This window comes from Lepus europaeus, chromosome 3, assembly GCF_033115175.1.
Source record: "Lepus europaeus isolate LE1 chromosome 3, mLepTim1.pri, whole genome shotgun sequence".
Classification (NCBI taxonomy): domain Eukaryota; kingdom Metazoa; phylum Chordata; class Mammalia; order Lagomorpha; family Leporidae; genus Lepus; species Lepus europaeus.
The window spans coordinates 127,273,893-127,334,840 of record NC_084829.1 but is presented as its reverse complement, the minus strand read 5'-3'; the positions used below and the strand labels follow the sequence as shown (position 1 = coordinate 127,334,840).

The 60,948-nt window shown below is 36.7% G+C and overlaps 1 protein-coding gene across 1 annotated transcript; it reads left to right on the top strand.

Moving 5' to 3' along the window:
• The first annotated feature begins 17,749 nt into the window (after positions 1 to 17,749).
• LOC133756653 (protein LEG1 homolog) lies at positions 17,750 to 31,807 on the top strand. Its single transcript, XM_062187261.1, has 7 exons — positions 17,750 to 18,116; positions 19,165 to 19,242; positions 22,070 to 22,254; positions 22,719 to 22,855; positions 24,897 to 24,989; positions 28,568 to 28,806; positions 31,701 to 31,807. The coding sequence occupies exons 1-7, from the start codon at positions 17,750 to 17,752 to the stop codon at positions 31,805 to 31,807; spliced, it is 1,206 nt and encodes a 401-aa protein (XP_062043245.1).
• The last annotated feature ends 29,141 nt before the right edge of the window (positions 31,808 to 60,948 follow it).

The following is a 60,948-nucleotide window of genomic DNA, read 5'->3' as shown; positions in this document are numbered from 1 at the left end:
TGGGATGTAATTCCAGAGCAGCCCCATACTATTTTGTTTTGCAGCCATCGCCAGATAAAGGAAAAAATGCATCCAGCTACAAATGAGACTTTAACCTGATGCACAAGAGAACAGTTTCTTCTACAAAGGGTCCTTAGACAGATTACTCTAGGGAGTATTTCTCTCTGTTGACCTTCATTCCCACCCCTTACCAGCATAAAGCAGCTAAAGCAGTTATTGCCCTCTGTTCCCTAACAGGAGCTAGAGATACCTATTCAAAGAGGAGACTTACATTCACAGCAGACAGCTAAGATAGATCCCTAGGCAGGGATACAAAGGGTCAAACATGATGTAAAGAAAGAGACTCAAGCCAGAAGTGCAGATGGAGACTGGAGTCTGATGTAATATGAATACATGTCCCCAATATCCCAAAACAAGGTAGAGAAACTGAAACAAAACAGGATGCAGTTAAAGCTGGATTCTTTCAGTTCCAGATATCAACACCACAGCAGTGAGAAGGTGAACAGTAATTAAATGGTATGTTTACAAAACCCTGTGTATAATTCCTAACAGCCCGAAAAACATATGCCCCAAGTCAACTTCCGCTTAATGGTATCCCTGCTCTGGGATCCCTCCCACTGTGGGAGCTTTCCTTTGCTTAAATAAACCTTGCTCCCTGCTCACTTGTCTTTGTCCATAATCCTCATTCTTCATAGTGACAGGACCCAAACCTGCATGGATAGAACTATTAACTCCTGCAAAACATTAAAAACTAATCCTGCCTGTAATTAACCAGATTAGGGGTTGATACCAGGCAGGTTTCTGGAGGACCCAAAACCAGAGTTCTCAAAGAAGTTATAAACCACAGAGGAAAGAAGAGAGATAAAACTGTGCTCTTGGGATTACTCACCAAAGTTATCTTTTTCCCAAAGTGGTTTCTTTGTTTAAAAGGAAGCTACATATGCTGAAACTTAATGGTTGTGCTGCAATTCATAATATTTATATTGTTTGTTATTTATATCATTATTTTTAATCCCATAAATAAACCAAATTATTACAGAAAACATGTGAGTTTAGACTCATCTCAGTTAAAATTACAGGATTAATTTTATAGTACATTAAATATCTATGGTCATGCTACTTTGCAATAGAACCCTAGAACTTTTTTCCCATATCTAATTATGTTAATACTTATTAACCTTTTTCATCATCTTCTCCCCACACCCTCTATAGTCTCTGATAATCACCATTATATATTTATCTTCTAAAAGATCACTTCTTTCCTAGACCACACATATCAGTGAGATCATGTGGTACTTAATATGCACGACTCACTTTACTTTACATAATCACCTCCAGTTATATTCATGTTGCTGTGAATGATGTAATCTGATTCTTTTTATCCTAAGTGGTATTCCATTGTGTGTGTGTGTGTATATAATTTTCTTTATCTAAAATTCATGTATAAAGTAGATAAAGTAGATGGACATTTAGATTGTTTGTACTTGTCCATTGTGAATAGTACTGCAATAAACACGTGTGGACACATGTTTCCTTGACAGCCTGATTTCACTTCTCTCAGATACATGCCCAGTAAAGGGATTGCTTGGTTATGTTGTAGTCCTAATTTTCGGTTTTTGAGGAACAACCACGTTGTTTTCCATAATTGACGCACTAATTTACCTTATCACCAAGAGTGTGCAAGTCTTCCCTTTCTCCACAACTTTCCCGACACACATTTTCTTTTGCCTTTTTGATAAAATCCAATCTTCCTGGAGTGAGATGATACATTATTATAGTTTTGATTTGCATTTCCCCAGATTAATGAGGTTGAGCAATTATTTTTTCATATATCATTGGCCATTTGTATGTCTGCTTTTGAGAAACATCCATTTAAATCTATTCTCAATTTTTTGTTATTGAGTTGTAGGAATTCCCTATATGTTCTGGATATGAATATTTTGTCATTTATTTAGCTTGCAAGTATTTTCTGTAGATTGTTCCTTCACTTTTGACTGTATCATTTCCTGTGCAGAAGACCTCTAATTTGATAAATTCCCACTTGTATATCTTTTTGTTTGCATTCTTTTCTTTTTTTTTTTTCGTTTACTGTGCCTTTGAGTCTGATCCAAAAAAATCCTTGCTCATTTTAATGTCTTGAAATGTTTCCCCTATGTTTTCTTGTAGTAGTTTCAAAATTCCAGTCCTTACATTTAGGTCTGCAATCTACTTTGAATTCAATTTTGTACATGGTAAGAGATAGGGATCTAGCTTCATTCTTCAGCATGTGGATATACATTTTTCTCAATGCAATTTACTGAAAAAACTGTTCTTTAACCAGCTCAACTATTTAGCACCTTAGTCAAAAATCAGTTGGCTAGGCCGGTGCCATGGCTCAACAGGCTAATCCTCCACCTGCGGCACTGGCACCCCAGGTTCTAGTCCCGGTCGGGGCACCGGATTCTGTCCTGGTTGCCCCTCTTCCAGGCCAGCTCTCTGCTGTGGCCTGGGAGTGCAGTGGAGGATGGCCCAAGTGTTTGGGCCCTGCACCCGCATGGGAGACCAGGAGAAGCACCTGGCTCCTGGCTTCGGATCAGCATGGTGCGCTGGCCGCAGCGCGCCGGCCGCGGCAGCATTGGAGGGTGAACCAACGGCAAAGGAAGACCTTTCTCTCTGTCTCTCTCTCTCTCTCACTGTCCACTCTGCCTGTCAAAAATAAAAAAAAAATCAGTTGGCTATAGAAGCATGGATCCACTTCTAGAGAATCTGTCTATTTCTATGTTCTATGGATATTTTTACATCAATTTCATAATGTATCTTTGTAGTAACAGATGTATATGAGCTCTTAGTTGATAAGGGTGGACTTGTCTTGGTTAATTTTAGATGCTGACTTGGCCGAGTTACATTATTGGTGGTGGTCTGTGAAGCTGTTTCCAAATTAGATTAACATGAGATTCTGAATTGACTGACTGGTTGGGGAAGATGTGCTTTCAATGCAGGTAGGCACAATCTATTGGCTAAAGGTTCAGAAATAGTAAATACAGAAAACAAATAATTACAGATATATAAATAAATATGTACAATATTTATCTCAATGCTGGAATGTGTTTATCTTCTATTTTGTACAATTTTTTTTTGAGATGCAGAGTGGACAGTGAGAGAGAGAGAGACATGATCCCATGCTCCCATTCAGCTGTGTGGAATTACTTCCCTTTTGAATCAGAAAAAAAAAAAAATGAAAGAGAGATTTACCACGCCTAACCTGGGAGTGTCACCTTTGGCACACCCTCAACCCTGAGGAACCAAACAGAACTCTCAGGCCACCCCCATCTCAAGCCTCTAAGGCTCCATCAAAAGCAGACAGTCCACTTAACACAGCCATAGCATAACAAGAAACAACACCACAGTGAAGAAACCAAATATCTCCAACATGCCAAACAACAAACGCAAAAACCAAGCTAACAAGAACAAAGAAGACACTATGATGCCCCCAAATGAAAAAGACACCCCAATTCAAGATCATGAAGATGATGAGATAGAAGAAATGCAAGAAGCGGATCTCAAAAAATTGATAAGAACATTAAGAAGTTCTCAAAAACAAATTCTTGAACTACAGAAATCCTTAATGGACAAGATAGAAAATCTCTCTAGTGAAAATGAAATATTAAGGAGGAATCAAAATGAAATGAAACAACTAGTGAACAAGAAACTGTGATAGTGAAGAGAAATCATAATGAAATGAAGAATTCAATAGATCAAATGACAAACACATTAGAGAGCCTTAAAAACAGAATGGGTGAAGCAGAGGAGAGAATATCGGACTTAGAAGACAGAGAACAGGAAAGGAAACAGGCAAACCAAAGAAAAGAAGAGGAATTTAGAAATATAAAAAATATTGTTGGGAATCTTCAGGATACTATTAAAAAACCCAACATCCATGTTCTGGGAGTTCCTGAAGGCATGGAGAGGGAGAAAGGATTAGAAGGCCTTTTTAGTGAGATACTAGCAGAAAATTTCCCAGGTTTGGAGAAGGACAGAGACATCTTAGTACAGGAAGCTCATAGAACCCCTAATAAACATGACCAAAAGAGATCCTCACTACGACATGTTGTAATCAAACTCACCACAGTGAAACATAAAGAAAAGATTCTAAAAGGTGCAAGAGAGAAACGTCAGATTACTCTCAGAGGATCTCCAATTAGACTCACAGCAGACTTCTCATCAGAAACCCTACAAGCTAGAAGGGAATGGCGATACATAGCCCAGGTGCTAAGAGAGAAAAACTGCCAGCCCACAATATTATATCCTGCAAAGCTCTCATTTGTGAATGAAGGTGAAATTAAGACTTTTCATAGCAAACAGAAACTGAAAGAATTTGTTGCCACTCGCCCTGCCCTGCAAAAGATGCTTAAAGATGTGTTACACACAGAAACACAGAAACATGGTCATCAATATGAAAGAAGGTAAAGGAAGGAAACCTCACAGCAAAAGATCACAGGAAGCTCAATTTCTCTTTGACATAGAATTAAAATCTGATTCTCTGTTAAAGCAATGTGTTAAAGTAATCTATTATGTTCTCTTGATGTCTGTTAAATTCTAATTGTTCAAGTGCTTGGGTCCCTGTACCTGAGCGGAGGACCAGGAAGAAGCTCCTGGCTCCTGGCTACAGATCAGCCCAGCTCCAGCTGTTGTGACCATTTGGGGAGTGAACCAGTGCATGGAAGATCTTTCTCTCTGTCCCCACCTCTGTTTGTATCTCCACCTCTCAAATAAATAAATTAATTAATAAACTTTTTAAAACTCTCATACACAATCATAAGAGACTTCAATAGTTAAATCAATCTTACTCAGCAAAACCAAAGCTGGAGATTTCACAATACCAGACTTCAAGACATATTACAGGAGAGTTATAATCAAAATAGCCTGGTACTGGCACAGAAATAGACATATAAAACAGTGGAACAGAATAGAAACCCCAGAAATTAATCCACACATGTACAACCAATTAACCTTTGACCAATGAGCTGAAATCAATACATGGAGAAAGGACAGTCTCTTCAACTATTGATGCTGGAAAAATTGGAACTCTGCATGCAGAATTATGAAACAAGACCCCTACTTTACAGCTTATACAAAAAAATCAACCTAAAATGGTTTAAGGAGCTAAATCTACTTCCTGATACCATCAAATTTCTAGAAGAATGTATTGGAGTCTCTAGAGAAGATCAACACATCAGAGTGCACAATTGAATCAATGGGATATATAGGTTTATAAAATGAGATTTACTAGGGTAATAGGCTCATTAAATTATGGCATCTGAGAATTTCCACAACAGGTTATCTCCAGGCTGGAGATGATGCAGGCTGGCATGATGCTTGCATTATTCATTATGAGTATGTGGGTCTCATAACCAGGGAAGTCAAGGGAATAACTCTCAAATAATGAAAGCAAGGGGGTCATTGCTTTAAGACCTGGAGTACAATAGCCCACAATTATCATCCAAGGCAGGACTCAAGCATGTCTCATTTCTCAGAGCAAGACACCAGTTTGCCTTCTGCATTGATTCTCTCCGGATCCCCAGCCAACTGACAGTGGCCACTTACATTGAGGCTGAGTCTTCCCATCTGGGCCACACTTCCTTGCATGCTAATCTCCTTTGGAAACACCCTCACAGACACACCCAACATAAAACTTTTCCAGGTATCTAGATATTCCTTAATCAAGTGATACCATAAAATTACCCATCATATAAAGTATATAAGGCTATTAAGTTATATATATATATATAATATAAGTTATATATATATATATATGTATATAAAATGTATGTGTGTTTATATACCAAATCTCTAAAGTGATTGATTCCTTAATCATCAAGCCAACTGATTTGACATAAATACAAGAAATACAAGCTATTGAAATAGATGGAGTAAGCTCAGAAAAATGAATTCTTTTGGAAACAAAGTTACCTCAGTGGAGATATATCCAGAGGCTGTAGCTTTGTGACTTTAAATTTTAAAAAAAATGTAGCCATGAATATTGAAAACAAACACACTGGAGTCATCATTACATAAGAGGAAGCAAAATACAAGAAAATTGATGAAATCAAACACGGAAAGTGAGTTAGAATGAGAATGGCAGGGTGTCACAAAGGGGATCCTGGAGAGCGATGGCATTTAAAAGCCAGGATTGAAAGTGGGAGCCCGTTAAAATGTTCCTGAGAAGGAATAATTAGAGAGATACAACTGAAAAAATACTGCTGTAGAAGTTAAGGAGGTAGTAAATTTCAGAAAAAGGAATAATTTGCAGATCTTAGATGCTTCAGATATTCCAAGTTATATAGGTCTACAAAAGCATCCCTTGGGTTTGGGTATTAAGAATTTGTTGGTGATAGTGAGGAGATAAGTTAAGGACAGGATGAAGTGCATATACCAGGCTTTCTTGGCTGAGGACTATAGATCAGAAATAATAAATGAGGAAAAAAGATGTAGATCAGTACTTATCTTCATTGAGAGCAGTGAAGTTGGACAAAAATGTAGGAAAGAAACAGAGCTTCAGCTAAAACCAACCACTAGTGAAAAAGATTTGTTTTCAGCATGGGAGCTATGTATGTTATATGAGCATCAGGACAATCAGTACAAACAACAAACAGAATGAAGACAGGTTTTTCATTTTCTACAATGATGTATCAGCTTGCAGCTGACCAATACTTCGATTAAAACAATGCGTAATGTTGGGGGAAAAAAAAAAAGAGAAAAATTGTAAGATGTTGGAACCTACCCAGAAAGCCAGGCTATTGTCTAGATGCCTGAGAGAAAAAAAAAGTCACCAGAGTAAAACAGGATTTGTATTTTCTCTTTGGCATTTGCCAATTTTAAAAGCATAGACTTAAGACTTAAAAACCATGTAGAAAAATTTTTAAGAGGAAGAGTTACTGAACAGAGCTTATCTGTGTATGAAAAGAAAGGAATTATTATCAAAGTCAACAGGATTTGCTATCATTCAGAGGCAGCTATTTCCCAATTATCAAGGATTTCAGGCCAAGGGGAATGCCAGTCAAGCATAAATCAAGATCTTCAAGGGTCACACAGTCTGAGGGAGATAATACTTGGCATCTGCTTGTTTTGCAAGGCCCTAAAGTACTTAAAGGTGTTCTGTATCAGGATAATTTGAATTCTGATGTATAATACATGACACATGATATAATATAGAATGTCTAATTCACAAAGCATGAAATATGTATCAACATGTATATCCACACATATAGTATATATGATAGAAAACAGTTTTATAATAGAAAGTGCATAATCTCCACATATCATATTTATATATGAATATTATACAATTTACAATATATATGATGTACATAATCAAGTGTATCAGATGATATACAATATGGGTATGAATATGTACAGATTTTATGCAATAAAAAGCATTGTGAAGTAGCATTTAGACACAATATTCACCATATGGCAGAACATTATAGATTATTGAGAGAGGTAGAAAAATGACACTAATAGCCAATAAAAATATTATACAAAAAAGGAAAGTGCTGTCTACGACTTGGATATTGATATTTTCAATGGCTTTAAAAAGGTTAACTTAAGTGTTATTATATCTAGAGAAAAATACTAATATAGTGGGTGAATAGAAGAACATTTTAGGAAGTACATAAAAATATAAAAAACAGAATAGAAAATGTAACATGAAAAAAATTGAGTAGAATTACTCAGTTTATTGATCATTACAGAAGAATGAATCAATGGATTTGAAGATAGAACAACAAAGAAAGGTAAACTGATGTATAAAGCAGAAAACAATTAAAGGAATGAAATTCAATATCCTTAAATTATTGAATCTTAAATTCAATAATTTAAGAAGTGTAACATAATGTACAATTTAAATTCTAAAAAAATTATACAACATGGGACAGAAAAAAAGACTTGAAATAATGGTGGTGGAAAGTAGTCTACATTTTTTTTAAGTCATTTATTAAACTTTTATTTAATGAATATAAATTTCTAAAGTACAGCTTATGGGTTACAATGGCTTCCCCCCTCCCATAACTTCCCTCCCACCCACAACCCTCCCCTTTCCCGCTCCCTCTCCCCTTCCAATCACATCAAGATTCATTTTCAATTCTCTTTATATATAGAAGATCAGTTTAGTATATATTAGGTAAAGATTTCAACAGTTTGCCCCTATATAGCAACACAAAGTGAAAAAAAAAATACTGTTGGAGTACTAGTTATAGCATTAAATAAGAGTGTCCAGCACATTAAAGACAGAGATCCTACATAATATTTTTTTAGAAACATTAATTAATTTTCTATGCCATTTCCAATTTAACACCAGGTTTTTTTTTCATTTCCAATTATCTTTATATACAGAAGATCGATACTGTATATAATTAGTAAAGATTTCATCAGCTTGCACCCACACAGAAACACAAAGTGTAAAAACACTGTTTCAGTACTAGTAATACCATCATGGGAAGTGGGATACACAGCAGACTCAGAATGGCAGATGTCCTAAACAACACTCTGGCCTCAGAATCAGCCCTTAAGGCATTCAGATCTGGCTGAAGAGCCCATAAGAGTACTGTAGGCATGGAAAGCCAAGACACCATGGAAAAGAAAAAAAGAAGAAGACCTAAATGAAAGATCTCGGGGAGTGAGATCCCAGTGGAAAGAACGGGGCCATCAAAGAAGAAGGTACCTTTCTCTGAAGGGAGGAGAGAACTTCCACTTTGACTATCACCCTATTGGAATAAGATCAAAATCAGTGAACTCTAAAGGCTTCCATAGCCCTGGCAACTCATGACTAGAGCCTAGGGAGATTACTGACGCCATGAACAGGAGTGTCAAATTGTAAAGTCAGCAACAGAAGTCACTGTGTACTTACATCCCATGTGGGATCTGTCCTTAATGTGTTGTCTAACGTGCAGTGATGCTATAACTAGTACTGAAACAGTATTTTTTTTTTCACTTTGTGTTGCTATATAGGGGCAAACTGTTGAAATCTTTACCTAATATATACTAAACTGATCTTCTGTATATAAAGAGAATTGAAAATGAATCTTGATGTGATTTATCTGGATGTAGCAAAGATTTAAATACCTATGCATTAAACAAAAAGAGATATAATCTGATTCTAATAAATGTTCAGGAGTAGGCTAACAGAAAATGGAATCTTATTTTCTGGTTAGGGCCCAATTTATTATTTCCTGTTTGTTTTTATTCTTAGGGTTAAATGCAGAATGTGTATGTCCATAGTAGAATTAAGGATATTTAAAAACAAATGGGGAGGGCCGGTGCCGCAGCTCACTTGGTTAACCCTCTGCCAGTGGTGCCGGCATCCCATATGGGCGTCGGTTTTAGTCCGGGCTGCTCCACTTCCAGTCCAGCTCTCTGCTGTGGAAAGCAGTAGAAGATGGATCAAGTGCTTGGGCCCCCACACCCACATGGGAGACCAGGAAAAAGCTCCTGGCTCCTGGCTTCGGATTGGTGCAACTCTGACCGTTGCAGCCAACTGAGGAGTGAACCAGCGGACGAAAGACTTTTCTCTCTGTTTCTCCCTCTCACTGTCAGTAACTTTAATAAACGCAAAATAAATAAATAAATAAGTGGATAAATAAATAAATAAAAGAAAGAAATAACAAAAACACAGATGGATGGATAATTTCAAACTACCTTCCAGTATAACAAGGATGCTCTCTGAATTTCTGTTGGCTATGCCCAAAGGAAGCTATTAAATTACTGTTATATAGTAGATACTGAATAATTCTAAAATTTTTGGAATAATGAATATTCTTTTACCTGAAACCAGAACTTAAACAAGCTGCTTTTTTCTAGTGCCACCCAAGGCTCTCCCTTCTATTTTGTTTATTTCCTAATTATGCACAGTTATATTTGACGGAATCAACTTTGATTAGTCATTTCCTTCTTCTGCCTAGATCTCCTTTTGTATTGACTCTCTTAGAGAGGAGCACAGTGGAGACAAAAACTTGAGAACCAGACTCCACTGCCAAAAACAATCTCACTGAATTAATATCTTTCCTTTCCACATCGTCATGGCCTGTACCTTCATTTAAGCATTCACATTGACTTGTAACATTTCTTGCAATGTATCCATACTTCCAATTAGTGCCCAGCTGAGTATAATCCCTACCCTATGTTTCATTGTTTTAATATTGAGAAAGAAGAGTATTGTCATTTTCGTGGTATAATTTAGTGAACGAAATTTATAACTACCCAATAATATGACAATTTGTACACTCCCTCTCTATATATTAACTACAACAAATAAGAGAAAACACGATATTTATCTTTTGTATGGCTTATTTCACTTACAATAATGATCTCCAGTTTCACCTATTTTGTTACTAATAACACGATTTTATTCACTTTTATGGCTGATTAATATTGCATCATGTATATATACAGCATTTTCTTTATCCAGTCATCAATTGATAGATATATAGGTTAATTCTATACCTTTTCTATTGGCAATTGAGCTGCTATAAATGTGGGAGTGCAGGTACCTATTTCATATGCTGATTTCATTTCCTTTGGCTATATTCCCAGTAGTGCCTTCCCTATATTTGATCAGAGAATTAGTTCCAAAGTCTTATGGTGCTATGCCTCTTTAAGATTATTCATGATTTTCTCCATAGCTTTTAGGATGAAGTTCTGTTTCCTCAACTTAATAATTACTGCTGTTGAGTGTGTCTGAAGCATACCTCTTCTCAGCCTCATCTTTTATAATTTCCTAAATGTTCCCAGCAATCTCTCTTCTGTCAATTATTTCCAAGCTGATTACTCTTAATATTCTTCCCTTCACAATAAATGCTTTTTCTGAATTTTAATAGCTTAAGTGATTTTTGTAGATAATGTTACCTATGTTCACATATAAATTTGTGAAGAAACTCAACATTATTTTACCACAAATAGGAAACAGAAAACAAAGAAATAAATTTATATGCATTCTGGTATGTAAATTGCTTGACACAGGGAGTGGACACTTAGCCTAGTGGTTAAGATACCTAAGTCTCACATTAGAGTACCTGGGTTCAATTCCCAGCTCCAGGTCCTGAATCCAGCTTCCTGATAATGTAGATTCTTGGAGAAAGCAGTGACGCCTCAAGTAGTTGGGTTCCTGCTACCAACATGGGAGAGCGGGTTGTATCCCCAGCTCCTGGCATTAACTGACCCAGCCTTGACTGTTGTGGGCATTTGAGGTGTCAACCAGAAGGTGGGACTGCTGCTTCTGCCCCTCCGAAAAACATTAAAAATAATTTAAAGAAACAAAATAAAATGCTTGACCTAAGTATTTAAGAGACATCATTGAATTAGTCAGATATTTACACTTACAAGTCAAGCTCCATGACTGAAAATGACAAATGACGTCTGATAAATATGTGTATGGTGATTTGAACATTACAGAATGTAGACATGTATCTAAACTTCAAGTTAGGTACACCTTTAGTTACCTTACCATAGATCATGGAAAACATGATATTTGTCTTTCTGGAACTGGTTTATTTCACTAAGTATAATGGTTTCCAGTTGCATCCATTTTGTTGCAAAAGTGAGGATATTTTTAACCACTGAATAGTATTCTATAGTGTATATATACCATGATTTCTTTATCCAGTTATCAGTTGATGGACAGCTTGGTTGACTTCATAAAATATAATATATAGAAGTGAAATTGAAATTATGAGTTTTGATGATTGTTTATAGCCCTTGGCTCAACTGGAACAGAGTTTTCTTTTTCTTCATACTATTTGTTGAACTCTTTACCTAGTGTAGCATTAATCTTATGAGTATGACGTAAACTGAAAACATATCTGTAAAAGTTAAGAGTGGGAATAGGAGAGAGAGGGGGAAGAAAGTTGGGAGCATGGGCAGGAAAGAGTGTACAGTGGAAAATATCACTGTGTTCAGGAATCTGTATATATGGACTACATGAAATTTGCACACTTTCAACAAAATTCAAAAATAAATTAATCAAAAAGAAAAAACCCTCCTATTTTATCACATATATATTTTTGAATGTGTCAATGAAAAGTAAAATAAATGTCATGGATGACAGCATTTTTGATGATGGCATTTACTAAAAATGTTGAAAAACAACAGAATAACAGAATTCTGAACAAAATTAAACAAAATTCATTTGAAATGTGTCAATTACATTTTTAGAAAATAAACATGTATTTAAGGTGAAAAATATTTTGTATTATTAAAACAAAGATTTTTCTAGTCTCAAGTAAGTGTAAATAGGTTTCAAATTTCATGAACGTCCAAGAGGTCTTTTGCAAGTCATACAAAATGTGGAAAAACTGTTTATTATGTGAGACTAGCTAATATAGTTATTGTACATTTCATCTCACACTAAACTACTTCAATGTTTAATGGAATACTAATGCTGGATATGCTAAGCTTGTGTGTTTTGTTCCTTATAGCAATTTTATGATGAGTTGGTACTTGTTTAAATTAAAATGAACACACTAGCAAATAAGTAGGGATAGAACTCAGAAGTATGACTATCAAAAAGTTATACTGAAAATAGCAGTCTACAACTCTGAGGTTCTATTTTATAATCACTTAATGCTTGTAACTGTCATTCTTGAAGAAACAGAACTCTATTTAGTGTTGCCATTAGATAAAATGGGAGATATTATGTATTTTCTTTTTACATCATTATCAGTACACATTTGAAAATTTATCTCTTAATACCAGTCTGACAAAAACTAGTGAAATAGGATAATTTGGATAATAAACATTAAGAGCTATAAGAAATGGGGGACTCCTTGATTCAAGTCCTCATTAAATAAGCAAAGAAACTACAAAATAAAACAAAAACCTGATAAACCGACTTACTTGAACATGCAGTGTGTAGCCAGGCTAGAAAGTGGTTTCATGGAATTTTCTTTTATGGAACATTTTGCAGACACATCAGACAATATTTTTATTTTTCCTTTCAGGAGTTATCGAATTTTAACAAATAAATACTGAGGAGAGGCATAAAGAAAAGAAGATTATCTCTCCTCTGACTTCACTATGATCTCACCACTAGATGTGACCATGAGTAACAATTTTATTTATCTTTCCATAAGTTTCTGGTTCTACAAAAAACAAATAGATTGTTTAGTTGTTAAACAGTATTACATTGAAGAATTTATATTGATAGATTTTCCTACATAAAATTTTTATAGCTCTTGGCTCATTATTTTTCATAAAGGTCCTGTGTTGCATAATGTGATATTATCAATTCCATATTAGTGGTTTTTCAATAAAGTTAGGTTCTCTTCTTGCTTTACCAAAATTATGCAACAAGAGTTCTCTTTCATATAGCTTGCTTTATAGATGAAGTTCAGATGCGTCTTTAGGATTGCTGAATAAGAGTAAGAAGTCAATTTAAATGTGCATTTATATACTATATATAATGAGTATATAATATATTATCAGGATGCTTCCGAAGCTACTTTAGGAATTCACAGTCTAACACTAATGAGAATGTCAGATTTGTCACATCTTTGCTATCACTACATATCATGTTCTCTATAATACATGCCTAATTAATGAATGAAAATACCATACTTCATTTTCTTGCTTTCTGTTTCTGACTTTTGAAGTTTGACATATTTTTATGCTAAGTGTCATCCAGAGTTCTGTGAGCTCTTCTAGCATATTCTCAAGCCTCAAAAGAAAGGGGGTTTTAAGAATCCTCTTGCTTTGTAGTCAAGTCAGAGCAGTGTCAGTCATCTGGGGGTCTGATGGATTGAACTGTAAAACAACCAGCAGGTGTCTGTCGAGTTGGAGGAATCTATTTTAAAGATTTACCTATTTATTTGAAAGGCAGAGTTACAGAAAGGCAGAGACAGAGTCACAGAGCAAGAGAGGGAGAGAGAGAGAGGGAGAGAAAGAGGTGGGGGGAGAGAGAGAATCTTCGATTCGCTGGTTCATTTCCCAGATGGCTGCAGTGGCCAGAGCTGGGCTGATCCAAAGCCAGGAGCCAGGAGCTCTTTCTGGTCTCCCACGTGGGTGCAGGGTCCTAGCACTTGGGCTGTCTTCTACTGCTTTACCAGGCCATAGCAGAGAGTGGGATCAGCAGCAGAGCAGTCATATCTCAAATCAGTGCCCATATGGATGGTAGCACTGCAGGAGGCAGCTTTACCTGCCATGCCACAGCACTGGTCCCAAGTTGGAGGAATTTTTGTGAAGATAAAAAAGCTTACACATTTTCTATCTGAAGCTTTATGAATAGAAATAGCTCACAATAACCCAGAAATGACTGCCACATCCAATGACCTGGAAGATTTACCTATTTTTATTTTCTTCTAACCATTTTATAGGCTTAGCTTCTTCTTTTTGCTAGTTGTTCTATTTTGAGTTAACTTTGGTATATAGTGTAAGGTAAAGATCGACCCTCATTCTTTTTAATGTGATATACAGTTTTCCACTACCACTTTCTGGCAGGAATTTTCTTTCTCCATTGAATCACTTTGGCATGCCAGTTGAAGATCATTTAACTGACTATGTATGTGAGAGTTTATTTCTTAGCTTTCTTTCTATCCTATCAAGTTAGTCTATATGTCGACCTTCATAAGAATATCACAGCATTTGGATCACTATAGCTTTGTTAGTAAGTTTTGCATTGGGAAGTGTGCTGCCTCCTACTTTGTTCTTTTCCAAGATTGTTTTGGTTATTTGGGGTCCCTTGAGATTTCATAGGCATGTTGGGAGGGACTTTTTTTTTTTTCTATTTCTGCATTAAGTACTCTTAGGACTGTTTGGAGAGTTAATTAAATCTATAGATAACTTTGAGTAGTATTGATACTTTAACAATAATCTCCCAACACAAACATGGGCTATCTTTCTCATAATAGAGGAGGCATATCATAGGGAAGGGAGTAATAAAAATTAAATGCTTGCTCTACTGTTTTCCCTGGGACTGGCTGCTGGGCAAAGTTGACATGATTGGCATTTTGTGGGATAGTTCAGACTACTCATTTCAATGATCATATCTTTTGTGCTCTTGAAATGTTTGTACCACCTTCCAAGTTCTTGACATTTTGCTGAGACATTTGTATACTACCTGCTGTGCACAATGGAAGAAACCATACTCTGTGAAATTGACAGGTGCTGCTTGGCCAGTGAGCTCTGATTCATATCTTTCAGTAAGTCCTTCAGAGCATTCCCTGTTGCGGTGTGCAATCATTGTTTGGAAGGCCAAGTCTTTTAGTTTGGGGCAACTGTGTAACTCAATTATCAAGGGGACCGCAGGGTACACATTTTGACTCCTGTCTGCTTCCATACCACAGGGACATCTGTCACAAAAGACAGTGGAATGGGACTCCACTTTTTGAACCCTGGTCAATATTTGGCCTGGGTAGCACAGCTGTTTGAACAACCTAGTACAGCAAAGCCATTTCTGTCAGCTGATTGAAAACCATATGCTTTCTCACCAACAAAACTTCCACACGCTCCTCCTTGCAGTCATATTCAATGGTATTTTCACAATGTTCTACTACACAGACACAGGTAGCATGGTTCCTTTCCTAAGCTTCGTTTTCATCAGCTGGCCCAAGTATTTTAAAGCTACTCCCTACATTTTTGCACTTGTACTACCAAGGGTTCATCTTCCCAGTGGGCTCTGGTTCTGTGTCAGGAAAGTAGTATGGGTTGACAAACTCTTTGGATCACTCACGTTGTTTGATATTTCTTAATGATCTTTCCCCTGAGTTGCTCTATTCAAATGATTCATACTCAGTCACTGTCTAAAGATCACCGGAAACTCACCACTTCAAAACTTGACAGCATATGAATAACAGAAACAGTAATTATAACACTGTATGTCATAGAATTATTATAGAATTAAATAAATAATAATTTTTACTCCACCTTTTGGGACAAGTCCGAATGAGCAATCCCAAATTGTACATATCCTTCCTCTCTTATTCCCACTCTTATATTTAACAGGGATCACTTTTCAGTTAAAATTTAAAAACCTAAGAATAATTGTGTGTTAATTACAGAGTTCAACCAAGTGTACTAGAATAAAAAAAATACTAAAATGGATAAAGTAAGAGTTAGAAATGTGCTATGTGATTCCAATACAATCCCATCAAAGTGGCATGTACCAATGCCATATCACTAGTCCAAGTGATCAATTTCAGTTCACAATTGACCACACTGATAGGTCTAACAGTCAAAGGGATCACACAAACAAGACTAGTATCTGCTAATACTGATAGAATCAAAAAGGGAGAGAACGATCCAACATGGGAAGCAAGATACACAGCAGACTCATAGAATGGCAGATGTCCTAAATAGCACTCTGGCCTCAGAATCAGCCCTTAAGGCATTCGGATCTGGCTGAAGAGCCCATGAGAGTATTGTAGGCATGGAAAGCCGAGACACTCTGGGGGAAAAAAAAGACCTAAATGAAAGATCTCTGTGAGTGAGATCCCAGTAGAAAGAATGGGGCCACCAAAGAAGGAGGTACCTTTCTCTGAAGGGAGGAGAGAACTTCCACTTTGACTATGACCCTGTCAGAATAAGATCAAAGTCGGCGAACCCTTAAGGCCTCCATAGCCTCGGCAACTCATGACTAGAGCCTAGGGAGATTACTGACACCATAAACAAGAGGGTCAATTTGTTAAGTCAACAACAGGAGTCACTGTGTACTTACTCCTCATGTGGGATCTGCCCTTAATGGGTTGTCCAATGTGAAGTAATGCTATGACTAGTACTGAAACAGTATTTTACACTCTGTGTTTCTGTGTGGGTGCAAACTGATGAAATCTTTACTTAATATATACTAAATCAATCTTCTGTATATAAAGATAATTGGAAATGAATCTTGATGTGAATGGAATGAGAGAGGGAGCAGGAGACAGGAGGGTGCGAGTGGGAGGGAAATTATGGGGTGGGGGAGCCATTGTAATCCAAAAACTGTACTTTAGAAATTTATATTTACCAAAGAAAAAAACCTGTAAATAAAATAAAGAATTATATAAATAATAATTTTATAAGTTCTAGAAGGAATCACAAGTAAATAGTAGTTAAAGCATGTATATACACATATAATTTTAAAATTTGAACTTAATTCCATCCCATTAAAATCACACACACACATACTTATACATTGTATTCTTACCTATGAATACAGAAACACTCAACACACAAAACAGTAAAATTTTCTTGTTTAACATCTAATCTAAATTTTCTGAATGACAAAGTTTCATATTTCCAATTTATTTCTAATTTTTCTTCCTTACTACTATATTACCAAGACACCAAAATAAGTGCCTTGTAAAAACACAGAAAAGAGTTATGTTTCTTCTATTAATCTGTTCTAGGAAAAATGTGGTTTTCTTTCCCTCTCTTTTCTCCTGTTTTCTTTCTTTTTTACTTTTATTTGCCAGAGGGAGGTAATTTTTAAAATGAAAGTATTCATTTGAGTTAAATGAGTAGGTAAAACATTGTTTAGAAGAACTGGCAATGCTTAGGTATTTGGAACCAAAGGAAGTAACTGGCAATTTGACTACCTGCAATAAATGGTCTGACCTGCCTATTTATTTGAGAAGCAGTTTGAAATAGCCTTTGGTCATTTTAATGACTAAGTTTGACAGTTGCTCTTCGTTAACTATTTCTCATTATGAATGCATGTGATCTTCCCTTAGGTATTATCCTCTTAGAGATCTGTTATTCGAACTTAAAAGAGGGATAACTTAAAAGAGGGATCATTGGGCTACCATGAATGTTCTGCTTCAGTCAGAGACGTCGGCTGAGCACAAAGAAGAGTGAGAGGATGTGGGCTGCTTTGATGATCCCCACTTTTCTTTTCCTAAGCCTCTTTTCTGTAGGTTGTGCCCAAGAGCCGGTGTCCACCACAGATGGAAGTGATAACTACCCCATTCTTTGGGACCAGATTAGTGGGAGCATAACAGAATTTCCGGTACAGAACAACAAAATAATCATTGATATCTGGAAGTATGCTGATCGCTTGAAAATGTATAAGATTCTTATGAGAGAATCAGACAAATATTTTGCTCAGTTTGGAAAAAACAATTCAGAAAACGTGCTGTGGGCACTAACCATATTTTATGGAAGACTGTATAAGACAGGTATGTACATCTTAATTATTCCCAAGGAAGCATGCTTTTCCCTTCTCTGTTACTCAGAGCACTGAAAGTGCCTAACTAATGTGTTTAGATGTTCCTGTCTGAATGTTTATGGAATGCAGAATCCATACAATCATTTATTTTCCAGTACTCAGAACTTCTAATGGTGCAATTACTCTTTTCTGTAAGTTAAATTATTTTGCATACCAGGTGGATTTATTATAGACAATTTATTATATGACAAAACCTTCTTTTAATTCTGAAGCTCAGGGAGAAATTTGGTACTAGATAAGGTTAACAACATATTGTCCTAAAATTCTGGGCTTTGCCTCATATAATGCTAATCAACGTAAGACATGACACTCAGTGTAAGTTATACTTTGTGTTACATGTTAGCTTGAGTCAGAAGAAATGAACACAGTCTTAGGCTTAGTAACTAGATCACTCTGTATGAACTGAAGTAGGTAGAATGAAACCAATGGAGATGTGATGCTTCAGCTTGGAACTTTGTGTTTTTCTAAACATCATCTCTTTTCATTGTGTGTTTATGGAATTCCACTATTCTTCCTGGTTCTTGAACCAAGTTTTTTATTTGAAGTAGCTTCCTAGTTTCATGTTTTGTCCCCCAAATTTGTGTTCTTTGTAAGAAACTAGATGCCCAAGAAACCCAGTTGAATGAAGAATAGCAGTATAGGATGCAGTACATTGAAACTTCAAATTACTTCTTGTACATTTAAATTTTCAAGTCACTCTGCAGTGGGGAGAAAGATCGAGTGAGTAAAGAGGCTGCCTGTGACAGGAGATGCTTTGCTGATCCTGCTTACTCAACGCGTGAGCTTTACAGACTGGTGTTTCTGAGAAGCTTCGACTGGCCAAGAGCTGACCAGCACATGAAAAGCTATCAATGGACCACATTATGAGAAAGAATTATAATTCCTTTCCTAATTTCTGGAGCAGACCACATGTATCTTTTCCCCTCCTTCTCATGATTTTCTACTGTAAGTTTGAATTTCCATGGTGGGGCTCTTTAGCTACTCTCTTTGCTCTGCAGATCGGTTCTCAGACCCTTCGAATAGTTCAGTGTGCAGTTTTGGCGGTGGCTGCATATCCAGCAGCAGTGGCTGGGGAGGTAAGCGTCACCTATGCCTCGTGTTTCTTTCCTGATCTGTGGCCATGTGGCTTGCTCTGTTTTTTATAGGGTAGGCTAATTTGAGGTAAACTTTGAAATTTGCTTTTTAAAGATATACAATTTTCTGTGCAATTTCCGAGGAACTAATCAATTTATGCAACCAACTTGAAACAGGTAAACTCTTATGATGGCCATTTGTAAATAGTAATTTATGGAGCATTATTATTTTTAGTTAGATTTTAAAGGAAAATATTGTACTTTGTTATCCATCATTTCAGAGTTTTTGTTGTCTATTATACATATTTTCAGCCTGTTTCCCAAACATTTAACATTTATTCCACATTTATTTCACTTAAATAGATTAAGTTATTCAGAGATGTGCTTAATTCAGTCCCTACTCAAGAATTAATATTAATACCTCCAAGATACAGATAATCTTGCAAAACTGATAGAGTTTGAGTAATTTCCTCTTTTCACAGAGTAGTAATACATTCTAACTCTCTGCCTTCTATTTTTAAAATAGCTTTCATGTCTTAAATTTTTTGTTTATTTATTTTCACTTTATTTGAAAGGCAGAGTGATACAGAAAGAAACAGAAACATCTTCAATTCACTGGTTCACTTCCCAAATGCCTGCAACAGTTTGAATTAGGCCATGACAATGGCAAGAGCTAGGAATTCAATCCTAGTGTCCCACATGGGTAGCAGGGACCCAAGTACTTAAGCAGTCATCTGCTGCTTTTACCGGTTTTGTATTAGCAGGAAGCTGGATCAGAGGCAAAACCAGGTCTCAAGCCAAGCACTCTCATGTGGGATGCAGTTATGCAAAGCAGTACTTTTTTTAAAAAATGTATTTATTGGAAAGTTAAATGTTACATAGAGGAAGTTAGAGAGAGAGGGAGAAGGAGCGGGAAGAGGTAAGAGAGAAAGAAAGAGAGAGAAGAGGAGCAATCCATCCACTGGTCCACTCCTTGGAAGGAAGTGACAACGAGGGCTGAGTCTCGTTAAAGCCAGGAGCCAGGAGCTTCACTGGGATTTCCAATATGGGTGACAGGAGCTCAAGTTCTTGACCATCTTATGCTGCTTTTCTTGGGCTGTCAGCAGGGTTGTAGATCAGAGGTGGAGTGGCAGGACTAGAACTGGCACTCAGACAGGCTGCTGGCATCACACATAGTGGCTTCACCCACTATGCCACAACCCTGGCACACCAAGCAGCATCTTACCACCGCGCCAAATTCACTTCCCCTAAATGAGTTTATTAATCCATTATAGTTTGCCTTTCTAAGCCTGCCACTAAAACACACACATACACTGCAAAATTTATTTAATTTATTGCACTCGTTATAATGTATTTGCTGATTCTCAAAGATTTATTCATATATATAAACCAATTAGAAATGAAATTTTTAAAAAAATGTATATTAAAAATAGATCATATTGTAATGAACAAAATTCTTTAGACACACTATAGACAATGTTAGGTTTTCTGATTTTAGGGCTTAAAAATGATGCAACATGGAAGCTGTTTGAGGCAGGATTGTAAGTCACCCAGAGAGTGGGTGGAGAGGCTGAAAGTGAATGTTCAGCCCCACTAGCAATGGGTGGCAGCTTATTTTTGTTGCTTTTTGGGAAGGGTCCTGTTGCAGAAGGGCTGGTTGGTAAAGTCCCTTTTCTACAGTGTCTTGTCTCAGCAATCTGGAATGTCCAGGTGAGGGGCTTTCCCAAGCAATGGACCTTCCACTAACCTTTAGATCATCTGTGCCCTGTTTTATCGAGTGTGGGAATTTTGGGCCTCAGTGACCTAATGTGTTCTATCACATCTCAGAGGCTTAATAATTTCTAACGGACAGCTCAAAGTAAACTGTATTAGTAATCAAACACTCAATTTTAAGCATTCAGATTAAAAATACAAACAAGTGGAGTGAGATGGTCACCTAGTGTACCAGATATTAAACAGTGAGAAAATAACTTGCCGTCTAAGACTGAAGAATGTTTGATGAAATTTCTGTCTTTGCTCTCACGTTTCGTGTCATTAGGTATCCTAGCTTTCCTGACAACAGGATGGGCAATCACAATGTTTCTCTGGTAGTTAAGCAGAAAGATGGGAGGATGTGTTCGTTGTCAGAAATCCTGGAACTAGGCCTGGGACCCAGGAAACCAGCCCGTGGGATGAACCTAGGAGTAACGAGGTCTAGAGCTTTCAGGTTTCTCTTAGACAAGATGAACACAGGCATTGAGAAGAAGATGAACAGTCCAAAGACAGAATATACACAGGTACTTAGAATCTGAGTACTTGACTGAGAGGAGTTAGCACCAAGAAGCTGAAGAACAATACTAAATCTAAAGTTAAAGAAATATAGTGGGGCTTTCTGGAGCAGGGAGTCAGAAACATGAGGCTCTGCAAGAATTGAAAGGACGGACCAAGATAGTTCATGCTGAGCTTCTTAATTAGGCTGTGTTTCCCAAGTCACATACCGAGCACCGTCTACATGTACACCAAATGGTAGATTGCTTTCTCAGGCAAACCTTGTGATCTATTTCCTACTTGAAGAGTAATAAGTACAGAACATTGATCACTTGGAATTCGGTTGCATCAAGTTCATTTATGTACAGCTATCTGCATGCAGACTGGGCCCCTACTGTGGAGAATTTCCCGACTGTGATTAACTCCAAGTTTTCCTACCCTCGGATGTTTCCTAGAGCCAGTAAATTTGACAGTATTACTTGAAAGATAAACTAAATTTATATAGAGAGTGACTTGAGTTTTCACCTAACTCTTATTAGCCAGTTGGTGATTCCAGACAACTTTCTTCTCTGTTACACTGCAGGCATTAATTTCTATGTGATTGCTATGAATTTCCTTGCTGCAGTGGAATCTGGGTTTTTAAGAGATATACCGTATGAGATAGAGTTTTTATCTGGAGAGGAACGCAGATCTGACTTCTGTTATTCAATTGAGGAATGTCGTAGAGCCTACCCACAAGCTATGGATGTAGCCAAAAGGTTTTATCAGGTAAGAGAATACAGTGATTTTTTTTTCCTGAATGGTATCAATAAAGACATTGATAATCTCTCAATGAATGTATTACTTAAATATTGACAAAACTTCATATTAATGTACATATAAAACTGTAAGTATACAGTAATGATCCTTCCCTTGGAATTATTCTTGTTAGTGTCCTGATATACCACTGAGTGGATGATTAATATAAAATTAATATAATTTCATGTATGATGTTTTTTCAGTATAATTGCTAACAATAATTACCAAATCATGCTTACATGTGCAAGTACATTAGCATAAATCTTCATAAAGTAAATAAAAGTAGAATGTCCTATTCAATGCAGTAATCGATTCTGAAAATACATTTATTTCACAGAAACATATTTCAGAAATCGATGGGAATTTTGATTAAATTTATTTTAATGACATGTTGGGTTCTTCTATTTACATAAAACACATTATTTATTCTGTAGTATATGCAGTCAAGGATGACCCTTTCCAAGTTTGGAACTATTCCCATTATCAACAGAGATGATACTACAGTGATCAAATACATGTGGGATGCCCATCGAGCCGCTGTTAATGTTGCAATGCCGAAGTTCAATGACATGTAAGATTACCACTCTTTATGATAGATATTTTTACCTCCAATATTCATTTCCTGTTTTTCCAAAACATCTCAGCAAATGAGTCTTTCACTTTTATTTGCAGTCCACATATATAAGCCAGCTATGTAAAGAAATAGATGAAAAGATGGCTGTATGTACACCTTTTCCAGGAGGAAGTTCATAGCATTTTCTTATAGTTAGTTCATAGTAAAGCTGTTTTTTATGACTATTCAATTTTATTGAATGCAATATGCAATCAATGTCTGTCTGTTTTTGGATTCTGGATGACATATATAGTCACCCCTCAGCGTCTGTTGGGGATTGGTTCCAGGATCCATGCAGATACCAAAATCTATTAAAATATCCTATAAAATGGTGTTGTACTTGCATATAACCTATCCACATCTTCATGTTTATTTCAAGCCATCTCTAGATCAATCACATATAACACCTAATACAATCTAAATGCTATATAAATAGTTGCTATATTGTACTGTTTAGAGAATAATGACAAACAAAGGAGTCTGCACATATTCTTCTAGTAGAGATACAATTTTCTTTCTCAATATTTTCCAACTGAGGTTAGTTGTATCCACAGACACAGAACCTGCAGATATTGAGGGATGACTGTACAAGGTAGTTACGTGAATATTGTGGTAAAATTCTGAGCCAGATTTGTTACACTCTATCACCACCAAATTAAAAAAAAATGGTTTGAAATACTAACTTCTCTTAGTTTATGTTTAACAGGTTACTACTTAATAAGGTTTTAATGTAAGAAAAAAAATGGAATGAGAAAATTTAAGATTTATTTATTATGTATTTTTAAAAGGCAGAGGGAAAGAAAGAGGTCAGCAGAGAAGGGAGAGAAGAAGAGAGATAAGATGAGAGAGAGAGAGAAAGAGAGAGAGAGAGGAAGAGAGAGAGAGAGGAAGAGAGAGAGAGACCCACCTGTTCACTCTCCAAATGCCCACAAGCAGTCATGATTGTGCCATATTAAAAGCCAGGAGACAGGAGCTCCATCATAGTCTCTCATATGGGCCGCAGGGATGCAAGCACTTAAGCCATCATCTACTGCATCCCCAGGCATGTTAGCAGGAAGCTGGAATAAAAACAGAGAAACATTGGAACCAACATTTCCAATGTGGCATGTTGGCGTCCCAGTGTTAAGCAAGTCCCAAGCTTAAAACACTGCACCACAATGTCCTTCCAGTGTAAAAGTTTCTTAATCTTGACCAACTTTTCAATGTTTTTTTAACGATTTAATGAGTTTTTCTGATTTAAGAAAAAAAATCTCTCCTGAGATTATGCAGATCTCCAGCCTCCTGGTAATTTGTTGTGTTTATGCATGCAAGTCTCAGTTTCTTTCAATCCTTTTATTTGTTTCCTATGAGTTTTACAATGTCTTCATGACTAAATTTACAGTGTAACCTGTTAATAGATAATTGTAATTCTTCCAAACATGTTCCTCATTTCAAGATCATCTTTGGTATATTTCACCATTTGCCTATATTTACAAATTTGGCATTTGTCAAGTTAATACCAACAGAAAAAAATGTTTAGATTTGAGTTGGGATTGCATTAATTTGTAGGTCAATTTGAGAATAATTTATATCTTCGCAATACTTCGTTTGTATTCATTTGTTATGCTCAACCATATCAAGCAGTTAATATATACTTTTCATTATTTCGGGAAGCAACCATATCATGGGATTAAGCCTAACATTTGTATATTTATTTTTGATTATATTTTTAGAATAACTGTATTGGTTTGTTTAATGTATTTTTTAGAATTATTATTACAAATTTATGTTGCTAATAACTATGATTTTTATCTAACTTCTCATTTATTTCTATTGTTGGCATATGAAAATACAAGTGACTATTTTAATGACTTTGTTTCTAAAGTTCTTACTATTGACATATCAATTCTAATAGATTTTATACTGTCTTTTACATCCATATACAAATAATTTACTGTGCAGACACTAAGAGTTTATCCAGTTCACATTCTGATATTTATAAGGGTGTGCCCTCACCTAGCCTGCTTAGCAGAGACAGGACTGCCGCCGTGCTCGTACCAGGGAAGTGTGCTTCCCTGAGCACAGCGTGGCAGGATCCTCCGCATTCCTCTCGGTGAGGTTCTGTGTAACACGGATGTAACTTTTTACTACATGTTGTTAGATTTCACTGATGTAGTTACAGTTTTCCCAAGAAGTAATTTTTGACTTCCAAAATTCTGTTTTAAGCTAATTTTGTATTTTGGTGGTTTCAGGGCGTCTCTATTTTCCTATCCTCTTTGCTAATATATTTTCATTTACTTTTATTTTTGCTCATATCAAGAAATGAAAATTAATATAATTCATACCTCCCCAAGAATATAGATTTGCTTCAGATGTGGCTTTACATAAATTCCATAAATTTTACTACATCACATTAACCAGCAGAAGTAATAAATATAATTTTCTAATTTTCATTGAGGATTTTTGTTTGATTCATTGTTACTGTATTACCTAGTTTACAAATATATGGTGTTTTCCATTGAATTTTTCTTGTGCATTTGTTTTGAGGAGGAAAACTCAGTATGATTTCAATGCTTCAGAGTCTGCTGAGGCTCAGTTTCTGACCCAAGTGAACTCAGATGCAGTCGGTGTCTGACCAGTGGCTTCTAGAGCAGCTTTGTTCTTTGTCCAGCCGGATGATCCTTGAGTTCTTTTGTTTTTCAATACTGTCTTAGTATTCACTCTAATTGTGCACTAGCGGCATATTAAAGTTTTGCATAGGGACTTTTCTTCATGAAAAGGTCAAGGAGTTCTGAATATTTCAAATCCCTTTATCCCTGCCACAATGTGTAGTTGAAATAATGTGCTATCAAAAATATTATAGATAATTATTTTAAAAAGAAAAATTATTTGTTGATTTGCCTAAGCACTTATTTTTCCCATTCCCTTCTTTTCTTCCTGAATCTCTAAACTACCCTCTGGCATATTTTTCCTTTCCTTGAAGAAATCTTTTAAAAATCACTTTCTTCCTGATCTGTAGTGAAAAGTTATCTCAACTTTTATTTATCTGAAATATGATAATTTTGCCTTTATATTTTTAAGAGTATTCTTATATATTTATTTGGTTATTTTTAGCCTTCTGTATTCATTTATATATGTGCATATATATGCATATACATTGTTATATTTTCTTCTAGAAATTTTTAGCTTTTATTAATTTTTTGACTTCTAATTTAAATGTCTAGAATAAAGAACTTAATTCTAATGCTGATATATGTTATATAATATTTTCACTTAATTAGAAATTATTTCTCAGGGCTGGCACTGTGGCACAGTGGGTTAAGCTACTGCCTATGATGCTGGCATCCTTAATGAGTCCTGATTCGATTCCTGTCTACTCTGCTTCCAATTCAGCTCCTTAGCAATGTGCCTAGAAAAGCAGCAGAATGGCCCAAGTTCTTGGTCACCGATGTGAGAGATCCAGATGGAGTTAGAGGTTCCTGGCTTATGCAGGCCCAATCTGAGACTCTGCGGCCTTTGGGGTGTGAACCAGTGGATGGAAGATCTCTCTCTGCTCTCTCTCTTTGTCTCTGTCTCCCCTTCTATCTCTGTAAATATGCTTTAAAATGAATAAATAGATCTTTAAAAACATGATTTCTTTGTCCTTTCTCTTCTGAAGCTTTATATTTTTTGTTGCTTTATTTTGATGTTCCTAAATTTATTTGTTCTATTGAACCTTCTTTACATTTTTAGTCCTAGGATATATGTCTTTCATCAGATTTAGAAAACTGTCATCACTTCCTTTTCAAATATTATTCTGCCTCTTTGTATAAGTTCTCTCCTTTAGAAAATTCCCTGAATATATATTAAAATTTTGCGCTATGTACCATTGATCAATTCCACAATTTTCTATACTTTCTACTATTTTCACTTTTGTTCTTTGAGGATTTTGTTTTAATCTTTCAATTCACAATTTGGCTTTTGTTTCCACTTTCTGCTATTTCTTTATTTTTTTTAACAATTTTTAAAATTTATTTGAAAGATAGGTTTACAGAGAGAGATAGAACGAGAAGGAGAGTCTTCCATCTGCTGGTTCACTCCTCAAATGGCCACAACAGCCAGAGTTGAGCTGATCTGAAGCCAGGAGACAGGAGCTTTTTCTGGGTCTCCCACGCTGATACCAGGGACACAAAAGCTTGGACCATCCTCTGCTGCTTTCCCAGGCCATAGCAGAGAGCTGAATCAAAAGCGGAGCAGCATGGACTTGAACTGACGCCCAAAGGGGATGCTGGCACTGCAGGCTGGGGCTTTAACCACTGCACCACATGGGCAACCTCTACTTTTCTACAATACTGGTAAAGCCATCTATTGAGATCTTAATTTGTTATTGTGTTTTCATTACCACAACTCCCATTTGATTCGCTTTTATATTTTTAAGCTGTCTTCTGAAATGTGTCAGTTGGCCGTTTATTATCATAACTGTTTTTGAAGCCCATACTTCATAACTCCAAAGTATGTGTCTCTCAGAGATCCTATCATGTGTACATGTCTGGATGTGTGCATGTAGTTCCTTTAGTTGTCCAGGCAATTGTTGTTTTATTATTTTGGCTAGTTTGTCTCCTGTGCTGGACACTGTACAGGAGAAATTTAACAAGAAAATTTGTGTCCACAGATATACTGTCTTACTACAGGGAGAATTAATTTTTACTCCAGGCAGTCAGGTTGGAAACATATCACTTTAGTTCAAAATGGGGATTATAGTTATTTAAAAGTGGGCTGAAGTCTTTGTGAGCTCATTTATTTCTTCATTCTAAAACCCATTTTGTGTGTTTTCATGCTCCTAAGTGAAACATGGAGTTGTGTATCATGGCCTCTTCAATTTGGTTAGTCATCAACTAACATTTTTCTTCTCTAATTCCACAATTCTACCAAAGACTCTTCCTATTTTCTCAACACTCAAACTATAGTTTTCAATATCCTCTATTTCTTTGAGTGGAAAAACATTCACATATTTCATACTCAGTCTAAGATCACCCTTCTTTCCTGGGGTTTTATTTCATGAATCTCAAAACTCTTTTTATCTGTGATGCTATCAAACATGTTTTTAATGCTTTATTCTTTTATAGTAATTCTCATCAAGAAAGAATCACTTTCCATTTGTTACCTTGAAACTTTCATTTGCATGGAATCAAAAGAATTTGAATCTTTGTTTGTTTGTTTGGTCTAGGACTCTGCCATGAATCTTCTTCAGGACAATGCTTTGGTTACCATGCCAAATACTTCATTCATTTATTATTCCGCATGTGTTTAGATAATTCTACGCATACTAATGAGATAAATATTACAATAAGTTAACTATTTTTGCAGAATTCTCAGAAATTGCTATCAGATGATCTCTTACCCATTATTTTGTTTCATTTTACATAGTCTCAAATTACCTTTGTAGAAAATGACTGATGCTTAGAGAAGTGAGCAGGATAGAAATTAGAGATATACAATGAAAAATACAGAGGAGTAAATCTTATGGAAGTGATAAAAGGATTGCTATACGCTATAATTATTTTAACTTATAAATGCTATTATGGGGGATTGAGTATTCACTAACTTACACAGTAACTCTATGTAAAATGCATGTATGAAAATACATATCTGGTCTTTAATTTGTATCTGAAACGTACTATTTTGTTCATTTTATTAATTATGCTCTTTTAGATCAGAATATTCTTCAGCAACTGAAAGAGACTTCACCATGGATTTTCTATCTGCCTTTGAATTTTGTGAGGCAGCAGAATATCGCCCATACTTTGCAAGCACAGTGGAAATACTAATAGGGTTCCCACATAGGCTACTCACAGACCAGGATGCAAAAATTCTCGCCCCTGACTTCAATTTATATGAAAAAGCACATTTGACATCAATAACAGCACTATCAAGAGTAAATAAAATCACAGGTATGATTATGAATTATAATGTGAATAAAACTTAAATGAATTAGTCATATATTATCTGAATATATTTAATAGTTCATCCAGCAAGAAATATTGAGTACCTACTGTATGTTATGTTAGTGGAAAGCAACTGTGATAAAGATGTTTAACGTTCTAAGATCTCATAGCTTAATACATAAAATTCATATACAAATTATCACAACACATTTTCATTGACAACTATACTCAAAATGTAAGTTTATTATAAAGCATATGAAAAAAGCATATGTTCTACATATAAATGATAAAGTTTGTGTTTTGATATCCTGTTCCTCTAGTCCACCTCAGTTTTTCATTTTTTCCTTTTTTAAATGAGATAAAGAATGACAGCAAGAGACATAGATAGAGCACCCTCCCATTTTCTGGGTCACTCCCCAAAAGCCTTAAAGCTTGGGATGGTCTGGGGACAAAACCAGGTGCTGAGAATGCAATTCAGGTCTCTCTCATGGGTGGCAGGATCCCACTTACTTCAGCTTTTACAGCTGCCTCCCAAGGTCTGAATTAGCAGGAAGCCAGAGTCAGGAGGGAGAGCGAGGAATTGAACCCAGGAACTCTAGTGTGGGGTGCAGGTATCTTAACTGCTAAGCTTCACACCCATTCCCTGGCTCCTTATTTTTTCAGGACTGTATTTGTCCTGAAACTCCTACTCTTTGCTTTGTTTCCAAGTGAAACTCCAAAATGTATTAATTGAATTAAGCATCAGTATGTTGTCTCCAGGCAAGACATCACTTGTGAACACTAATACTGCAAAAATTTTGCTTTCACATTTCACAGATTTTTACATTTTCCATATCAAGTTGTTATGTTCAATCTTAAATTGTTCTCCTAAATAATGTCCTATCTGTTTCCCCACTTCTAAGAGTTGATTCTATTTTCTCCTATTCAATATCTGGATTTTAAGGCAAATCCTTATAATTTCTCCCTTGGTTTTCAACACTATCCCCTTCTATTCCCTAATAAGATTCTGTCAAACCATCATCGATATTTCCTAGTTCCTGTGGTAATAGCATTTGTAAAATAAATATCTTTTTGTGTGTCTCTTCATAAATTTTTCTGAAATTTATCCTAATAGCAGTCTGACTTTCAGATTAAGATTCCATCTCATTTTTCTGTGAAAATGAGGTCCTTCATTACCCCTATCTCTCCATACTCTGTGTTCAAAGGATTGCTGATCCCTAACTGTCATGCTACTTGGAATCCACCTCCCCTCATTATTTGCGTGACAAATTTTTGTTCCTCTTTCAATTTTCTGAAGGCTTAGATTTCCTGACTGCTATCCTGATCATTCAATTGTCTAACCTACATCAGTATAAAGAACTGCCTTACACTTCTTTTACTAATGGGGGATCTCTTCCATTATCATTTTCATACTGTGTAATCATATAACTATAATAATTCCCTTCTCAGTTTCCCCTTACAGACTGAAAAGTATATGACTTCTTGTTTCTCTAGTGCCTAGGGTAAACACTAAGTGACTATCCTGGGCCCAGTGCCCAATCATTGAAATACAATTGCAACACAGGAGGAGATGTACGAGGTTGATTTCTCCATTTACTACATGAATCCAAATCAGAGGAGGAGAAATTGTTGTCCCAAGGAAGATGAGAAAAGATAGGTAGCTGACAGAGTTCCTATGAATTGCCCAGTTCTCTAGTATTTGTTCTTACTAAAGGAATGCTAAGGACTTTTTAGTGGGCAATTGATGTGATTTTTCAGATTAAATAGCTAAAAATATTAGGAATATTGGAGAGTAAATTGTAACAGTGTGCATCTAGAACTATTGCTAGCACTTAAAAACGCATTAATACGCCAGTAGCAGTAGGAGTTAATGTGACAGGACAGATGTGAACGGGCATAAGAGCATCAGGTCCATAGGATGTGATGTCTGCATTTGAGGAGAAGGAGGGACAATGACTCAGTCATTTTTTGTTTTGCTGAAAGAGTGTAAGACGATGTCATCCACTGAGATAGAGAATAAAATAAGTAATATAGTTGAAATGGAAGTAGAAAGATCAGCTACAGAGAGAGCCAGTTATATAGTATTTGTTGAGCATCATTTAAATGATGGATATTAGGGTTAATGTCTTGACATATTTAATGTCTATAGACATTAATAACAACAGCACAAAATAGGTGACACTACCCTCAGTTTTAGTGAAAAGACCCATTGAAGTTAATTGTCTGAAGTCAAAACTTTATTTAAATCTGAAGTAGTGTTAAACAAGTAGCTGTTTAACTTTAGTCCTGGGTAATTGTTTTCAGTATGAAAATATTGAACTGCCAATGGCTTAATAAATAATATACATTAAGTCTGATCATTTTAGAATTAGAACTGTGTACATACGTTAGTTTCAATCTACTTTTTCAAGAAATAACTCGAAGACCTTGGGGCATTAAGTTACCAAATATTACTCAGTTTCCATGACAGTTGGAGAAAAACCAGGTATCTTTTCTCACAGGAAGATATTTTCTGCAATAAATGAAAACTTTTAAGCAGGAATAGGAAATGGCTTACCATGGATCTTAAAATATTTTATTTTATTTGAGATAAAATAATCATTTAAAAATTGTCCTTTATTTATCCCATATAATTTTGTGGCTAGTTTCGTTCATTATTCAATCATTTCTGAATAGGTATGATTCTAGAGTAAGGTAAGGGGTTCTTAAATTATGCTGTCATACTACCCAATACTACACATTTTCTCACATAATTTGCTAAATCTAATGGTCAAGTGGAGGTACTAATATAATACATTGCATAATTTAAAATTTTAATTAATTTTGTGTACTTCTAGATTTTGAAATTATATTCATATTTTCATAACTAACTGAAAACATAAATGCTTTTATTTTCCCAGGTGGCTTGTTATTAACATTTTGGAAGAAACTCATGAGTTTATCAGAGGTGAATAAGGCCTTTGGACGGTTCCTGATTAAAAGGCTACTCTTAATACCCGATTTTTAGTACCCTAAATTTTTGTTGTCATAAATATGTTGGTCGATTTAAAAGCATAATAAAAAAGTCAACGTCATAATTATTATTTTATGAAACTTTCTCTATTTCTTTTATCCCCCTTGCTTCTTTGAATTTATGAATTTATTAGGCAATAATTTTCCTTTCCACTCTGTGTTCTGGTTAAAGCCTAATTAGTCCTATAGAATGACCATGTTATATATGATTTAGAAAGTCTTATGTTTAAACCTATTTAAGGTTTTGATTTTTTGCTCAGTCCTCATTCATTGACTATCTAGTGAAGGAGGCCAAGTTTTCCTTGATAGATTATTCTTGCAAAATACAGCTTTAATACAAGATTATATATGCTAAATATTTAAATCCCAGGAATGATCTCAAGGTACTTTGTAGTATGAGTACAATTGTCCTCCCGTATTATGAAAGAAGCTTAGTATTTGACTGCTGCTGGAGGGATAATTTTAGCCATCCGCTAGAAAATTTATGAGCTACTCCACTGCAAATAACCCAAAACTACAATTTCCTTTGTTTCTTTCCTCTTTTTTTTATATTAAAGCCCCCATATATATACTTACATATTTTTCCATATATAAGTAAACATAAAAGCATTTATTGAAGATAAGAGTTGGAAATTATAAAAATTACCATATTCAGATCTTTGCTGATGTCATTAACAAAAAAATTTTATTGTTCAGACCTGGTTAACACCACTCTTAGGATCATTGGTTACTATCCTCACCCTGTCTTTTATGACCTTGTCTAAATATGATCAGAGTCAGCGAACTTGGAAGGCTTCCATAACCTTGGCAACTCATGACGAGAGCCTAGGGTGGTTACTGGCGCCATAAACTAGAGTGTCAATTTGTTGGGTCAACAACAGGAGTCACCGTGCACTTGCTCCTCATGTGGGATCTCTGTCCTTAACGTGCCGTACATTTTGATTTAATGCTATAACTAGTACTCCAACAGTATGTTTTACTTTGTGTTTCTATGTGGGTGCAAACTGTTGAAATCTTTACTTAATATATACTAATTGATCTTCTGTATATAAAGAGAATTGAAAATGAATCTTGATGTGAATGGAAGGGGAGAGGAGCGGAAGAGGGTAGGGTTGCGGGTGGGAGGGAAGTTATGGGAGGGGGAAGCCATTGTAATCCATAAGCTGTACATTGGAAATTTATATTCATTAAATAAAAGTTAAAAAATAAAAAAAAATTATTGGGAAAAATATATTCTGATGGCTGCAGGCACCAGTTGTATATTTTACCTAAAGTGTATGCCTCTATTTTCCCTCAAATTCCAATATTTTCTATCTACTTCCTTAGCAAAATTATCCCTTATGTACGGAAATGACACTTTTTATGTTGTCAGTGTTATTAAGAGAAGGCTTGAGGCTGACGCTGTGGCTCAGCGGGTAAACTCCCTGGCCTGAAGCGCTGGCATCCCTTATGGGTGCCGAATCAAGACCCGGCTGCTCCACTTCCAACCCATCTCTCTGCTATGGCCTGGGAAAGCAGTACAAGATAGACCAAGTCCTTGGGCCCTTGCACTCAGGTGGGAGATCAGGAAGAAGCTCCTGGCTCCTGGCTTCGGATTGGCACAGCTCTGGCAGTTGTGGCCAATTGGAAAGTGAACCATTGGATGGAAGACCTTTCTCTCTCTCTCTCCTTTCTCTCTCTCTCTCTCTCTCTCTCTCTCTCTCTCTCTGCCTCTCCTCTCTGTGTAACTCTTACTTTCAAATAAATAAATAAATCTTTAAAAAAAAAAGAGAGAAGGCTTACTAAACAAAATCTGATATTCAAAAGTCAAATAATAGACTAATCAATGTCCACATAAAAGTGAAATATTTTTATATACAGAACTAAAACTATTAAAGGAATTGAGACAACTAGAAAAAGGAACACGTATGCAACAAATATAAAAGGGCTTGATTTTATACATAAAGAAATATTGCAAATTATCAAGGAAAATATCAAGGGTCCAGAGAAAATTGGGTAAAGAAGATGAAAAGAACACACTCAAGAAAAAAAGTGTGTGTCATAATGTTTAAAAATAGATATAATATAAATATTTGAAAAAAGAGTACTAGCAAATCTGTGAGAATATATGCATATTCTATCACAGTTCAAAAAAAGTAGTAATGATTTTAAAAATTACATGTTTTGGTTTGTATTTTGTCATTCATGTATTCTTTAAGTAAAACCTAAGGGATTTATTTTCTTCACATAAGAACATGTTCAGAGGTAGGCAGCCCAGGGCTGATAGAATACTTCACAATGACAATTCTGTACATACAGGAATTTTTCCTTGATGTTTGGTCATTTTAGCAATTGATTTTCTCACTCTCACCTGCTGTGCTGTGATTGCAGCTGACTTCATACATGCAGGAATAGCAAAATGAGACAGAAGAAAGGCATAATATAATCCCAAGTGAGACTACCACTACAAGGAAGTTTCCCATCCGGAGATTTTATTTGCACTATGGAAAGACAAACTAAATAGTCACAGGGACAAGCTTAATTGGAAAAGAATACATGCATCAAACTATTGTTGAAATGTTCTGAATATCTATATTATCACAAATTAAGACATTATTCTATAATATCCATGAAAAATTAAAGGTAGTTTGCTACACACTGACTGTGTAAAAATAATCTTTAAAAATTCACATAGCGCCTATATACATATTTATACATACACACTAGAAACACATAATGGGCAGGGGATATTCTTTATCTGTATATTAGATAAAATAAGCCATTTTAAGAAAGGACTCATGGCTTCTTGTATATCCTTGGTTAAATTTATTCCAAGGTGTTTAAATTTTTTGTAGCTATTGTGAATGATATGAATCTTAAAAGTTTTCTTTCTTTCTTTTCTTTTTTTTTTTTTTTTTGACAGGCAGTGTTAGATAGTGAGAGAGAGAGAGAGAGAGACTAGAGAAAGGTCTTCCTTTTTCTGTTGGTTCACCCCACAATGGCCGCTGCTGCCAGCACACCACGCTGATCCAAAGCCAGGAGCCAGGTGCTTCCTCTTGGTCTCCCATGTGGGTGCAGGGCCCAAGCACTTGGGCCATCCTCCACTGCCTTCCCAGGCCACAGCAGAGAGCTGGACTGGAAGAGGGGCAACCGGGACAGAATCCGGCACCCCAACCGGGACTAGAAGCCGGGGTGCTGGCGCCGCAGGCGGAGGATTAGCCAAGTGAGCCACGGCACCGGCCAAAAGTTTTTTCTTAAAGAGGGATGAAAATTACCATTCACATTTATGGTGTATTTGTATTGAGTCTGGAATTCTAAATATCACTATATTCATCATATAGGATAATTGTGAGAATTAAAAGAGTAATCACAGTTGAACACTATCTGGCACATAAGTGCTATCAAAATGTAAGCTTTTTCCACTGTCAAAAAAAGAAAAAAGAAAAGAAAAGAGAAAAGACTCATGGTTTTCACCTTGTTTGCAAGTCTATTCAGATTTTTATTTTTATTTTTATTTTTTTGCTAAGCAGAATAATGGATCAGAGGCAAAATGTGTAAATCTGTTCAAAGAAAATTCTTTACAGACTAATATATAAGCTAGGGAGGATGCAGAGAACATAATTTAAATTACTTCTCTATTGTAGCAGAATGACTCATAATCTTGTAATAAGAAAATGTAAAATAAGTATAAGTTGAATATTGGAATCTACTTTTAAAATACTAAAAACTATATAATTTCCTGTGATTTTGTCAGAAAATATATAAAGAAGTCCCACTAATGCTCTTATACCTGACTCAGTGGATGTTGTTTCACAGAGTCTTTTATCTTATTTATCTCTTTAAAAATTATTTAAGGTATACAAATTTCATGCTTTTCATGCATGCGAATTTAGGAGCATAGTGATACTTCCCCATCCCCCCATACTGCCCATGTTCCCACCCTTCTTCCTTCACCCTCTCCTATTCCCACTCTTAATTTTTACAAAGATCTATTTTCAGGCTATTTTATACTTAGAATATTAATCCTACACTAAGAAAGGAGTTCACCAAATTATAAGAAGGGAAAGACACTGTTCCTCAGCAGTAGAGACAAGGGCTGTAAATGATCATCAAATCTCAAAGTATCAATAGCACTCCTGTACATTACATTTTAGGTACTCAATTAATTACCACAGATCAGAGAAAACATATGGTATTTGTCTTTTTTGGGACTACCTTATTTCAACAAGTATAATAATCTCCAGTTGTACCCATTTTGTTGCAAAAGACAGGATTTCATTTTTTTAAATTTTTTTAAACTTTTATTTAATGAATATAAATGTCCAAAGTACAGCTTATGGATTACAATGGCTTTCCCCCTCCCATAACTTCCCTCCCACCTGCATCCCTCCCCTTTCCCGCTCCCTCTCCCCTTTCATTCACATCAAGATTCATTTTCAATTCTCTTTATATACAGAGGATCAGTTCAGTATATATTAAGTAAAGATTTCAACAGTTTGCCCCCACATAGCAACACAAAGTGAAAAAATACTGTTGGAATATTAGTTATAGCATTAAATAACAGTGTACAGCACATTAAAGACAGAGATGCTACATAATATTTTTTTAGAAACATTAATTAATTTTCTATGCCATTTCCAATTTAACACCAGGTTTTTTTTTCATTTCCAATTATCTTTATAAACAGAAGATCGATTCTGCATATACTTAGTAAAGATTTCATCAGTTTGCACCCACACAGAAACACAAAGTGTAAAAATACTGTTTCAGTACTAGTTATAGCATCACTGCACATTAGACAACACATTAAGGACAGATCCCACATGGGATGTAAGTACACAGTGACTCCTGTTGCTGACTTAACAATTTGACACTCTTGTTTATAGCATCAGTAATCTCCCTAGGCTCTAGTCATGAGTTGCCAAGGCTATAGAAGCCTTTTGAGTTCGCCAACTTTGATCTTATTCTGATAGGGTCATAGTCAAAGTGGAAGTTCTCTCCTCCCTTCAGAGAAAGGTACCTCCATCTTTGATAGCCCCGTTCTTTCCACTGGGATCTCACTTGCAGAGATCTTTCATTTAGGTCTTCTTCTTTTTTTTTCTTTTCCATGGTGTCTTGGCTTTTCATGCCTACAATACTCTCATGGGCTCTTCAGCCAGAACCGAATGCCTTAAGGGCTGATTCTGAGGCCAGAGTGCTGTTTAGGACATCTGCCATTCTATGAGTCTGCTGTGTATCCCGCTTCCCATGTTGGATCAATAGTAGACTGGATAAAGAAATTATGGGACATGTACTCCATAGAATACTATACAGAAGTAAGAAACAATGAAACCCGGTCATTTGTAACAAGATGGAGGAATCTGGAAAACATCATGCTGAGTGAATTAAGCCAGTCCCAAAGAGACAAATATCATTTGTTTTCCCTGATCGGCGACAACTGAGCACCAAAGGGGAAACCTGTTGAAGTGAAATGGACACTATAAGAAATAATGACCTGATCAGCTCTTGTCCTGACTCTTGATGTACAATGTAATACTTTATCCTTTTTAGTATTTTGTTGCTGTTGTTGTTCTAGTACTAGTGGTTGAATTCTGTAATTAACACACAATTATTCTTAGGTGTTTAAATTTTAACTGAAAAGTGATGCCTGTTAAATCTAAGAGTGGGAATAGGAGAGGGAGGAGATGTACAATTTGGGACAAGCTCAATCAGACTTGCCCCAAATAGTGGAGTTAGATATGTGCCAGGGGATTCCAATACAATCCCATCAAGGTGGCATGTACCAATGCCATCTCACTAGTCCAAGTGATCAATTTCAGCTCACAATTGATGGCTCTGATAGGTCTAAGAGTCAAAGGGATCACAAAAACAAGACTAGTGTCTGCTAATACTAACTGATAGAATCAAAAAGGGAGAGAACAATCCAATATTTTTTAATTTTTTTATACCAATGAGTAGGATTTCATCCCTAAGATATTTTTCCTGACCTCGCAAAATTTGTGACCAGAATTATTTAATAATGTTTTCCAATATTTTCTGTGAGATATTTTATAATTATAAATTTTAATACCTTCTTGCAATATAGTCCTCAAACATATTATTATAATTCTGAAAAAGCAACCTCTACAATCTTTTGTGTACACAAGCAGATTTTCTATAACTCTGACAGCCATCAGAACCCTTCACCCCAAAAAATTTAATTTTTCTTAAAATAATACACTAACCAATCCCATAATCCCCATAAATGTTCTTAAAATTTTTAGCAATTTAGTTATTTGTTTTCTCCCATTACACATCATTAATTTCACATTTCCAGTGTACTGTTAGATACAAATATATATATATATATATATATATATATATATATAACTTTTCCAAAGGTAAATTTACTTTTTTTTATCAGTTTAATCAGTTTGTATTTTTTTTGACAGGCAGAGTTTAGACAGAGAGAGAGAGACAGAGAGAAAGGTCTTCCTTCTGTTGGTTCACCCCGCAAATGGCCACTACAGCTGGAGCACTGCGCTTATCCAAAGCCAGGAGCCAGGTGCTTCTCCTGCTCTCCCATGCGGGTGCAGGGCCCAAGTACCTGAGCCTTCCTCCACTGCCTTCCTACAGCAGGGCCACAGCAGAGTGCTGGACTGGAAGAGGAGCAACTGGGACAGAATCTGGCGCCCCAACCGGGACTAGAACCCGGGGTGCCAGTGCTGCAGGCGAAGGATTAGCCTAGTGAGCCGTGCACCGGCTAATCAGTTTGTATTATCACATCAATTTAAGTATTTTAGGCTGTTCTCCTAGAATACCTAATGATTCTTTATTACATAAGTTTCATTTGATGATGTTATAAATTCTGCTTTATATCACACAGTAGTGGTGCACAGATCAATATAAAGCTTCTTATATATTAGTTAATGTTACGATATTTTTCCTACATTTTTCACAATAAAGCTTGTCTTGGCAACTATTCCATATATTTTCATGTTGTCAAAAGTATTTCCCTGAGGCTACTGCTTTGTAAATTGCAGCTGTGTCAGACCGGTTCACAACGATATTCTAGCCACTATGGAACCACGTTTCACCAACAGATTCTCATATCATTGGGAAGTACCACCCATGTGCCACTCACTGGGACAACACATGCTAAATTCTGGCTCAAAACAGTATGATTCTGGTATCATAGGGTGGTTAAGTTCCTTTTTAATTTGTGCTCCATTGGAAATGAAGGAGAAACATATTTTCCAATGAAATTTTGCCAAATTTAAGCTGGCCCAGGTGTTCCCAAAAATGTAACTCCCGGTCTGAGGCAAGAATACTTGTCCCTCACGTAGATGATGAAGTTAACATGAACTCATTAAAGGGAGCTCTAAGCCATACACAAGGAGAGCACCATGTTAAGAAGGTAGAGATTTAGTCATGTTCCTACATGGCAAGAAATGCCAACGACTGCAAGACAATCACCAGAAACTATAGGAGGAACTCAAGATAGATTCTTTTTCAACTCTCTGTAAGAACCAACCCTGTCAATATTTTGGTGTTGGGCTTTTAGCTTCCACAATTGTGATAGAATGGATTTCTGTTGATTAAAACATTCTGTTTATAATATTTGATTGTGGCATTCCTAGAGAACTAGTACCCTAATCTCCAGAACTTGACAATATGTTACTTTATGTAACATAAAGGACTTGGAAGATGTGATTAGGTCAGCGATCTTGAGATGGGAAAATGATCCTGAACTGCCTGAGTTGACCCAGCATAACCACAAGGTCACTAATAAGAGGAATGCAGAGGGATTAGTGTCAGTACTTGCAGACAGGGTGATGAAAGCAGAAGGTGGCATCACATGAGGAAGGGGACATGAACCAAGGAATGCAGGCAACCTCTGGAAACTGCAGAAGACAAGGAAATGGATTCTCCCTTCAGAGCTTCCAGAAGGAATCAGTTGAACTGACATTTTGAACTTAGTCCAATTGGCACAATATTTGAATTTCTGATCTCTGTAACATAAGGTTATAAATTTGTTTTTGTTTAAAGCCTCTAAGTTTGTGATGAATTGTTAAAGCAGTCATTAGAAACTAATATACATGCACTGTTCCATAGGTTTGATCAGTGCAATGCTCATCACTGGGTTGTTAATATGCAGAGCCCATTTGCTTATTGCTTTCTCTTCTTTCAGTAACCAAATTACATGCTTGTTACCTGGAAGGGACTCCCTGTATTGTTTCTGAGTTAATTAGCTCATTCCTGTTATCTTAACGTATCATATTCACTTCAAGGCCACCAAGTTCCTTTGATATATTGGGAAAGGTGGTGTTGAAGCCATCATAAATATTGCTTTACTAAATTTTACATCTCCAGAAGACATTTGTTGTTCCTTCTCCTGTCCCTCTCTCTTTTAGTAAAATAAAACAAAACTAAAAATCATGTCACTTTAAATAACTTTGATTCAAATGAATTAAGGAATTTATTGTTTAATATTTTATTTTTTAAATTTTCATTTGAGAGAGAGGGAGGTTGGGGAAGAGAGAAAGAGAAAGAGAAAAAGAGTGAGAGAGAGAGAGAAATAGAGAACAGAGAAGATGGATCTTTCACTTGCTGGTTTACCCTGCAAATCCCCACAATAGCCAGGGCTATGCCATTCTCCCTCCTGAATGACAGGGATCTGCTACTTGAGCTGTCACCTGCTCAGGGTGCACCTCAGCAATAAACTGGAATAGGAAGTGGAACCAGGGCTCAGATGCAGGCACTCTGAGTTTGCATAAGGGCTTCCTAACCAGCATAGTCACTTCATGGAACTCTAGTCCTGATTAAGGAATTTAGTCTCAAAACAAAACACTAAACTTCCATATGAAAGTAACTACAATGTTTGATGAAAAACCGTGTGTAGGTCCTGGCTTGATAGTTAACTAAGGAATATAAATAAATATTTCCCTGAAACAAAATAGTAACCTGGCTTGCTGGTGAACTGAAATCTCATCTGTAAATTAACAGAAAAAATTGTATCCATTCACCATGTACAACATGATGTTATGACGTATATATACACATTGTGGTTTAAAGAAAATAGATTTAAAGAATGTTAACTAATGAAGTGTGGAAATGAAAATTAGTGTGGTTGCAGTGAATAGTTCACAATGTACACATATATCAAATCATCAAAGTATACACCTTAATTACATGTAATCTGCCATTGTCAATTACACTTCAGTAAAACTGGAAAAAAACTAAAAGGCAAAAGGACAAATTTTCACCTCTAGAAACATTTGCTTACAAGTTTGGCCAGCTGCTCACCTTCTGATAAAGTTATTATCCATTCACAAATCCAGTCACTAAATCAGATTTATTTAATGTCTACTACTGTTTTCAAAACTATTATTAGTATTGCTGATGTGTTTGTAAATAATACAGACCCAGTCCTTTCTCTTGCACTTCTTTTTAAAAATCTCAAAGTAAAATTGCTCCAAGAGGGGCCAGCACTGTGGCGCAGCGGGTTAAAGCCCTGGCCTGAAGTGCCAGCATCCCATGTGGGTGCCAATTCTGATCCAGTTCTCTGCTATGGCCTGGGAAAGCAGTGGAAGATGGCCCAAGTCCTTGGGTCCCTTCACCCACGTGGGAGAACCGGAAGAAGCTCCTGGCTCCTGGTTTTGGATTGGTACAGCTCCTGCTGTTACTGCCATCTGGGGAATGAACCAGCACATGGAAGACCTCTCTTTCTCTGTCTCTACCTCTCTCTGTAACTCTGTCTTTCAAATAAATAAAATAAATCTTACAAAAAATTGCAACAATGACTCGTCTACTACTCTAGAATCTCTCTCTCTCTCTTATTTTTTTCATTTATTGGCAAATATACCTGCTCCTAGGTAGCATCAAAGCTTTTGATTTTCCATTGTCTCCAGCCATGAAGCCTCTTATACTGTTATTGCCTTTTCTTTTCTTTTTTTCTTTTTTTTGGACAGGCAGAGTGGACAGTAGAGGGAGAGAGAGAGAGAAAGGTCTTCCTTTTTGCCGTTGGTTCACCCTCCAATGGCCGCCGCGGTAGGCGCACTGCGGCTGGCGCACCGCGCTGTTCCGATGGCAGGAGCCAGGTGCTTCTCCTGGTCTCCCATGGGGTGCAGGGCCCAAGCACTTGGGCCATCCTCCACTGCCTTCCCTGGCCACAGCAGAGAGCTGGCCTGGAAGAGGGGCAACCGGGACAGAATCCGGTGCCCCGACTGGGACTAGAACCCGGTGTGCTGGCGCCGCTAGGCTGAGGATTAGCCTACTGAGCCACAGCACCGGTCTGTTATTGCCTTTTCTACACTGGATCACTTGATCTGTTGGAATTAACCTTCCACAAATACCTTTCATATTCTTACATGATTATACTCTAAGGTAACTAATACACCACTTCTAATAATAAAATATTTCTTCAAAATATTTTTCACTTTTATGCCTGCCCCAATAACTAAGTGACAACAACTAAGCACAATGTTATCACAATTTCTATTTTCAAGGCATATGTACATATCAATAATATAATAATTTCCATTTTTCCCTCTAATTCTTCTTAAAGATTATTTAAATTATTTTCTATCTTCTTCAAATATCATATGCAGTTCCAATCATATAAAAAATGACCTCCAATCATCCAAAGAGGCATCAAATGCATAAATTTTCTAAATTCTCTCCTCCTTGAAAATATTATTCAATAATCCATGCTGTTTCCTCTAATTTGTTCCTCAGATGATCAAGGGATATCATTATCTACTAGAGGAGAGGTTATCTTAGTTATATTTCCCTCCTTCATAAGTTCCATAATGGAAATTTTGTATTTGTTTGCATCAGGTAGTGTAAGAATTAGTCCAAGAAAGAGTCTGTGGTTAGTTGGTTTAATGCTGCAGCCCAGTGGTACTTACCAAAATCTCAAAATACGGCAGGTGTTCAATAAATACTACTGAATGGATACATAAATATTCCACTTTTCACCTAAAGAATAATCTCGTTGGCCTTTCATAAATCACCATCTCTCAAAGGATAAGAAATCATACTTATCTTTTAAATGTTAATATTTAAGCCTAGATTGTCTTTGATTCCCTTTGGCACACAAGGGACTTTGGTTTATTTATTACTGTTTATATTTATAATGAATTCACTATATATATATAAATATATATCAATTTCATTTATTTCAGAAGCCTTGGACAAGGTATACTATCTAAACCACTTCAGTAACAGAAATAATAAATAATCTTTATGTTGACAATTGATATTGTCAGTCTCATAATTTTAGCTATATTATTACTACATCTTTGTTTATTGGAATATTTACTGCTTTGTATTATAAGTAAAAATATACTTGTATACTGCTTTGTAATATAAGTAAAAGTATATTCTATAATATGGGGCACAGACAATATTTTTTCCTTTCAGCTGACACAATATGATATAATGAAATAATGAGTGGGATAAGACAGCATATGAAAGAAAACACCAATTTCTTGCTTCTTGTTTTCAGATTCCTACAAAACTCAACAGAGAAACCAGCCTCAACAAAAGCCACCTTGGTTAACCTGATCTGTTGGTGTGACTTCAAGGAACTTGCACTGAATAAACTTTGTGTTCCAGACAGCTGACCCAGGAGTATGGAAATCACTGCACATATTCCCCCTGGATTCTAGAGCTGCTTCCATCCCTATCCCAACCTGATTTACACAGTTCAATTCAGACAGAACAGAGCACCACAAGACCCCACTCAGCCAGACCCTAACAATCTTTACTTCCAAAATCAATCAGTTACAACTGAAAAGCATGAACCACTAATCATTCTGTTTTGGTACATTGGTATCATTTTAATAGCTAGACCTGCAAGCCACATGTACACTGTCATAAAAAGGGTGGGGATTGTTCAGCTCACCTAGTGTGTAATTGGCAGATGCCTTGGTATTACAAAGCAACTCTTACAAATATTTACAGAAACCACTTTTGCACTGCAGTATAAATCACTCTATATGCAACCATCCCCCAACACACTCTGGAGCTGCTTGGACGGTAAGAAACCAGTTTTTTCCAAAAGAGGCAGTCTCTCTCCCTTCCATGGTCATCAAGCAGTATAGAAGCATCAAACTGAATCTTAGCAAGTCAGGTTTAGATGAGATTTAAATAGCGTAGAGTTGTGAAATAAAAATGGCTTTTCGTTATCAAAAAATCAAAGAATTCAGTGTCCTTATGGAGTTTTCAACAATAACAAGATAGATTTATTTTTTACCCATTTTGGAACACTTGTATTTTGCACCTCAGAATATGTAGAAGAAATGTGTGGTTTTAGGACTCTTTGTTTCTTTCTAGTTTTATGAAATCCACATAGATCTTTGAGGGAGTTTTTCCTAATACTCAGCCTATGACTTCTTCATTTTTCAGTCAAGGGTACTATTCCTGCAGGTATTTTTACAATTAATCCTCTTTAACTTTATCTATTTTCTCAACATATAATATTTTGAGGATTCCAAAATGGCAGAATAGGGAGGGAGCTTACTGCTCTAGGCTTGGGGAAGATGGCTAAAATAAAAGTGGAGAGTTCATTCTCAGGGGAGAGTTAGGGAGAAAACTGCAGAGGAAATTATATGGAAGCAAGTGAGACAATACAGATCTATGAAAAGGGTACAGACATGCAACACAAGCACAGACACAGCACAGGACCCCAGCAGCTGAAAGCTTGAGAAAGCTCCAGTGTTAGAAAATGAGGTGAGATTAGACTGCAGGAGACTGTGCCACTGGCAATATAGCTGTGGGGAGAGCCTGGTGTGAGTATAACCTGGAGCCCTGTGGGGGACAAGGTACCTGCTAACCCAGAGTAAAAAAAGGGGCATGTTTCTCCCTCCCTGCAACCTCCCACAATGGCTCCCAGAAACTGGCTGAGAGAGGGTGGGTGTCATTTTGGAGAGATGTAATAGCTGCTCTAGCTCTTGTGTTCATGCCCAACAACCAGCAGCAAGAAAGCACCACTGTGAAACAAGAAGGGGCTAAGACCAGCACCTATCCCTATTGGCTTTTGATAAAGGGATTTCCCAGGAAGGAAAAATCTGATCCCCATTGACTTTGTGTGTGGATAGGAGGATTAACAGGGGACTGAGCACCTACATAGGACTGTGTGGTGCCCCCAGACTCTCAACATATCACAAGCTGTGGGGCTCAAACATCCTAGACAAAGCATCCATAGGCAGCTGGCTCTAATAATGTCTCTACCTCTCTGAGGACGGGACAGATGAGAAAGGCAGAGCAGATCCTCTGTGCCCCACAGCTGTGGGAGCCTTGTGTGTTGAGACTGTGGGAATTCTGTGACTGCATGACAGGTGCAGTGTGTAGCTGGGTCTCTAGGCAATCACTGTCAGTGGCATCATAGACTCAGAGCTCCTTGATTGTCTGGGGTTGGTCATTGCAACAGGATCTTTGTCACACTGAGGAATGCACATCCTTTGAGTGGATAAGTATTGAACGTTCTGTAGGCTAACACCTTGGAATTGATCATCTTGGAAGAGAGAAGGTGAGAATGGAATCACACTAACAGAGGCAATCAAACCTGCCCTGCTGAAAAATGAAGAGTTCTATCATGCCCAACATGGGTAACATCCTGGATACTCGACCAACACTGGAGCAATTACCGTGCTGTCTGGCTACACGCAGCACACATCTCTGGGTACTCACTGAAAGAGCAGACACTCCACCAAGCCACAGAGGCATAGTCCAATGGTAAAAGCCATCAGAGGAAAAAAAAAAAAAGGAGTGAACAATCCAATGGGAAGCGGGATACACAGCAGACTCATAGAATGGAAGATGTCCTAAACAGCACTCTGGGCTCAAAATCTTCCCAAAGTGCCTAAAAATAAATGCAGAACCTCAAGAAACACAAGCACAAAAATCCTCAACAAAACACTAGCAAATCAAATCCAACAACACATCAGAGAGATCATTTACCTGGACCAAGTGGGATTTATCTCTGGTATGCAGGGATGGTTCAACATTCACAAATCAATCAATGTGATACAGCACATTAACAAATTGATTATCTCAATAGATGCAGTTAAGAATTTGATAAAATACAAAATCCTTTCATGATGAAAACCTTAAGCAGATTGGGTATAGAACTAACACTCCTCAACACTCAAGCCCATTTATTACAAACCCACAGCTAGCAACTTATAGAATGTGGAAAGTTGGAAGGATTCCCTCTAAGATCCAGAAGCAGACTAGGATGCCCACTCTCACCATTGTTATCCAATACTGTTCTGGAAGCTTTCGCCAGGGCCATTATGAAAAAAAAAAAAAAAAAGAAAAGAAAAAAAAGAAATCAAAGGGATACAAATTGTGAAAAAAGAAATCAAATTATCCCTATCGACAGATATGATTCTATATATTTGGGATCCAAAAGACTCCACTAAGAGATTACTGAAACTCATAACAGTGTTTGGTAAAATGGCAGGATATAAAATTAACACACTAAAATCAATAGACTTTGTATACACAGAAAATGCCATGGCTTAGCAAGAACCTCTAAAATCAATTTGATTCACAATAGCCACCAAGAGATTAAATACCTTGGCATAAATTTAACTAAGGAAGTCAATGAACTCTACAATAAAAATTATAAAATAGTAAAGAAATAAATAGAAGAAGACATAAACAATGAAAAAAATCTTCTGTGTTCATGAATTGGTAAATTTAATATCAAATATCCATTCTACCAAAAGCAATTTACAGATTCAATTGTGATCCCAATGAAAATATGAACAACATTCTTTTCAGATTTGGAAAAAATGATGCAAAAATTCATATGGAAACATAAGAGATCCTGAGTAGCTAAAGAAATCTTATACAACAAAAACAAACCAGATTTCAAGACGTATTATAAGGCAGATATAATCAAAACAGCCTGGTACCAGCACAAAAACAGACATGTAGACCAAGGGAATAGACTGCAGAGATCATTCCACGCATCTACAACCAACTTTTCTTTGACAAAGGGTTAAAATGAATCCCTGTATTGGGGCTGGCACAGTGGCATACTGGGTAAGGCCACTGCCTGCAGTGCTGGCATCATATTTGGGCATGGGTTTTAGTCCTGGCTGTTGGAAGAATGGTCCAAGTCCTTGGGCCCCTGCACCTGCATGGAAGACCCAGAAGATCCCCTGACTCCTGGCTTCAGATTGACTCAGCTCTGGCCATTGCAGCCAACTGGTGAGTAAACCAGCAGATGGAAGACATCTCTCTCTCTGCCTTTCAAATAAATAAATAGATCTTTTTAAACAAATGAATCCCTGGAGCAAAGACAGTCTTTTAAACAAATGATGCGGGAAAACCCGATCTCTTAGTACAGAAGTATGAAACAAGACCTCTAACTTACACCTTATACAAAAAACCACTCAAAGTGAAACAAAGACTTAAATCTATGACACAATACCATCAAATTGTTAGAGAACATTGGGAAACTCCTACAAGACATTAGTATAGGCAACTTTTTGGAATAAAGCCATGAAGCAGGCAATCAAAGGCAAGACAAATGAGATTACATCAAGCTAAGAAGCTTCTGTACTGCAAAGGAAACACTCACAGCAAAGTGAAGAGACAAAAACAGAATAGGAGAAAATATTTGCAAACTATGCAACTGATAAAGGATTAATTATCAGAATCCACAAAAAGCTCAAAAAAGTCAACAACAAAACAAGCAACCAGTTAAGAAATGGACACAGGAATAGGCATTTTTCAAAAGAAGAAATTCAAGTGCCAACAGATAGGAAAAAATGCTCAGGATCACTAGCCATCGGGAAATGCAAATCAAAACCACAATGAGGTTTCACCTCACCACAGAGTGTCTCTCATACAGAAATCAATGAACAACAAATGCTGGCAAGGATGTGGGGAGAAAGGTACCCTAGTCCACTGTTGATGGGAAAGTGAACTGATGCAGCTAATATGGAAGACAGTATGGAGATACTGTCTGAAAATAGATCTCAATAGCTGAAAATGGTCTCTGAAAATAGCTCTGAATAGTTGAAGACAGCTGAAAATAGGTCTACTGTAAGACCCAGCAATCACAGTCCTGGGAAATTTCCCAAGGGAAATGAGATCAGCATATATTTCTGTACCTCCATGTTCATTGCACCTCAATTAATCAGAGCTAAGATATGGAATCAACCCATACTTCCATCAGCTGATGACTGGATGAAGAAATTATGGAATATATACACTATGGAATACTCTCAGGGGTAAAAAAAATGAAATCCTGTCTTTTGCAACAAAATATGTGCAACTGGAAACCATTGTAGTTAGTGAAATTAGCCAGTCCCCAAAAGACAAATACCATATGTTTTCCCTGATATGTGGTAACTAATAGAGCACCTAAAATAATTTGATCATTGTTTACAGCTCTTGTCTGTACTGTTGAGGAATATTGTTTTTTTTTTTTCCTTATACTATTTGTTGAACACTTTACTTACTGTAGGGTTAACTGTATGAGTATAAACTAACCTAAAAATAGATCTTTGTAAAAAGTAAGAGTAGAAATAAGAGAGAGAAAGAAGGAAGAAGTGTGGGTGCATAGGCAGGGGGGAAGTATTGTGGGAGGTATCACTATATTTCTAAATCTGTATATATTAAATCCATGAAATTTGTGTATCTTAAATGAAATTAAAATATACACAGGAAAAAACTAATATTTTAAAACTGGTTCTACATGATATATTTGCAGAATTATCTTGTGGACAAAGAAATTCTGGTGGCTCAAGACACTGCAGCTGTAAAGCCAGCTCAAATGTCCTCAGAAAAGTGTCCTTGTTTCCTTTGTATATTTAATGGCTCCATGTTTATTCTCCCAAGGTCTGATGAAACAGGGATGTATAAATGTCTCCCCCTTTTTATACTTTTTTGCACAGCATCTGTGAATTCATTATTTCATGATATTCATTATCTTAGCTAAAATCGCATTCCTTTTCTTTTTCTAGTGCTTCTCCGACCATTAATTCTTTTTTTAAAATAATTTTCTTTTATTTGAATGGCAGAGAGATAGAGACAAAGATAGACATCTTTCATCCAGCAATTCACTCCCCAAATGCCCACCATCATTGGGGCTGAGCTAAGCTGAAGCTAGGACCCAAGAACTTGAGCCATTACCTTCTGCCTCCCTAAATATTCATTAGCAGGAATCTGGAATCAGAAGCAGAGCCAGTACTTGAACCTAGTGTGTCTCAAGTTATGATTGCCTTGACCACTGATTCCTCATGCTCATTTTACATCCTATTACTTTATCCTGTCCAGAAATTCTGGCCCCATACAAGGTCCATTCCTGAAGTTTCTTGTCTGCAGTTGTCACTCCAACATTCTTTATCTCACTGATTAACTTGTTTATAATGGTTTTAGTCTCTCTCTCTCTCTCTCTCTCTCTCTCTCTCTCTCTCTCTCTCCCCCTCCCCGCCCCCACTGAATCCCAAACAGCTTAGCCTGTGACTTCTCTGGGCAGATCCAGATCATATCATCCATTGCATATCTCCTTTAGGGTACCACTTCGATATATAAAACCCAGGGTATCCAAAGTTGAACTAATTATTTCAAATCACAGTCTCATAACCTTCTTTCATTAATATTTTTCCTAGTTTCATTTGGTTTCTTTGAGACATACAGACTTATTTTTTTTAATTTCATATTAAAATAAGAACAGATTTCATATATTTCATAGGTACAATTCTAAGAAGATAACAATAATGCCCTTCCCCATATTCAATTTTACTTCTTCCTTTCTTTCTTTTTATTTTTCTTTCATTTTTGCAAAAACAGAACTTCAGTCCACTTATAATCACGGGCTTAATGTACCACTAACCATATATTCAATAAGTAAAAAGTAGAAAGGCCACAGTTTTTCAGTAGTGACATCCAACAACCTGGCAGAAACTACATAATGCTTATCTTTTTCTCTCTTATTGGCCAAATGAAAGTTTGCCAAGATTACTATTTAAGAAGTTTAATGTTGTTCTCTTCCTATCTTTAGTGTTTCTTAACTCTCCCATATTACAAGAGATTCCTGCCTATCCTCTCTGCTTCCCTTAATCAAAATTCATTGCCTACTGTGTTGATACATCATGCAATCTCTCTCATTTAAAAACCATTTTTTTTCTGGTTAGTTATCAAGCAGCATACTATTCAGTGAAATTTTTTTTTAAATTTTTAACAGGCAGAGTGGACAGTGAGAGAGAGACGGAGAGAAAGGTCTTCCTTTGCCATTGGTTCACCCTCCAATGGCCGCCGCGGTAGCACGCTGCGGCCAGCGCACCGTGCTGATCCGATGGCAGGAGCCAGGGGCTTATCCTGGTCTCCCATGGGGTGCAGGGCCCAAGCACTTGGGCCATCCTCCACTGCACTCCCTGGCCACAGCAGAGAGCTGGCCTGGAAGAGGGGCAACCGGGACAGGATCGGTGCCCCGACTGGGACTAGAACCCGGTGTGCCGGCGCCACAAGGCGGAGGATTAGCCTAGTGAGCCGCGGCGCCGGCCTATTCAGTGAAATTTATGTCAAGAAAATATTATGCTTGGCACACATCCACCAATCAATCCTCATTATCCTCCACTCCTATTGGATCTTATGATTTTTTCACCACTTTTTCAGGTAAGGCCTAAATCTGAAATGTTCTTCTCCACTTCTTGTGTAATAATTCTTACTTTTCCTCCCCTATACTTTACATATGCCATTTTTAGAAGAATTCCTATATGTATTCTTTTCTGTGGCTTCATGATTCTATAATATTGTATAAAGCTTATCACTCTACTTGTCTATAACTTCCAGTTCACTGCAAACATTTTGATGTCTTATTCATTAGTACTGCCAAAGTATTCAGTAACTATTTATTGAACCGAAACAAACATATACATTGTGTTATGGATTCACTGTTACCAATGATTTGCAACCCAGTGAAGGAAAAAGTAAAAGCAGAAAATTTTTTTGGGCAGCATATATTTGTGCTTCAAGACACAGATTTAAGAATTTGCCAAGTTCTTTGGATTCAAATAACTTTTTTCATTGTCTATATTGTTTTTAACACTAGTCTTTTTGCTGCAAAATATGTGTTATAAAGTAAATTTGCAATACTGGAATACTTTGAGGTTGAAATAACTCATCTTAGATTCATTGATCATTCATTTAATAAATGAAAAAATTGTTTCTATGCATTATTATAATTCACAGATATCTTCAAGATTAAGAGGAATAAGGACTTACTCCTTAATATATTAACATTCCAAACATAATCTCTAACACCCTTCAAACAAGAGGCAAATCTCCAAAAGTTGCTGTCCAAACTTGGGTACAAATGTCATGTATTTTAAAATAATTCGAGGTTCAATTACCACTTGTATTCTCCAGAACTCAACATCTATGTTTTCAGGAACCAGTTGTCTTGAGGTGGAAGGTATTTTTTCACCTGAGACTGGTATTAATTTGGGGCCAATTCAAACAAAATAACCTGATTATCAGCTGCTAAGAAACTCACATCTTCTAGCCCATTTGCTCAACCTCAGAGTCTATAAGAACCAAGATAATTAAATGAATGAACTGATTTCCAATAACACAATCTAGAAATTGAGTCTCTTAACAGTGTGATACAGGGGCAGAGCCAAGATGGCGGAATAGAGAGGATACACACTGATAGTCTGGGAAAAGATAGGTTAATAAAAGTGGAATTACGGCAATCTCAGGAAAGGCTCGGGGAAAAAATTGCAGAGGAAACTCTTCCGGATCTAGTGGAGGTGACACAGACGACCTGTGGGGAGAGCAAGGACACCCACAGAAGCCAAACAGCGGAGTCTATGCATCTGCGCTGGAAGGTGAGGTGAACTCTGTAACCCGAGACATTGGCGGGGAAACTGGCTTGAAGCACCGCTGGGGAAAGTTCACCAGACTAACTACAGGAGAGAGAGAGAAAAAAAAAGGTGGGGGGACCAGTACGGTCGCTCTCTGCCCACCTCACAAAGGCAAGAAGGAGACAAAGAACTGGAGCCATTTTGGACTTACGTAAAAGGTGCATGAGTTACCTCAGGGCTGTGTGACCTGAGACCTGTGCCCGCCCCCAGTCAAACAGAAAAACCTGACTGGGGGGGGGGGTGAAATAACAGGAGGTTAGGACTTAGTGAAAGGGTGAAGCTAATGAACTGAGGTGGTGAAAAAAGAGTCGGTGGGCCAGAGAACTCACAGAGTTCACGTGAGTACTCTCCAGAGACTTGGCAACCTGGTGGGAGACTACAGGAGAATTTGAGCCCATACTGAGGGCAGCACAGATTCTTTGTGTGGTCCTGGGGGAAAAGCAGATGAATGATATACCCACAGAAGGCAGCAATCAGAAGCAGACTACCTTCAATTCCACTCAGCTGTGCGGTATTACTTCCCTCCTGAATATAAATAAATAAATAAATAAATAAATAAATAAATAAATAAAGAGAGAAATTTACCACGCCTAACCTGAGTGTGTCATCTTTGGCAGACCCTTAACCCTGAAGAACCAAGCAAAGTTCTCTGGCCACACCCATCTCAAGCCTCAAGCCTCTAAGGATCCTCCAAAGCAGAAAGTCCACTTACCACAGTCATATAACAAGAAAAAAGCACAACAGCAAGGGAAGAATAATTCAAAGAATATCTCCACAATGCCAAGCAACAAACACAGAAACCAAGGGAATGAGATCAAGGAAGATGCCCCCAAATGAACAAGACACCCCAAGCCAAGATTATGAGGATGATGAGATAGAAAAAATGCAAGATATGGATTTCAAAAAAATTATGATAAGAACATTTAGAAGTTTTCAAAAACAAATTCTTGAACTACAGAAATCCTTACTGGGCAGGATAGAAAATCTCTCTCATGAAAATGAAATCTTAAGGAGGAATCAAAATGAAACACAGAAATTAGTAGAACAGGAAAGTGTGATAATGAAGAGAAATCAAAATGAAATGAAGAACTCAATAGATCAAATGACAAACACATTAGAAAGCCTTAAAAACAGAATAAGTAAAGCAGAAGAGTGAATATCGGACTTAGAAGACAGAGCACAGGAAAATATACAGTCAAACCAAAGAAAAGAAGAGGAAATTAGAAATCTAAAAAACATTGTTGGGAATCTACAGGATACTATTAAAAAACCCAACACTCAAGTTCTAGGAGTTCCTGAAGGCATGGAGAGAGAGAAAGGATTAGAAGGCCTTTTTAGTGAGATACTTGCAGAAACTTCTTCTCAGCAGTACATGGAACCTTCTCTAGGACTGACCACATACTAGGCCATAAAGTAAGTCTCAACAAAATCAAATGAATTAGAATCATACCATGCAGCTTTTCAGACCATAGTGGAATGAAGTTGGAATTTAGCAACTCAGGAATCCCTAGAACATATGCAAACACATGGAGATTGAACTACATGCTCCTGAATGAACACTGGGTCATAGAAGAAATCAAAAGAGAAATCATAAACTTTCTGGAAGTAAATGAGGATAACAGCACAACATATCAAAACTTATGGGATACAGCAAAAGCATTGCTAAGAGGAAAGTTTATAGCAATAGGTGCCTACATCAAGAGATTGGAAAGGCACCAAATAAATGAGCTTTCAATGCTTCTCAGGGATCTAGAAAAACTGCAGCAAACCAGACCCAAATCTATTAGGAGAAGAGAAATAATTAAAATCAGAGAAGAAATCAATAGGATTGAATCCAAAAAAAAAAATTACAAAAAAATCAGCCAAATGAGGAGCTGGTTTTTTGAAAAAATAAACAAAATTAACACTCCATTGATTCAACTAACTAAAAAAGAGAAAAGACTCAAATCAATAAAATCAGAGAGGAAAAAGGAAATATATCAACAGACACCACAGAAATAAAAAGAATCATCAGAAATTACTACAAGGACTTGTATGCCAGCAAACAGGGAAATCTATCAGAAATGGATAGATTCCTGGACAAATTCAACCTACCTAAATTGAACCAGGAAGATATAGAAAACCTAAACAGACCCATAACTGAATCAGAAATTGAAGCAGTAATAAAGGCCCTCCCAACAAAGAAAAGCCCAGGACCAAATGGATTCACTGCTGAATGCTACCAGACATTTAAAGAAGAACTAACTCCAATTCTTCTCAAACTATTCAGAACAATCGAAAAAGATGGAATCCTCCCAAATACTTTCTATGAAGCCACCATCACCTTAATCCCTAAGCCAGAGAAAGATGCAGCATTGAAAGAAAATTACAGACGAATATCCCTGATGAACATAGATGCAAAAATCCTCCATAACATGCTGGCCAATAGAATGTAACAACACATCAGAATGATCATCCACCCAGACGAAGTGGGATTTATCCCCGGTATGCAGGGATGGTTCAATGTTCGCAAATCAATCAATGTGATACACCACATTAACAAACTGCAGAAGAAAAACCATATGATTATCTCAATATTCAGAGAAAGCATTTGATAAAATACAACACCCTTTCATGATGAAAACTCTAAGAAAACTGGGTATAGAAGGAACATTCCTCAATACAATCAAAGCAATTTATGAAAAACCCACAGCCAGTATCCTATTGAATGGGGAAAAGTTGGAAGCATTTCCACTGAGATCTGGTACCAGACAGGGATACCCACTCTCACCACTGCTATTCAATATAGTTCTGGAAGTCTTAGCCAGAGCTATTAGGCAAGAAAAAGAAATGTAAGGGATACAAGTTGGGAAGGAAGAACTACAACTATCCTTCTTTGCAGATGATATGAACTCATCGAAGAGTTTGGCAAAGTAGCAGAATATAAAATCAATGCACAAAAATCAACAGCTTTTGTATACACAGGCAATGCCACGGCTGAGGAAGAACTTCTAAGATCAATCTCATTCACAATAGCCACAAAAACAATCAAATACCTTGGAATAAACTTAACCAAGGACTTTAAAGATCTCTACGATCAAAATTACAGTATCTTAAAGAAAGAAATAGAAGAGGATACCAAAAAAATGGAAAAATCTTCCATGCTCATGGATTGGAAGAATCAATGTCATCAAAATGTCCATTCTCCCAAAAGCAATTTATAGATTCAATATGATACCAATCAAAATACCAAAGACATTCTTCTCAGATCTGGAAAAGATGATGCTGAAATGCATATGGAGACACAGGAGACCTCGAATAGCTAAAGCAATCTTGTACAACAAAAACAAAGCCGGAGGCATCACAATACCAGATTTCAGGACATACTACAGGGCAGTTGTAATCAAAACAGCGTGGTACTGGTACAGAAACAGATGGATAGACCAACGGAACAGAATAGAAACACCAGAAATCAATCCAAACATCTACAGCCAACTTATATTTGATCAAGGATCCAAAACCAATCCCTGAAGTAAGGACAGTCTATTCAATAAATGGTGCTAAGAAAATTGGATTTCCATGTGCAGAAGCGTGAAGCAAGACCCCTACCTTTCACCTTACACAAAAATCCACTCATCATGGATTAAAGACTTAAATCTATGACCCGAAACCATCAAATTATTAGAGAACATTGGAGAAACCCTGCAAGATATAGGTACTGGCAAAGACTTTTGGAAAATACCCCAGAAGTACAGGCAGTCAAAGCCAAAATTAACATTTGGGATTGCATCAAATTGAGAAGTTTCTGTACTGCAAAAGAAACAGTCGGGAAAGTGAAGAGGCAACCGACAGAATGGGAAAAAATATTTGCAAACTATACTACAGATAAAGGGTGGATAACCAGAATCTACAAAGAAATTCAGAAACTCCACAATATCAAAACAAACAATCCTCTCAAGAGATGGGCCAAGGACCTCAACAGACATCTTTCCAAGGAGGAAATCCAAATGGCCAACAGACACATAAAAAAAATGTTCAAGATCTCCAGCCATCTGGGAAATGCAAATCAAAACCACAATGAGGTTTCACCTCACCACGATTAGAGTGGCTCACATTCAGAAATCTATAAACAACAGATGCTGGTGAGGATGTGGGGAAAAAGGGACACTAACCCACTGTTGGTGGGAATGCAAACTGGTTAAGCCACTATGAAAGTCAGTCTGGAGATTCCTCAGAAACCTGTATATAACCCTACCATTCAACCCAGCCATCCCACTCCTTGGAATTTACCCAAAGGAAATTAAATTGGCAAACACAAAAGCAGTCTGCACCTTAACGTTTAGTGCAGCTCAATTCACAATAGCTAAGACCTGGAACCAACCCAAAAGCCCATCAACAGTAGACTGGATAAAGAAATTATGGGACATGTACTCTACAGAATACTATACAGCAGTCAAAAACAGTGAAATCCGGTCATTTGCAACAAAATGGAGGAACCTAGAAAACATCATGCTGAGTGAAATAAGCCAGTCCCAATGGGACAAAATCTCTTCTCCCTGATTGGTGACAACTAACTGAGCATCAAAAAGGAAACCTGATGAAGTGAAATGGACACTATGAGAAACAATGACTTGATCAGCCCTTATCATCACTGTTGATGTACAATTTAATACTATATCCCTTTTAGTATTTTTGTTCTACTTAATACCATTGATTGAGCTATGTAATTAACACACAATTATTCTTAGGAGTTTAAAGTTAACTGAAAAGTTATCTCTGTTAAATATAAGAGTGGGAATAAGAGAGGGAGGAGATGTACAATTTGGGACATGCTTAAACTGACTTTCCCCAAGTGGTGGAGTTAGAAATGTGCCAGGGGATTCCAATACAATCCCATCAAGGTGGCATGTACCAATGCCACCTCACTAGTCCAAGTGATCAATTTCAGGTCACAATAGACCATAATGATAGGTCTAAGAGTCAAAGGGATCACACAAACAAGACTAGTGTCTGCTAATACTAACTGATAGAATCAAAAAGGGAGAGAATGTTCCAACATGGGAAGCGGGATACACAGCAGACTCATAGAATGGCAGATGTCCTAAACAGCACTCTGGCCTTGGAATCGGCCCTTGAGGCATTCAGATCTGGCTGAAGAGCCCATGAAAGTAGTTTAGGTATGGAAATCCAAGACACCATGGAAAAGAAAAGGACCTAAATGAAAGATCTCTGCGAGTGAGAGCCCAGTGGAAAGATTGGGCCATCAAAGAATGGGGGTACCTTTCTCTAGAGGAGAGAACTTGCACTTTGACTATGGCCTTGTTGAAATAAGATCAAAGTTGCTGAGCTCAGGGGGCTTCCATGGCCTTGGCAACTCATGACTAGAGCCTGGGGAGATTGCTGATGCCTTAAATAAGAGTGTCAATTTGTTAAGTCAACAACAGGAGTCACTGTGCACTTACTCCCCATGTAGGATCTCTGTCCTTAATTTGTAGTTCAATGTGAATTAATGATATGACTAGTGCTCAAATAGTATTTGGCAATTTGTATTCCGTGTGGGTGCAAACTGATGAAATCTTTACTTAATATATACTAAATCAATCTTCTATATATAAAGATAATTGAAAATGAATCTTGATGTGAATGGAATGAGAGAGGGAGAGGGATCAGGAGATGAGAGGGTTGTGTGTGGGTGGGAAGTTAATGGGGGGAAAAAGCCATTGTAATCCATAAACTGTACTTTGGAAATTTATATCTACTAAATAAAAGTTTTAAAAAAAACAGTGTGATGCAATAAGGAAATGTGTTTTTAACAAGAAGAGATATGACTTTCAGACAATTCTTACCCATAATTTGATAGATTGTACAAGTGTGAAGTAAAAGTGTTCAAATGATAATGTATGTTTTTTCTTTGTAGCTGACATTGAATTGAATTTTCTAGTTATTTCTTTTCTTACCAAACAGTATTCTGACAAATAAATCAAATATTATAGAGATTGTCATAGTAAAATTTCAATATGTTTTGTTTTGCAATTGTGTATGTTCTGGTTCCTACAATCTGATGTTACTCTTACAACCAGGTAGTTTATTCCTAAAGTATTTATATGAAAATTTGATCCTGATTCATGCAGATATTTTGTCTCTGAGAATGTGTGATTTCCTGGGTTTCATTGATATGGACCCCCAAAGATGTGTATCATTTGCTTCCCCCAGTGAAAACTGAGAAATTGGGAAAAATAAAACTCCATATACTGGAAAGAAATCAGATTTAAAATATGATCTTTTTTTTTTCTTTTTGTACAATCAGAAAACAGTGCCATATTGAATTATGAGAAGACTTGCTTATAAACTTAGCATTCATAATTGTTTTTTTAAAGATCTATTTATTTATTTATTTGAAAGGCAGAGTGCAAAAGAGAGAAAGGGGTGTAAGAGAGAGAGAGATCTATCCGATGGTTCACTCACCAAATGACCACAATGGCCAGAGCTTGGCTGATCCTAAGCCAGGAACCAGGATTTTCTTCCAAGTCTCCCACATGGGTGCAGGTGTCAAAGGACTTGAATCATCTTATACAGTTTTCCCAGGCACATTAGTAGAGACCTGGATCAGAAGTGGAGCAGCCAGAACCTGACCTAGCGCCCATATGGGATGCTGACTTTCCAGAATGCAGCTTTACCTGCTATACCACAGCACAGGCCCCTGAGAGGGAAGTGGGTGTTTTTATACCCTAAATTACAAAGCATATTAAATGACAATTTGGAGTCACAATCATGCATTTTATATGTCTTGGAGATTTTCTATTACATCTACTCCTATTTTGTTTGCAAAATTATCTTTAAGAAGATGGAAATGTTAACTGATTGGTCTTCAATCACTTCTTGAATGATACTGTCAGAATAATGTGCACTCTGCCACATTGTTGTAGTGTCTGATTTTCTTAACTTCTTTGTTAATGCACTGTGTAAGATTAAAACTTGAGTATCTAGTGTATATAATATTAAATTGTGAATTAGCAGGCATATGTAACAGTTGATCAACCTTTGAAGATGTTGGTATTTGACATTCTTTTAAAGAAAATTTACCTCCAACTTTGAAGTTGCAAAGCCACATGAATAATTTCAAAAAGAATCAGAATGCATGGTTGTTTAGACTTTTGTAACAGTGCAAAAATGGTGCTGCCACAGGGACACAGTGGGTTAAGCCATTGCCTGCAGTGCTGGGATCTGATATGAGTGCTGTCCGAGACTGGGCTGCTCCACTTCCAATCCAGCTTTCTGATAATGAGCCTGGGATAGCAGAGGAAGATGGCCAAATTCCATGCTATTAACTTCAGTCTGGCCCACCCCTGTCTGTTGCAACCAAATGGGGACTGAACCTGCAGAAGGGAGATATTTCTCTCCCTTCCTCTCCTTCTCTTTGTGTAACTCTGCCTTTCAAAGAAACATAAATGTCTTTTCAAAAAATAATTTTGCAAAAATTTAAATGTCTGTGTACTGATTCTCAACAGAACCACAAATCTCAGTTATAAGAGAAAAGAATAAGAAATATCATGGATATGAAATATAATAAAGATAGGTATGGGTATGGGAAAATGACAATATATTTTATTTTAATGTTTTTTATTTATTTATTTTCATTTTTCATTTGATAGGCAGAGACCCAGAGGGCTAGACAGATATGTTCTACCTGCTGGTTCACTCTCCAAATGCGGGTAAAAGTCATGATGAGCTGAGTCAAAGCTGGAAATCTGGAATTCAGTCTTGGTCTCCCACATGGGTAGTAGAGACCAAACTATTGGATCTGTCACTGAGTCCCTCCCTGAATGCCTAGCAGCAAGAAGCTAGACTCATGAATGGAGCCAAGACTCAAACTGATGCATTCCAATATGGAATAGGTCAACTCAAGCAGTGTCTTGAACATGGCACCAAACAGCCTTCCCATTTTATAAGAACACTGATATTTGGACTATATCATGTCATCCATATTTGTTACAGTGTGTTGCAGTAAATGCTTACCCATGTAAATCAAGTTTCTGTTATTAAATTTGGGGATCATATTACTACCACTGCTTCCAACACTCATTATACTGTTAATTCATTAAGAAACAGAAAAATACTTCATTTGTACATAAGATTTATGTACCTACAATCCTAAATATCCACCAACCAGACTTCCCTAAAGATACAGGCCACTTTTATCATGAAGAAGAAAACGTGTGTACCTGGAGAAAGGTTGAAGGACAAGAATGAAAAGAAGGAATTGAGCTTCACTTGTGTACATTACCAGGCAAAGTGGCAAGGTGATCTGGGGAACAGTGCATGAGGCACCTGAGAACTGTTACAAATTCAGAATTCCAAGAGCTATTCAGATTACCAAAACAGAAGGAATAAATTCCTTGTATTACACAGCTCAATGAGATGACTGCAGTTCAAAACAGACCACTACAGATTTATGGACAACAGAAGAGAAGATCCAAAATGCTCCAGTCACAAAATGACAAGGAGAGGAAAATGTTATTACCCTGATTTGATCAGTATTTACTGTATATTTTTATCAAAAATCACACTGTATACAATAAACATACACTATTATTACTAATCATATTAATTTTTATTAATATAAATAGAACAGATTTCATGTATTATAAAATATTTAAGAAGATGGAAATGTTAACTGATTGGTCTTCAATCGCTGAATACATGTCACATTATCATTTTGAACTCCATAAATATTTACAATTAAAATAATGTAAAATAAAATAATAAACTTAATGAAACAAAAAATAATCTGCATTTTAAAAGATTTTCAGGTTTTTCAGTTAAAAGCTTAAAATGTACTGGCAGGCATTCTTCCTCCTTTAGGGAAGAGTGAGGCATTTGGAAGTTTGATTCCCAAGTGTGCCTTTTCCTAAGGTTCACCAGGGGAACCCTTTAAAACACAAATTTATTTCCCTATTATAAATTTAAAAATTACATATTAAAAAATAGATTTTTGGCTTTGCCTCTGCAAACATGAAATCTGAATCTTTTTGGCTGGGTCTAGGATAAATAACTTCTAAACTTCCTCACATGACTTATGTGAAGATACTGTTGAGATGTTATGAAAAAAATTAAAAGAATAGAAGATAATCTTGAGAAAGGGGTATGTTTATACTTTCTTTAAGAGTCAATGAAGAAACTCTAAAATGGAAGGAGGCTTTCTTTTTTTAAAAAAAAAAGCAAACTTTTAGTTAATACATATAAATTTCAAAAGTACAACTTTTGGATTATAGCGGTTTTTCCTCCCATAACCACCTTCCCAACTGCA

What these genes read in the sequence shown, in the direction of transcription:
- LOC133756653 (XM_062187261.1), top strand. Translation starts at nt 17,750, where the DNA reads ATGTTCTGCTTCAGTCAGAGACGTCGGCTGAGCACAAAGAAGAGTGAG. An exon ending in TGGAAGACTGTATAAGACAG is followed by an intron (nt 18,117 to 19,164) that starts GTATGTACATCT and finishes TTTGCTCTGCAG; the next exon opens with ATCGGTTCTCAGACCCTTCG. An exon ending in GATCCTCCGCATTCCTCTCG is followed by an intron (nt 24,990 to 28,567) that starts GTGAGGTTCTGT and finishes ATGCTCTTTTAG; the next exon opens with ATCAGAATATTCTTCAGCAA.